Source organism: Elaeis guineensis, chromosome 1 (assembly GCF_000442705.2).
Source record: "Elaeis guineensis isolate ETL-2024a chromosome 1, EG11, whole genome shotgun sequence".
Taxonomy (NCBI): Eukaryota; Viridiplantae; Streptophyta; class Magnoliopsida; order Arecales; family Arecaceae; genus Elaeis; species Elaeis guineensis.
In genome coordinates, this window is record NC_025993.2 from 109,318,022 (window position 1) to 109,390,110 (window position 72,089).

Here is a 72,089-nt window from a genome sequence, read left to right on the forward strand (position 1 = left end):
GATGCATCGGCCCTTGTAAGCGTCCGGTGCATCATCAGCGATCGGGCCGTCAGTTTCGAGTGGGACGTTAAGTCCGAGTCGGGACATAAGGCCTCGTACTCCTTGGCGAGCGCCGACCAATAGTCGAAGAGTCGAGATTCCAGACTCCAAAATTTGAAGCTGAACTTGTATTCTGAGTGAACAGGTACAAAGTTCATTGGTGATACAACTTTAGGTTGTCGGCGTTCCAGGTCCGGGGAATGGGGTTTCCTTCCAGAGTTTTCAGTCGGTAAGCTCTTGGCCCGTAGGTGTCAGCTACCATATAGGGCCCTTCCCAATTCGAAGCTAGCTTCCCTTAGTCTAGGGGCTTCGAGACTTCTGCCTTTCTTAGGACTAGATCCCCATGCCTGAAAAGCTTTGGCTTGACCTTGGCGTTGTAATATCAGGCTACTTTCTGTCGGTAAGAAGCCGTGCGAAGTTGGGCCTCGCTCCGAAGCTCGAGGAGGAGGTCTAGGTCGGCCCTCCGGCACTCAGAGTTGTTCGGCTCTTGGTACTGCTCGACCCTAGTTGATGGCAGCCCGATCTCGAGCGGTATCATTGCCTCCGTCCCATAGGCCAAACTGAAAGGTGACTCCCCGATCGAAACATGGGGGATCGTCCGATAAGTCCACAGGACGGAGTTCAACTCCTCGACCCAGAGGCCTTTGGCTTCATTCAGTCGGGTTTTGAGCCCGTGTAGTATGGTCCGGTTGGTCACCTCGACTTCGCCGTTGGACTGTGGGTGCCCGACCGAAGTCAGTCGGTGCATGATGTGAAATCTCGCGCAGAAGTCTCTGAAGTCCTGATTGTCGAACTGTCGCCCATTGTCGGTGATAATGATATGCGGCAATCCGAACCTAAAGATGATGGACTTCTGGACGAAGTCCTCCATCTTTCGCTCGATAATCTGCGCCAGGGGCTCGGTCTCCACCCACTTGGTGAAGTAGTCGATGGCGATGACTATGAACTTCCTCTGGCCAGATGCTGGAGGGAAGGGACCGAGATTGTCGACCTCCCACTGGGCGAAGGGCCATGGGGCGACAATAGGAGCGATTTGGCTGGCTGGTCGGTGTTGTACGTTGGCGTACTTTTGGCATGGCTCACACTTTCGGACCAGCTCAGACGTATCCTTCCTCTTGGTGGGCCAGTAGTAACCCTACCATAGGACCTTGTAGGCCAAGGATTTGCCCTCCAAGTGACTCCCGTAGATCCCTTCGTGCACTTCTCTGACTGCGTAGTCTGCGTCGGTCGGTCCCAAGCACCTGAGCAAGGGAAGGGAGAACGACCTTTTGTAGAGTCGACCGTCCATTATTATATATTGAGAGGCCAACCATCAGAGCCGCCTGGCCTCCGCGGGATCTTCAGGGCTAATCCCGTCGGTCAGATACCGAACAATCGGATCCATCCAGCTTGGTTCGGCTGTCAGTTGTAGCACCTCATTGACCTTGTCGATGCTCGGCTGCTCGAGATTCTCCACAAGCATCCGGCCCAAAGCGTCGTAAGCCGAAGTTGCCAGCCTGGAGAGTGCATCGGCCCGGGCATTCTTCGACCTGGGGATATGGGAGATCTCGAAATATCCGAGGTGCGCCACATGATCCTTCACTTTCTGGAGATATTTTGCCATAGCTGGATCTCGTGCCTCAAATTCGCCTTTGACCTGCCCCACGATTAGCTGAGAATCAGAGAATACTCGGAGGCTGTCAATCCCAAGTTCCTTCGCCATCCTCAAGCCGGCGAGGAGCACTTCATACTCGGCTTGATTATTGGAGGCTTTGAAGTCAAATCGGAGGGCGTACTCAGTGACTACCCCCTCTGAGTTGGTGAGCAGGAACCCGGCCCCGCTCCCCTAAGCGTTTGAAGCTTCGTCGATGTGTAGTACCCAGGTGGACGTCGGATCAGGCTCGGAGATCGCAGCTCCTCTGGGGTTCTCGCCTTCCGATCCTTGGTCGGTCGTCGGACATTCTGCAATGAAGTCGGCCAGGACCTCGATCTTTAAGGTAGGTCGCGATCGATACTGTATGTCGAACTCGCTGAGCTTCATCGCCCACTTCGCCAGTCGTCCCGATGTGTCGGGTCAGTGCAATATCGCCCTCATGGGCTGGTTGGTGAGGATCACAATGGCATGCGCTTGGAAGTATGGGCGGAGTCGTTGTGCAGAGACGATCAGGGCGAAAATCATCTTTTCTGTCTCCGAGTATCGAGCTTCAGCGCCGCGGAGCACTTTGCTGGTGTAGTATATAGGTTGATGAATTCGGCTCTCGTTCTCTCGGACGAGCATCGAACTAACCACCTCGGGAGAAGTGGCCAAATAGAGATACAGTGTCTCCCCGACCTCTGGCTTAACAAGCAGCGGCGGAGAAGCCAGGTACTCCTTCAAATCCTCGAAGGCCCGTCGGCACTCGTCCGACCAAGAGAAACCCTTCACCTGCCTCAGGGTTTTGAAGAATGGGAGGCATCTTTTAGCCGACCGAGAGATGAACCAACTGAGGACGATGATTTTTCCATTCAGCTGCTGGACCTCCTTCTTGGTGTTCGGGTGCCGCATGTCGATGATCGCTTTGATTTTCTTGGGGTTGGCCTCGATCCCTCGTTGCGAAACGAGAAACCCGAGAAACTTCCCCGAGGTCACTCCAAAAGTGCACTTAGTCGAATTCAGCTTCATTCGATGTTGTCGTAGAGTGCGGAAAGCTTCTTCGAGATCTCGAACATGATCCGCAGTCTACGCACTCTTTACCAACATGTCGTCCACATATACTTCCATGTTGCGCCCGATCTGATCTTTGAAGACCTTATTGACGAGTCGTTGGTAGGTAGCTCCGGCGTTCTTCAGTCCGAAGGGCATCACTCTGTAGTAGTAGAGGCCCTTGGGGGTCACGAAGGCAGTGTGTTCTTCATCTTCGGGCGCCATCTGGATCTGATTGTACCTGACGAAGGCGTCCATGAAGCTGAGCAGTCGAAATCCGGACGTCGCATCCACCAGCTGATCGATCTTCGGAAGTGGAAAGCTGTCCTTCGGACAGGCCCGATTCAAGTCGGTGTAGTCGATGCAAATCCTCCACTTTTTGTTGGCTTTCTTCACCATGACAACATTGGCGAGCCAATCGGGATATGTAGTTTCTCTGATGAAGCCTGCCTCGAGTAGCTTGTCCACTTCTTCGTCGATGGCCTTCTGTCTTTCAGGAGCAAAAGACCTTTTTTTCTGCCTCACCAGCCTCATCATTGGGTCGATGTTGAGTCGGTGCGTTATTGTCTCCGGAGGGATGCCCGACATATCCGTTGCCGACCAAGCGAATATGTCGGCGTTGGCCTTCAGCAGCTCCGCCAACCGTCGTCGTTCTGGATCGGGTAGTTGAGACCCAAATGACCCTATCGGGACATAGGGCCTCGTACTCCTTGGCGAGTGTCGACCGACTGTAGCAGCTGGTCGACCAGAATGACCCTGTCGGCTTCAGCAGCCGCGACCTTGTCTCTCCAAGCCGCGTGCAGATCGTCGAATTTTCGATATCCGGCCTCTAGTTCAGATATGTTGTAAACCAGCTGCACAAAACAAGACCGACCGTCAGAAGATCGAACTCACAAGAACAATAATGAAAACAAAGAAGAGAGAAACTCACCCGGATCATCATCGGGTAAAATGAAGACAGCATGTCGGAGATCCGCTGATTCTTTATTGCTTCAATGTCGGTCGGGAGAAGGAGCGCCTGGCACAGTTTTCTGGCCAAGTCATGGTTGGCCAGGCCCGACGCACCTTCGGGGAGTGGGAAGTCGTGGGTTGCTCGGGCTCGCGCGCCTCCTCCCGATCCTCCTCTGCCGGCTAAGCAGCTGGCACACCGTCGACCGATTCCTCGGCCGCCCTTCTCTCAGGTGAGGCTGCGCCCTCGCCCGATGGTCCCTCGGATGGGACTTCGACGAGCACCGTCGGCGCCGACAGTGCAATGACGGGCTCCGCCTCCGACCCAGTCGGCTCGCTCGGTGGAGCTACTTGGGGCCTCTTGGGAGGCCACGATGACCCGACCCCTTGAGCTGGCCTCTTCCATACGGCGTACTGCCGTACGTCGACTACCGTCAGTCTCGACCTCGGTGGCATATCTACAAATGACGACAGACGGTCAGCATCATAAAGAAAAGGAAAGAAGGAAGGAGAAGGAAAATTGAAAACCGACCTAAGCGAGGGACCGGGCTGAGACCGGCATCGTACAGGGCCTGCTCGGTGACGAGCTCCTTCTGCTTCGGCACCGAGATGTCTTTCAGATGGTGGAAGTCTTCCCGGTCCTCGGCTTCCACCCGACTGTTCTCGTTCGGTTGGGTTCGGAGATTCTCCCAACGGGCAGGGAACCCCCAAGGGATAGAAGAGGAAGTAAAAAATAATTGGTTCTTCCATCCATGAATGGACGACGGAAGATCGGTGATAAAAGAAAGCCCCTTCCGAGGATTGAAATACCACCACCCTCGGGCTTTAGGGTGGGGTCGGAGGATGAAGAAAGCTCGAAAGAGGGAAATTCGAGAGTCAGTCGGCAAAAGCCGACACAACAGAGCAAAACTGACTATTAGCCGAACCGAGTTCGACGCGAGTTGCACCGGGCATAGCCCGTAATAGTCAAGTACGTTTCGGACGAACTCCAGAATCGGGAAACGAAGGCCGGTCTGGAGGTCCTCAATGTAGAACGCCACCTGGCCCTCAGGCGGGCTATTGACCCAACCATTGGCACCGGGGGCGAACAGCCGAAATTGCTCTGGGATGCAATATTGCTCCCGGAGCCGATCGACGTTCGGCCCCAAAAGTGAAGAGGCCTCCACCTCCGGGGTCGACCGAGGGTTGTCAGTCGGATCTCCCGACCGACCTCCTCTTGGAGATGTTCTGGCCATGGACCAAAACAGAAGACAGGGAGTAAAGGAAAAGGAGGAGACTGTGAGAAGACAAGGGAGAAGACGATGAGGACCCTCAAAGGAAGAAGAGAGAACTCCCAAAAAGAAGGGGAGCGGAGATGAGTACTTGGAACAGGGGACTACGCGGGCAGAGTCTCGACGGCAAAATGGGGGGGTAGAAATCTAGATATGGACGACCCTGTATATATAGTACCCCCGACGGTCGAGATGAAGGCACGACCAGCGAGGGATTCCCAGATCATGCCACGTGGTATCATCCGAGCCATCTGTCAGCCCGACGGTTCGACGCACCCATCCTCAGATCGAGCCACGTCACCTCCATCCGCTCGAACCAACCCGGCCCAATAGCCACCTGTCACGTGGCGCAGAGGTCGTGACGTTTCGTATCCCCGAAGGGGCGGCGAGAATGACGGTTTCTATTCCGCGGGATGTCTGACGCCGATGGGACAGGACACCTGACACCGACAGGACGTCTGACGTCGATGGGACAGGACACCTGGCACCGACAGTACGTCTGACACCGACGGGACACCAACGAGACATCTGACGCCGGCGAATCGCCTGGCATTAATAAGGCGCATGGCACCATATCAGCCCACGGTACGGTCGTCAGAATCAGAACTTAATACGGCGAGAATCCACTCCTTTCGCTCGATGCTGCCGCCCAAACAAAGACATTAGCCAGCGCACCGTCCGACTCAGGAGTGGAGGGGGGCAACTGTTGGGGAATACCGACCGACCCCACTCATGCCGACTCATCGTCGGGCTTACATGACCGACGGCTGCCGACCGACTGACGGCTGCCGACCAACCGACGGTCGTCGACCGACTGAGGATGCGTCGGTCGGGCGGACCTTCTCCTCTCTCTTGATCGGCTGCACTATGGAGTCCGACGCCCTACTCTGGCAACGCGCCCGACTAACTGTAGGAGGGGCCCCGAATTTCCACTCGACGTCCCTCAACCAGCCGCCGACCTATAGTCGGTCAGCTCCCTCAGATGCCGTACGGCTGCCAGAAACTGTCAGCCCTGACAACGGCATGCGGCACTGCCGCCTAGGGGCATTATCCCACCTAAGGCATGGGTCAACCCTAGTGATTTGACGCCTCACGGCGATTTGACACCATCACGGTGACTCTGACAGTCCTCAGTGAGTTGACAATTCTTCAATTATTCGCGCCATTAATGACGGCGCCATACCATGCTCCACTATATATATCGGGGAAGGCAACAGTGCTAGAGGTCGATTCGAAACCCCCTGAACCCCTCCTCTCTCTCTCTCTCTCTCGTTGAGCTCCTTGTCTTATTTTCACTGTTGCCTAGTCTCCTCTCTGACTTGACCGTCGGAGGGTCCCCGCCGGAGCCACCTCTGGTCAGTACGGACTTTCTTTTGCAGGCGCACGTTCCCGGCGACCAGGCGATGAGGGGATTGGCCGCAACAGAACCTTTCAAATAATTTTGACAATGCCATTCATGAGACTGATTGGCCGATAATCTTTGACAGTGCAATTGAGATTCTTTTTCGGCATGAGTGTTATGAAGGAGTAGTTAAGTCTGTCTAAGCTCGTTTGGTGGTAATAGAAGCTGCAGGACACGTTAATCAAATCTTGTTTGATGACGTGCCAGAATCGCTTGTAGAAGTCCAATGAAAATCATTGGGTCCGGGTGATTTGTGTGAAGCCAGTTGGAAGACTGCAATTTTGATTTCTTCCACTGTGAATTGGGCATCCAGATCTTGTAGATGCAGTGGACCTTCGGGGTAGAGACTTTTCCATTCTGCTGAAATACGGGGTCTCTCAGCGTTGCCTAACAACTGCTTAAACTGTTCTCAGAAGCATTCCTGGATGCTTTCAGGATCAGAGATAACTGATTGCTGGGGATCGATACTTGGTATCAGATTCTTCCTATTCCTGTTACTCGCCCATAAGTGGAAGAATTTCATGTTGCGGTCCCCATTGCAAAGCCATTGTGCGCGTGCAAGCTGCCTCCAGAGCGGATGCCAACTATTATTTTAATTTGAGAGGAATCATATCTATTTTAAACAAACAGAGCGTCATTTGGACGGTGAACATGTTCTCTTTTTTTTTTTTTTCCGTAAACATGTTCTTATTTTGTTTTTAAAAAAAAGGAAGAAAGAAAACAATGAGGAGATAAAGAAATGGAACGGCAATGCAGCCTTGAGGTGATGCCTGCAGCTCCGGTTTGTTAAAAGGAGGGTATTTTAGAGAATTATCAAAGACTGAAAGTACCCGATATGTCAATTTTTATGTATAGGAACACTAACTCATATAATATAGGAACTTGAAAGCAATAGAATTATGAAGAGTAATGAGATTGGAAAAGTTGGTATATACTACAGCTAAGGATAATTTTAGCTAAGGCTTTTTCTTTTCCTTGTTCTTTTGAAGCTATGACATGGGTATCAATCATTAGGAAGTACGGACATCCATGTAACACCCCCCCCCCCCCCCACCAAAAAAAACCTCTTCTATTTCTTCCACATAGGAATGCAACATCCATGTAAATCTGGTGGCAATTGTATATATACTTTCTCATTCAAATCACCATATAGGAAGATATTATTGACATCAAGCTGATACAAAAACTAATGTTTGGCAGCTGCAACGATAATAGGATAAGGAACTATGACCAATTTGGTAACAAAAATGAATATTTCATAATGATCTAGGCCTTTAGCCTGAATGTAACCTTGAGCAACAAACTTTGCTTTATATCATTTAATACTACCATCGAATTTATACTTGATCTTATATACCCATTTTCTTCTAATGACATGTTTGCATGGTGGAAGTAGCATTATAGACCAAGTGTGATTAAGCTCTAAGTCCTTAATTTCATCGGCCATAGCATCACGCCAGTGAGCATATTTCATTGCTAAGGAGAAAGACTTGGATTCCTGAGAAGAGGAAATAGAAGCTAGAAATGCACGGTGAGAGCTAGAGAATTTATCAAAGAAAAAATAATTTTGAAGTGGATATTTAGTATCTGTCACACGACTATTTTGATCTGGACAAGAAAACGATAAAACTTGAGAGCATTAAAAATCTTAAAGCCACTGGGGAGGACATTAGATTCTTGTAGAGCATTTTGGAGCAATATCGAGAGATGTTATTTCAGAAGAATTCTGATTAGGAGTGGAAGAAGGCTGAGTAGATGAAGATGGAAGATCACTTAAAGTAATAGAAAGAATAGGTTCATCGCCAGTATCAACAATATAAGGAAGAATTGGAGATTGGGAAGAAGGTGAAACAAGCGATGTATTAGCAAATAAAAAAATTGATTTATGAAAAATGACATCTCTACTAGTGAGTATTTTTTTCTCAAGAAGATCATACACATGATAGCCCTTTTTGTCTATAGGGATATCCTACAAAAATATATTTTCATGCTCGAGATCCAATTTTTTTTTTAACTTCAATATGGGCAAAACAAAGACATCCGGAGGTGCGTAAATGGTGATGAGAGGGTTTTTATCAAAAAAATATTTCATGAGGAGATGTAACACCTAAAATTGGTGAGGAAAGTCGGTTAATAAGATAAGTTGTGGTTAAAATACACTCATCCCAAAATTAGATAGGTAGGCTAGCTTAAAACTATGGTACTCTGACAATTTCAAGGAGGTATCTATGTTTGTGCTCAACTACACCATACTATTGTGGTATGCCAACACAAGATATTTGATGAATAATTCTTAGAGAATTAAGATAAGTTTGCAATTAATGGTCTATGAATTCCATCCCGTTATCACTCCTGACTATTTTAATTTTACAAAAAAATTGATTTTTACTAAAAAAATAATTTTTTAAAGCCAATAAAATATTTCATTTTGGAACCACATTAGATAAATTCATGTGGTACCAGATGGAATAGAGTAACCTCCCCGGATATCTATATGAATAAGTTCAAAAATGGACGAAGTAACAGAAATACTTATAATAGGAAAAGAAACTCTAATCTATTTAGCTAAAGGATAGATGGTACAAGAATTTATTTTATTTCAAAAAGTAGAAAGAAGAACAAAAATATCTTGAGCTAAAATCTTTAATCTTGGAGTGGATGGATAACCCAATCGACTATACCAAAGACTCAACTGGGTACAATAAGCTGTAGAAATAGGAGAAACTGGATCTTTATAGTAGTAGAGACCATCCTTTTCTTTACTTAGACAATTAGCTTCTTCGTTGACAGGTCCTGAAAAACATGGAAGTCAGAAAAAAAGATGGCAATGCAATTATGTGTTTTAGTAAACTTGCTAATGGATCATAAATTTAAATTGAAAGTGCGAACACAGAACATCTTTTAACTCAAGAGAAGGGACAATTTTACCATCCCTTTTTGGGTTATTTGAACTATATCTCCCGTAGGTAATTTAATGGATTGAGAAATTGGTAAGGATTCAAATAATAGAAAAAGATTATAGTCTAAGATAAAATGGTCAAAAGCACCTATGTCAATTATCCATGTCATAGATTATGAGTTGAAAGGAATACCCATTATGTTAACAGAAGTTGTGGTCTTATCGATGTTCAATATAGAAAACAATTGGGCATACTACTCTGGCGTGAGCTGGGACACAATTGATGGGCTAAAAGGACTTTCATTTTGGCAACATAATTTGCAGAAACATAAGTTTTGGTTCCTCCATGGTGATTCGGATATCTATATAGTTTATAGCCGGTGTCATGTATGTGACTAAGATTATTGCAATAATCATAGTGTGGTCTTCCTCCCCCGCTATGACCTCCATGACCATGACCTTAGTTATCGAAATGACCAGAACCATACTTATCAAAGAGTGAAGCTGCCATGGCAACGCCTTCAAGATTCTACATCGGTTTGACTTGTAGTGTTTTCTAGTATTTCTCATATAAAATTGGAGAAAAAAATTTACGTACTATAAGTAAAGGCTCCATGGTGAGTATCTAGCTCCAAACCATTGAAAAAGAGTCATTGAGACCCATAAGAATTGAAAAACCCTTTCATCTTGGAAGATCCGATTCAACTCTTTCATTGCTCTACAGGTGTAAGTAGCAAGTGGACATAGATCATTGATTTCGTCCCAATATATTTTGAGTATAGTAAATACGAAGCAATAGAAGATTGATCTTGAACATGCATTGAGATATTTCACTTGATGCGAGAAATTTGAACAGCCTTACCATGAGAAACGTGCTCCTCCAGATCTTCTCATGCCTCCTTCACAATTTCAAAATAGATTATGCTACTCACAAGATCTTTATGGACCGCATTCCAAATCCAAGAAAGCACTATGGTGTTGCAATGCTGCTATGCATTAAGCATTGCCAAAGTTTTATCAGGCTTCTCAAGCGAGCCATCAATAAAGTGAATTTTATTTTTGGCTAAGAGAGTTGTCTTCATGGTACGCCTCCATAAAAGATAATTATCACTAGTAAGAACTTGAGAGACCAAGGTCATGTCTGGGTTACCTGAGTAATGGAGAAAGAATGGAGATGTTATATCAATCCACGGATCAGAAATAGTAGTAGAAGAAGCCATGATTGTTAGATGGAGAATGAAGGACCAAAGAAAATAAATACTAAGAGGATGATAAGAGAATAAGAAAGAGGGGTGATTGATCGAGGAAAAACCCACTCTGATACCATAAAAAAATTGAATTGAAAAAGAGATTTGAATTACTTATCATATTTATGGCACTAGTGTGCTTGATATATAAGTTGAGTCCTTTGACTTTAGGGATCAAGCATGGTGGAATACAATAATATAATCTCATGATTATGAGAAAGATACTAGAGACCCAATATAGTATAATACAATAGCAAAATCCCATGATTTGATATATATACTAAATATAAATATGGCAACCAGATCCCATAATTGTTAGAGATTGATATGGGCTAATATGCCAAGATTCAGTATGTAACATGTAGCAACCGCAATATTCAAGATTCTATAATGGGTTGATATGTCAAGATTTTGCAAGTAAAATATAGCAGCTGCTATGTCCAAGATTTTATAATGAGCTGATATGTCCAGATTCTACAAGCAATATGTAGCAGCTGTGATATCCAAGATTCTATAATGGACGAGATTCTGATAACTTTAATACTATTGACCTGCATCCATGAGTAAAGACAGTGCAAAAGTTTTATTATAAAAAGTTGAAGATTACAAAATACAAAATTAACTCACAAGTTCGAGCGTCCAATCCACTAGATCTCCGAGAATGCTCAATTATAACTCCTCCCTTTAGGGTTACAAGGGATGTGTGTGTGTGTATAATAGAATAAATTGATTTAAACTCAAACTGATATTTCTATAATAAATCAGTTTAGGCCATTGTCCTAATTCGATATGAATTTGAATTGCCATCCCAAAATAGACCTTCAATTGATGCAAACTTATCCTACTATAAGTAAAATTCAAAACAAACTCAACAATATATGCATTACAAGGAAGGTATTCAGACATCAACACCACTCTATGATATATTTATGATATCTCAATGTTATAGGGAAATACGTGCAACTTGAGGTCATTGATTTATTTTAAACTCAAACTAATGTAGAAAGAATCCAAAACAAAAGAGTAGAGAGAGAGAGAGAGGGAGACCTGATTTAATGTAAGTGGTATCTCTTTTTGGCTTTTTATACTTCTGACTTGGGAAGAATATAAGATACTTGCATGATGCTTGATGAAGCGTCATACTCACACAAGGAAACCCATGAAATTATCAACTTGCAAACAGATAAAGAAGAATTTCGCACATCAATTCCTTGCTCCTTAATTGAATTATCCTTCATGGTCAATCTTAAAGCCATAGTTGATCAAAAAAACAAAAGAATGACACAAGAAGTTAATTTTAGACAAGGCCATGAAATTATAATCTTGTAATACTACCTCATGTGACATTTAGAGCTGGAACTAAATTCGGGCTGGCCTAAGGCCCATCGAATCAGGTTTCGAGCTAAATCCAAATAGTTTAGACTGGGGTTGGGTTCTATTAAAAAGTCCGTTTGTGTTTCGAGCCGGACTTAGGCATATGTTTGGCCCGACTTAGGCCCGAGTCCGAAGTCCAGCCTGATTAGGAGTTGGACTCGGGCCTAAAGTCCTGTCAAATTAGGAGCCAAATCCCATGGTGAATAACACGCCACGTAACTATTCACAAATTCCCGAATGCACGCTATCCACCGTGCATATACTCCGAGATTTGTCTTGGTTCACGCGGATCTGGTGCGCTCCAATCGCAACCCTTCAAGAGGTTTCTCTCCCTGATCCAGGCCTCCTCCTCCTCCGCAACCTCCGTGTGGTGGTGACGGCGGCCTCTAACCATACTGCTAGAGGCAGAAGCTCTCCACAGCCTTGAATGCCTTTCTCTCCTACTCTTCCAGTCTCCCTCTCCTCCTCCTACTTCCTTCTACTCCTGAATCGCCTTCTCTCTCTCCTTCCTCTTCATACCACAGCTGCTGCCGGCTTCCCCCATCGGCTCCGATGGTGCTACATTGACGATCGGGTCTCCCATCGAGGATGGAACAATCCGAGACCCAGTAGATCTGAGTGAAATCTCGATGGTAACCGGTGGCTATCGTCGTCATCGTCGGAGACCCACTAGGCCTCAGCGACGTCATCCATTGGAGAGGAGCATTGGGGCAGAGGCTGGAAATTGGGACGATGGGGATTGAGATAGCCGGAATGAGCAAGGGCTTACTGGCTTAGATTTTTTTTTTTTAAATTTTTTAAGAGAGAGAAGAAATTGGTGTAGGTTTTTTTGTGGCTAAAATTGGACTGGTCCAATTAGATTCAAGTCGGGCTTGGGCCCAAGCTCGGATATGAGTTTTTGAAAAAATTTTGAATCTAAATCTGATTCAAAATTTAAAAAATATTTTAAATTGAATTTGGATAAAAATATGATCCGGTTTTACTCGGTCCATTTTCAGTCCTACTAATGATATGTTCTACGAACTGAAACTGTAAGCATATGATCCTAGCCAAGTGGGACTCAATGCCTACAAGGAGTGGCCAGTACTTCATCTATAAATGGTGCAATGGTGTTTCTTTGGGAAATGTGAAAGAAGGAGAAGTCAGAAAAGATAAAATATAGAACGAAAATACTTTAGTAAAAACCCAGGGGTGAAGGAGACGTGGGGCTAAATGCCCGGAACTTGGCGGATGGCGAGCGATTCATCGGTCCCCCGTGGCTCTTTCCCCTACGCGGAGACGGGTTGTGGTCAAGCGTTTAAACGCCTACGTATGGGTTGGGACTTGGGAGAAGAAGAGGTCAAGTTGCAGGCTAATGTTAAGTTGTTAATAATATATATCTAAGTTCAGCTTTCTGCCACTGGCTTTCTTATCAATTCATTAATGATGAAGGAAAGAGACACCTTGGCGTGGGAAGAGGAGAAAAGGCTCTGGTTGAATTAGCTTTGCCCTTTAAGATTTGGCAATCTAATCTTAATTAATAGAATATGACTATATGAGGTTAGTTATTAGAATAATAATGAGGTGTGAGGATGTGACACACGACAGCATTGGGTACCATTGGTTAAATTGCCTTGGCCTACTTACAAAGGGAATGCTGTGGTTACGCTAATTTAGAAGCACTGTACTTGGGGGTGTCACATCCTTGTTGGGTTGGGCTTGGGTTTTTGGATACATCCGTATGCAATAATTCTACTCAATGCATATATGTGGGTGTATAAAAATACGCATGCATACATACTTGCACACATGGATATGTATATATGTATATATATATATCTCCTTTATAGCAGCTTATGATTTGACTACAAACCAAACTCAATCATCTAGAGGGAAGAAAAAAAAAACATATGACCAATTTTTTTACCACTTTGCTATATTCTTTTTTTTTCTCTCTTCGTCCACAGTTTATGAGATAGCATTTTGGGTATATCATGAAAAAATAGTTCAAATATATAATAAAATAACTTATAAAATATTTGATTACGATGATATCAATCTAATATCAGAATGTTTTTGGGTCTGATATTGGTTATGGATATATGGTTTTAATTGGATTTGCATTTCGACTTGGATCTAACACACGTAGACTTGGTCAAATCCAACATGAACACGACCTGCCAACACCTCTAACCATATTTATAAGTAAAAATCATCTCCACATTCTATGCACATTGTCTCCTGCCAAGCTGTGGTGCTTGCCTAAATTTGATGGATACCTCATGACAAAATCGAGAAAACTTATAACCATTAACATATATGAAGTATGCATTTAGAGTGGAATTATTCTGGTTATAGTGCACAGACGTGATTTGTCTGATTTCTATTCTAAGTAACGAGAGAGATCATCCCTAATTGTGAGAATGGAATACTTTATATCTAGACTTTATTTTCTATTCCATTCTACCTCTTTCATAAATGGTTATAAAAAATAATGCCCTTTCAATAATTACCTCACATATATTAATCAAGTTTATAAATTTTTTTTTTTTGATGAGAATGAAGGTTATAAGTTTTTCAATTACTGTCAAACTACTATTCTACGAGGACACAACCAATGATGCTGAAGGCTATGCTTGCAAGATCGTGCAATGGACACAATGTGAATCAGTGCTGAAGGCCATGTTTGCAAGTATCGTGCTATGGATACAATGTGAATCATATCTGTTGGGATATATTGATCGATCCTTTTTATGCCAACTCACCTTCGGGTCTGTCTGACGACGCCCGACTTTACCGACCGCGTCGACCGACGATTGCCGACAGTAGCTGCCGACATTATCCGACCGAAAGTATGTCGGTCAGGCAGACCCCTTCTTTTTCGGACCAGCCGAGCGGTGGAGCCCAAATTACCGACTCACTGTCGGGGGCAGCAGTTGATGTCCAATTCCGGCAATGCGCCAGACTAGCCGACGGTGTTTTCGGATTTACACCCAACGCCCCGCAGCCGAATACCGACGTATGGTCGGTTAGCTCCCTCAAATGCCGTACGACTGTTATGGACTGCTGTTCTGACAAGGACATGCGACGTGGCCGCCCTGAGGACATCGTCCTGCCTAGGACATAGGTCAGCTCCAGTGATTTGATAGCCCACGGTGACTTGTCAGGCTGCGGTGACTCTGACAGCCTCCGACGATTTGACAACTCCCCCGGTTGTCTGCGTCATTAATGGCGGGATCACGCCGCGTTCTACTATAAAGACGGGGAGGGCAACAGTGTTGTGAGATTCTTTCGAAGCTCGTGGACTCTCTCTCTCTTTCTTCCCTGCTGAGCCCTTGATTCTTTTCTACTGTTGCTTAATCTCCTCTCTGACTTGACCGTTGGAGGGTCCCCGCCGGAGGCATCTCCGGTTAGTGCGGACTTCTCTTGTAGGTGCTCGTTCCCGACGACCAGACGATGAGAAAATTAGCCGCAACAATATCCATGTAAGTTACTAACACCTTCAGATGTTTGAGAACCTAAGATGGTAGCAGTAACGGAAGATCCACTCCATGATTCATGCATACATCACAGAGTAGCTGCAGTAGCAAGCTCTTGCAAGCTAAACCAAATCCATCCTTTTGAATTCATCTTAGATACTACCTGTAATCATCCAATTATAATCCATCCCGTTTGAGAGGATGAATATCTAATTTATCGAGAGAGAGAGAGAGAGAGAGAGAGCTCATTCATTGTGAGATAAGCGTCCTGCAAGCCTATAGAAATTAATCTAAACTCAATGCAATAACCAAGCCTTTTTCATGATGTTAGATCTATCCGTGACAAAACCAGCTATTCTAGAACAATGCTCCAGCAATTGGCATCCTGCAAACTTATAAAAACTCATTGGTTATTTGTAATGTTTTAATTGCAGTTTTGGTCGTTCCAAAGAGTCCTGTGGCCTACACTTAATTAGCCTTCAAAATTCCAGTATATACCTTGTTAATGCCATTGTGATAAACGGCTTTATTGAGGAGATGTTTGGTTGGAGGGATTCAGAGTTTAGAATCAGAATGGGAATAGATGATTTTCATTTCTACTATTTATTGAAAAAAATCTATTTCGAATTCAATTTCAGGATGAAATGAGAATAGCTCAATCCACCTGGAACTCATTCTTTATTCTCTCCTAAGGATTCAAATTTTCATTCCGATTCTGATTTTGATTCCGATTTCGACCACGAATCAAATATTTTAAGAGATTTAATCATTCTAACTCTGATTCCAATCCATTCTGATTTTCGTTTCGATTTTGATTCTATTTGCAAACCAAACATCTTTTTAGTTTATTGTGTTCTAATCGGAAGGAACTGTGAACTGCAAGTATCTAATTCAGCATATTGTTTTTAGCCCAACTCCTACCTCAATACTTTCCTGGGGAAGTCACATCTATGGATTTTAGTGGTTGCAAGAATACTTTAATGTCCATCGACTAATGAAACTAAAGCTAGATTGATAGTTGCTTTATGCATTTCTACGGGAGAACCTTCTCCCTTTCTTTGCATATAAGTGACTACAAGTATCAGTTTTCAACAACATGGTACAAATAGTATGCCTTTGAAAAAGATGGACATTTATAACCATCAAATCCTAATGTTAGATCAAGACGATACTTGATCGTTGACGAGGCATAACATCTGTAAATATTATCATGAATTATCAAAAATATTATCATGAGCTGAGAAATATAGTATATTCTTTTTCATTCATAATATCCATCAAATGACATTATGGTTTGCATGGTGCAACATTAGTACTGTGATTTCTAGGTGGTGCAAACATGTAACGTGATGACATTAATCTATATCATGTAGAAGATATTAAATCACTTTGTTCCTAAAAATTTGATAATATTAAAACTAGATGACAAACATAGCAAATAAAACATTCATTGGCCTATGCTAAAATGTTAAGAAAATGTAAATTTGTTTTTTTTTTCCCCTTTTAATGCACATTGATATCAAGCTGGGCATCAAATACTTGTCTACTTAAAGCCAAACCAGATTCTCAATACCAATCTTTTTCTTGTGCATAAGAATCTATTCATAACCTTATCTTACTTTATGATGCACCCAAATGCCAAATAAAATCCAATTATGCTATTAATACAGGGGGCTTATTCTATTACTATTCCATGCTTTGGCTAAGCTATCGTTTATTTTAGATGGACTCTCTCATGTTGGACTCCATTATCTATAACTTGATTCTATCTCTTACTCTTTATCCACTATGTTACAGTGGCTTGGATGGGAGACAATGATGGAGATGGTAGTATTATGACCTTCATAAAATCTAACCTGCTGCAACTTCTTAGACAAATACTATTTGCTGAGTTTTTGTTTTTTGATTTTTAATTTTAATCTTCTGACTTTACTAATATAATTAACAAAATTTTCTTTGGAACTTCTCTATTGTAAAATCTGTTGATGCCATTTTTTATCTAAATAAAAAATTTTAATTTGTAATCTCTATTAAATTTTTTAATTTTTTCTATGAATAAAATTGATGAGCAGTGAGTTCTTCCCACCACTCCCCATACGTTTTTCAAAAAAAAATTTTCATGATCGATTTATCTTTTTTTATTGAATCATGATGATATAACGACCAAAATTAATCATTTTTCGATATGTCCAAATACTAACCTAGAAATTGAATTCTTTACTCTTTTCATCCATATTCAAAGTTAGATTATATACTGTGGCAACTGTATATCAAGAATTTTGGGGAGAAGGGAGGGGGCATTGTACATATCTCCATCCCCAAAGTTTCATTTCACTCTCACATACAAATTCTCGTGCACTCTCCTCACATGCTGACATAATGGTCGCGGATTAGCAGTGATTTTCAAATTTTAAGAAACATCTTTAATTAAAATTTAAAAAAAAAAAAATCGGACATAATATTTCCCCTTTATGATTTAAATTTTATTTTTACTTTCAGGATACAAGAAGAACCCAAGGGTAAAAGGAAAGAAAACGACTATAGACTTCTTGAGAGACCCATGTTTTTCTCGTAATATGCTCCTAATAGCGTCAATTTCGGTCAGCGTTTCAGGCACCGCGTTACATGCTAGTTTTTTTTTTTTTTTTGGTAACTCGTACCCTCTTCTTAAAATTACCAGAGCACTGAATTACACGTATTCCATTCTTCCCCCGAGAAAATTAGCACTAAAATAAAATAAAATAAAATAAAATAAAATAAAATAAAATAAAATAAAATAAACCGCCCTCCCCACCTATTCCTCCTCCCAGACCGAGCCGGATTCCAACTCCTCTGAAACCGTCAACAAACTCTTTCTCCCCCCTCTCCCTCTCTTCCCAATCCTGGAGAGGTCTTATGAACGGCGACGCCAAGAGCTTATCCGCTTCGAACCCAGCGAGCGGCGTTGGTGGTGGAGAAGAAGAAGCCGAAGCGGCGGCCGATTCGAGCCCTCCCCGGGTCCTCTTCTTTGTCCCTCTTTTTCTCCCCTTTTTTTTCATCTATTTTTCTCTATTTTGATCGATTTTTTTCTCTCCAAAGTTCGTTCGGATCGTTTCCTTCTTTCGTCCGTGGGTGGATGTTAGGGTTTTCTTTTTCTTTTTATTCGGGTTATCTGGGTCTGTTTTAGTTCAAGTTTTATTGGGGGTGGACGATCGTTTGGATTGATTGTTTTTTCTTCTCTTGCTTGGGTTATTGGGGTTGCTTGAGGAAAAAAGATTGGATTTTCCCTCGCGATGGATTGATTTCTTTTCCCTTTTTTATTTAATTGCTGCGGTTGGTGGTTTTTTTTTTTGGGGTTAATTTGAGGATGGTTTAGGTTTTCTAGGAATGGGGGAGGCGGAAAGGAATCGTTGTGGAGATCGGGAGTTCGGAGGGGAGTCCGTGTGCGGATTGCCGCCGGCTGTTGGAGGAGCTGGGGAGGTTCTTGGGAGCCCTCAGGACGATTGTGGTTGCTTGTTGTTGAATGGGAGTGAAGGAGAGGAATGTGAGCCCCGGCCAGCCCCAGAGAAGGTTGGTGAGCCGTTGAATGGCCGTAGTGGTACTGGTGATCAGGCATTGGATGGGTTTCATGATGCTGGTCATGTGGGTCTGGAGAATGGTTATCGGGCGGCTGGTCCGACAGATGTCTGGGATGTAAAAGAGGGAGCTTGCTTTCCTACTTGCAATGGTAATGTGGCTTCTGTTGATATTGAGAATGGTTCAAGGGTGTCGGTTGAGGAGGAGGAGGTGGAAGATGGTTGTGGGCATTTCATGGAGGCTGCGGAAGAAAGTGGGTTTGCCGTTTTAAAAGAAGAACCTCTGGTGGGGACTCCAAACATGGTTAATAAGGAACATTGCAGTGCTGGTCATGCGGGTCTTGAGCATGATCTCCAAATGAGCAATAATTTGGAAGTTAGGGAACTGGAGGGGAGAGCTTCCTCTCCTCCTTTTGAGAGCTGTGTTGTTATGATGGACAGCAACCATAGCTTGGGAGTCTCAGCTAAGGAGGTAAATGAGGCGAGAGAAGGTTGCGGGGGGTTTGTGGAGACTAAGGAAGAGAGCAGGCACCTTGTCTTAGACAAGGGGCCATCCCAGGGGACTTCCAAGATGGTTAATAGGGAAAAGTTGAGCACTCATCATATATTTGTTGAAATTGGTAACCTTTTGCAAAGTGATGCAAATATTACAGAATGGGTGGAGCGAGTCTGCTCTGCTACTTCTGATGGCCATGATGCTTCTGTCAATATTGGGAATTGCTCTGAGATATTATTTAAGGAGAGCAAGGAGGTGAATGAAGGTTGTGGGAGGTTAGGAGCTGAGGAAGAGAGGAGGCATATTACTGCAGAACACGGACAATCAGTCCAGACTCCGAAGATGGTTAATGGAGGAGAGAATGATGACTTTCCAGGTCTGTCACCACTAAGAACATTGGAAGGAGATGGCTCTCGGAATTCTTCTGGACTTGCGATTGGATTAGAAGGCAGATACATTGCTGGATTATTTGATGACATTAAAGACTGCAGCAGATGTGATGATGCCCTTCTTGTTTCTTCAGAACTGGCAGCAGATTTCTCCTTGATAAAAACAAGTGAGGACACCACTAAACATGTAGGTAGGTTTTGCTGTCCTCCTCTTTCTAAGTATTGCTTGGATACATCAACAAACTGCAATTTCATGCTTTGCTCAAATGATGGAACTGGAGAGGAGAATCACTTGTTAAGCACACAATCTGGTTATTGTCCGAGCATGGAGTTTAAAGGAGCACAGAAGGAGCAGCGTGAATCTGAATCTGAATCTTGCAGTCCTTCAGATGGAATTGGTATTCCCCAGAGAGGCATTTGCCAGAACTTAATGCAGGGTTCACCTGAGGAAGTGGGTTCTTGCTCTGTTGTGGAAGGATCATCCTCTCAGCAATCATATCATCCATTTACTGCTGCAGAAAATTGCCCTTCTGATTGCTCGTTGGGGCCAGAATTCATAGGGAATGATTCTGATGCTTGCAACATAACATCAAGTTGCTGTAATAATGGAAAAGATCGTTGTGGACAGGAGAGTGACGGTGGAATGGTCAATCCAAAACCTGTTCCTTTAATTGTCTTCAGGCGTACAAACCCTAAACGTGCTGCTTCCTTGAGGAATAACCTGAATGAAGAGAGGTTGGATCCATTAAGTAGAAATAGACAGAATGCAAGGAAATGCAGGAAAGCAATTAACACTAGCGCATCAATTTCAAGCAGCAGTTTTAAGATCTTAAACAAAGTAACAAGGAAACGAAGCTGCTTCGACAGACCGGTGCGACATTCTGCCTGGGGGGAGGCTGAAAACATTTTAAGGATATTCAAGCAAAATGGCAAGCTCGAAAGATCTGATTCTGATCGAACTCAGATTCAGAACAAAAGGTCAAAGAAAGGGAGGCATGGTGCAGGTAGAAAGCTACAAAATACAACCCAGAAAGATGGGACTTTTAGATTGTCAAAAACTAAATGTGCTGTTTCAACTAATTTTATGCATACAGAGGATCATATGTATGTGCATCCTATGTTTCCTGCTCTGGTTGATTCACAAGCTTCAGTAGAAACCAATAACAATGTTTGCCTGCCATTAAATTGCTGTACCAATTCTGGCGTTTCCAGTAAAGTTGATGTTGAAGACAAATTGGCAGAAGATAGGCATGTGATGGGAATCAAGTCACTTCAACTAGATGGACAGCATGGAGACAAGGATGTAGAAAGTACTTTGACTCATGAAACATCTGTTGATAACATGCTGGGTGAGTGCCCTGGGGTTTCATCTCAAGTAGGGTCTGAAAACTTGATGGAAGCCATCAACAAGAGACACTCATTAGATCCAGGATCATCACCAGACTCTGATGTTTATAACCCTGTTGTGGATATTGGTGTTGTTGCTAGTGAGGCTGCCACGTCAACAAGCCCAGATGGTGGAGTTTTTCCGAGCATACCTGTTCCTGTACCTGTGGTTCAAGATGACCTGCATGCTCCTGCTTTGACCAACGTCAAAACTATTCTGGATCCTGTATCTTCTCCATCTTTGGATATGCAGCCAAAGACCAACACCAAGAAAGGAAAGAAAGGGAAGAAAGGTCTTGAAGCTGATGTTACAACATGCACCATATCAGAACATCCGTTTATTGAAGAAAAGTTGCTTGGTCTGGAAAACCTGAACAATACTAGCACGCCTTTAAAGTTCAGTAGACATAAATGTAAAAAGCAAGGTGACCCTGATGAGGGAACTCCTGTATGTTCTAAGTCCATCAAGAAAGCTACTAGAAAAGCTTCAAAAGATAAGACCTTTGCTGTGGATTCTGAGGTGGTTGGAATGGTTGAACTTGAGAGATGTGAAGAACCTAAGAAAAAGGAAGTGAGTTGCAGGATGTGGCCATTGCCTGGGTTTGATGGTGGAGATAGACAGTCAGAAGGTGGAACTTTAGGGGCCTCACTGCTGACTGATAAAATTAAAGGGCATAAGGTTCCTAGACGTACCAATTCCAGGGTGAGTAAGGGGAGTTCAGGTAAACCTGTTTCAGTGAGGTGCCAGAGGAAGGATGCTTATGGGAAGAAGAAGAAGAAGAATAGTGCAAGGAAGTCAACCAATAAGAGCAGAAGCAAGGAGAAAAGTCAAACACTTGATTCTTGCTTAGAAGAAAGTGGGAGCATGGGCTTGTCTTCAGGGGCAGCTAATAAGTTTGCACTGAGTGTATCAACTGAACTAAGCTGTGAGTTCATCCATGAGCAATGTTCTCTTTCCTTCTCTCAGTGAGATGATTATTATTTCTAATAGATGACTATTTGCATATCCTTTTTTCTTTAATTCCTGAATATCATGGTAAATATGATTTAAATTTACTCATTTCATTGCATAGGTAAATATAGTGCTGGAAGAGAAGTTGTTTCCAAAAATGTGTCAGACTGTGGTACGATGCCTGCAGGTAATGAACGGGCATCAAATGAAGCTTGTGCATTAGAGGGCCAGGCTTTACCACCACGTGTTGCATGGGTGTGCTGTGATGATTGCCACAAGTGGCGCTGCATATCAGCTGCACTTGCAGATATCATAGATGAGACAAATTGCAGATGGTAAACACTTTATTGTGATAGTAATTTCATATTTATATTCCTAAAAATCATGCTAATGCATGTACATGCAAAAAATTAGAAAGTTTCTAGGCATGTTTAATATGTGTGGATGAACCAACAACTCAAACATTTTCTTTATTTCTTTCCTTTTCCTTTTTTTGTTATCTGTGCATTATGACCCTTTTAATCCATTGTTTGTTTGCTTAGCGGCATTTGGTGTATATACATACATACTCACATGCATAAAGTATTTTGTATTAATGCATGGAAGCTCAACTTCATTTTGATTTCATGTTGCTGTATGACGTGTTTGGCTATAATTGTTTGTTCTGCCACATCTTTTGAGATTGAAAATTTTTAGCTTAGATTCCTTTTGAGCCTTAGCCTTTCATTTGTTCGCTTACTTCTACAACTCTTATTCTGAAGGACTTGTAAGGACAACACAGACAAGGCATTTGCTGACTGCTCAATACTGCAAGAGAAGACAAATGCAGAAATTAATGCAGAATTGGAGATTTCAGATGTTTCTTGTGATGAAGATTTTTCCAACATACAACCTTGTTCTAAGGGAACTGGAATTTCAAAATTAAAAGGTATTGGATTTCGTATTACATATCATAATGCTCATGTCACACAAGTCTAAACTCTTGTTGCAGTCAAAAAAATATGCATATTCTTTTGGGGTGTGTTTAGATGTTTATTTCTTTTCTTTTGTGCTTCTCTTTGCTGTTGTTGCAGCTTCACAACAAGCCTCTTGGATGCTTATCAAGTCTAACTTGTTTCTGCATCGTAAACGTAAAACTCAGACCATTGATGAGGTTTGGCTTGTCTCATTCTTTGTTTGATATGGAACTATGATAGAACTATGATATTCCTTACATGCCTATCTGTTTATTCACTGCTGCTGCTGCTTTTTTCTCTCTGTCGATCTGTAAAGAAAGCACAATTCTGTCTCATGAATGATTTGTGATAAAATGGTCTTCAGCATTTACATGATAGTCCTACAGGCAATCTACCTTCATGGTAGGCTTTTGATTTGACCATCTAATACAAGCCTTGTGAGTTGTGACTGACACCCCAAGTTCTGCTATGATGCCAATCCCTTATATCAACTCAAAGCTTGTTTTCAACAGCAAGTCATGTAGATACACTGCTAAATTACCACCTTGGTACTCTCAAAGAAAGCATTAAGGTACCACATTGGGGCCAGTACACACTGCCTGTACCAGCCCATATTGACCTCATATTGGTAATAGGCTACTGGTAGTTCTGGCTGATGGTTCAATATGGGACCATACAATTGTACATATCATACCAAACGGTCACCATGATTGGCCTCTAGAATACCATTATGGCCTTTGCAACTCTCTCTTCAAAGTTGGAAATATGAAGAGGAGACAAAGATAGTGAGTTTGAACAATAATTTGGAGCTAATATTTAGATTTCTTTTTTTTCTTTTTTTGTTTTTTTTGGGGGGGGGGGGTGGTGGTGGTTATTGTAATTTCCATAATTACTTAAAATGAATAATGCTCTTATATTTGAGATGGCTGTGAAATACTCGTTGTATGCTTTTTCGTAGAATTGTATGCTGGTTTTTGCAAGGAAACAAAGATAGAAAACTGTCAAAATAAGTCCCATGTGTTTCTGTGATGCTTTGAGAAATAATCTAGAACTTTTGCTGATGGATTGCTGGCATATATGTGAGAATGGTTCTTGCATATGAATAATACAATTTTAAATATAAAAATTGAGTTGGGCATATAAGTGATGAGATATCATGCTGTTGGAGTTCCCCCCTGTATTAAAAATAAAGTCATGGGAAAGGGGAGGGAGGGAGAGAGAGAGAGAGGAGCATGGAAATCAGGTTTGTGTATAGATTTGACCTATGTTCCGATCTAGATATAGTGAATAACGAAGAAATAGGAAGAAGGTCAGGGAAAAGATGAAGAGAAAGTAAGAGGAGGACTAATCTCAGTATTAGTAATCATCATGAAGAGGTGCATGGGAGGAAGGGGTTGGAGAAGATGTAGATAGAGATGAGTGGTGGGGGGCAAACTAGAACCTGAGAAGTTCATTCAGTCAATTTCACCTATCATTCTTTCCAAATTCCTTGCAATTAAAATTATTTGAGGACCTTAAATTTGATAGGTGCTACAAATTTGTTGATTTTTTAAGGTAAAAAGCTAAATTTGTTGGATTCCTTCTGTTTTAAGATACATGGATCTGAAATCAGCCTTGGTAAACTCATATAAGGACATGTGATGGTTGCCGTATCATTTATCTCCCCATTAGGTGTCACTATAAATGATGAATATTTGATATTGCACTTTTTCCTTAGGTGTTTTTTGGATATTGACTATTGATATACATTTCGCACATGCGGTTTGAATGAGAACTTGGACATGAATGTTGGAATCATTTGCATGCGGTAACTGGCAAGGCTTTAATAAGAGACCATGGTATGCAAGCAGCTAGGGAACTGCATTGTGCATATGCAGGACTCAAGCACATACGCAAGCTTGTATGCAGTTGGATTGCTAAAAATAAAAACACATAACAAAACATTCATGAAAATAGATAAAAATAAGCTAAAAACTACAAATAGATAAGTAAAAAGAAAACTCAGATACGTTCTTTTACTTATATGAGAGACTACCTTAGTTTGGTTAAGAGTAACAATATCCCCTAATGAAGTATCCTCAAATTTCTAGTATGCTAATTCAACAGATACATTTACCAATTATCAGATGACAAATCATCAAAATATAAGCCAAAAAGATGCATGGCTGATCAAACTAGATAACCAATAAATGAAACTAGTAGTAATTAAGCTACTAATCTTCAAAAAGTCACTAAAAATCAATCTTCTTTAAGAAGTGACATATATAATTATAATCTGTCACTATTGCAGTCCATATGCAATCAGGCTGCAAAACATGCTGCCTTGGCCTATGCAGACATCTGTAGCACATTATGCAGCCGGCATGCATATGGATTCAGCATTCATAAAATGTGCCACATCCACTTATGTTAATTCTTATTCCAAATCTCATGTACAGCAAATTAGCTGGTCAAAATCCAAAATTTTCTCCTTCGTCCAATTACTTAATGTTGCCTGCCATTTTGTTCACTGCTTTTCATTCTGTTTTTCACTTAATTATTCCTTTTCTATGTACCCACAAAAAAAAAAAAATCCTTTTCTGTTCTTCTGTTACCTATTCTTGATACATTTGGGTTCTTTGACATTTATTTTGTTCTTTTCCTGAAACAGATCATGGTTTGTCAGTGCAAACCTCCTTCAGATGGCAATTTGGGTTGTGGAGGTGCATGTTTAAATCGGATGCTTAACATAGAGTGTGTCAAAGGAACATGCCCATGTGGGGATCTTTGTTCAAATCAGCAGGTTCTTGTTTTTTAGCTATTCTTTGATTCCCAACCATTTTGCTTTCTTACGCTCTTTCTGCTTCTAACAAAAAAGGATTTCGAGAACAGTTCCAGCAACGCAAATATGCCCAATTCAAGTGGTTTCGTTGTGGAAAGAAAGGCTATGGCTTACAGCTGCTTGAAGATGTATCTCAAGGGCAATTTCTTATTGAATATGTTGGGGAGGTAATCTTGGAATTTTTTTCCACCTTTTCTTTAAACTCATGCTCCCTAATTTTTCCCTTGTTGGTGTAAGCTGGAAATTCAATACCTGCATCCTGTGTGAGTTAAAGTTATGTGAAAGCATTTTAAATAATGTTTGGGTTTATTCTTCCATTTGCCATTAATTCGCAACTTACAGGCGAGTTTGTATGTTATTTAACGTTTTTTCACTTCTTTGATAGTTACATTATACTTTGCCATTTCAGGTGCTTGATTTAGCTTCATATGAAGCTCGACAAAGATGCTATGCTTCCAGAGGTCAGAAGCATTTCTACTTCATGACATTGAATGGTGGTGAGGTTTGGCCTATTCAAGCCTACCTTTGCTTTTAATTACTCTATTTTTGCTTATTATTCATTTCATTTTTCATGGAATATTGGGTTTTGAGTTGTTTCTGCATAGGAGTAAATGTAATCATCTTTGAAAGAAAATGAATTGCATATACTTTTTCAACCTGATGAATTTGACATGAAATTGGGATTCATTTCTTAGTTTGAGCTGCTTTATTATTACTGGCTGTCAACCTGATGTCATTCACCACCTTTTTCTACACATTGTTGATCCATTTCGTAACAGCTTGATATTTTCGGATGAAGTTATCATCTAACATTATGGGAGTCATATTTATAGTTAATCTTACTTTTATTAGAATTCTTGAAGTAGATCACTGAGCCTTTATAATAAAGTGATGCCTGTTGGCTTCAGGTGAAATTTGGGAGTTAAAATTTTGCTGCCTTCTGCTTTAAGTACTTAAAGAAAAGGATATATACCATAGCTTGCTTGAGGAAAGTAAATTTGATGAACTCCATCAGAAGTCACAGTTCATGCGGCAAGTTTAGCTCTAATTAGATGGCTTTGCAAAACTTATAAATGGTTGATGTGTTTTAAAAATTGTAACTGCATATAGAGGTGACAACAATGTTGTCAGGTCAAATTAGCAAGAACTATATAGGCTACTATTTTCCATACCACAGCACAATGGCAGAGCCAGGAGGGTGCATAACTATTAGGGGAACTTAATATCTGGTAATTGATTATTGAATTTAAATTGAAATATATTTACAATAATTTTAAACTTCAGTTAAAAAAGTATGCTGATCCTTTTTTTTAAAAAAACTACCGTACAATTTTTAATTAGAAATTATATAGCTTTTTCATTTTATAGGGGGCACTTCTATAATGCAATTTTAAGCTACTGAGGTATCCTAACAATGCAAAGATACTAAATGTTATTAAATTGTCAAAACTTGTTAGTTTATATATCAATTTGTTAATTTATTCACTTTCCTTGTAATTTACAAGTTTGCATTTTGAATGACAAGTGGATAAATCTACACACAAACCTTCAAATACTTAACCATGTAAAAATGAATTGGTATTACTATTCATGTGTCTTCCCAAATAAATAAGTTATATGAAGAATAACATTCAGTCATATGACAATGAATTTGGATAGAAGAAAACTTCTGACATAATAAAATATGGCTCACAAACATTGCTGGAGGCAGTTAGTCCACAAGCCACCGGTAAAATTGTATTGCTAGTAATTATGCATGAGGAGAGAGGGGAAAGGAGGGAGAGGCAGGGAGACGAGGGCTCGCTGCTATATGCTCTGATGTTGTCTGGAGTACCTGACTTGTGGAGAGAAAACAGGTGATCTCTTAAGCCAACTATGTGTGTATGTGAGAGAGAGAGAGGATTTGGTTGCTGGTTATGGTGTACTCAACGAAGTGGCACTTGACACCAGGGATGGGAAGCAATAGGTTTCCACATACAGAGTATTTCGTAACCCTCATCTCTCTATTTTTTAATAATGTTAAATATTTCCATGTGAGGTTTGATGGGCTATGGAACAACAAGATGGGCGGCTTCAGGGCCCATGGGCTTGGGCATGAGTTGGCCTGAGGGGGGAGGGGTGGATGGGTTAATGAAAGCACATGGGAACATAGCTTTGTTATAGGTCTTAGGCCTTCAAGTTTTTTCAAGAATGGGGAGGGGTGAGGCATACGTGCTCCCCTTGGCCTAAACCTTCGCTGCACCATTTGTATAGCATGTGCTGAATAAATGGTTTATGAGTCAGTTTTGGTTTACAGCCTTTCAAATTTTTTGGTCATTGCAGCAAAAAGGACACTTCATTTTTGAGCTGTTTCATATTAATCAATCTAAGCCCCAGGGATGTTGATTCTGTTAGCCAATTAAAGAAATATTTGCATTTCTCCTGAAATTTTTGTCTAAAACCCATAACCTTGTAGTCTTTTTGTTGCTTAATCCTTGAAGAAGTTAACTTTCTTGTTGCCATCATGTTGTTGAAGCCTGTTTTTAGCTACAACTTATAACCGTGTAATCTTTGTTGTCAAGGCATCCACCGATCAGAAATTTGATGATGTCCATATTCCCACCTGAATACAATATTCAATTAGCTAGCTGTCCACAACATTTCCAGGTCTTGAACAATACTAGATATATTCTCATGTTTTTGTCTGTTCTAAACTCTGAAGTATAGTAACCGGCATCTGTGCAGCTGGTTTTTTGCAGTCTGGAGAAATATAAGAGAGAGCTTTGATCAGCAGGCTATCCACCAATCAGAAATTTGATAATGTCCATATTCCCACCTTGAATACGATATCCAATTTTCTGTCCACAGCATTTCCTTTCCAGGACTGGACTTGGGGAAAATTGAGGTGTGCCTTTTTTGCTTGATTTAGACTGGAACCCTTTGGAAAGAGATCTTGGACTAGATCTGATATGACAGTTTAGGTTGAGTGTAAATGGTCTGGTATGGCGATAGAAAACAGTTTGCCTCACCACTCACCACCAGTGGCATGGTAAACCCTTACCATGGGGATATCCATGTCTGTATTGCCCACCAGCAGTCCTATGTGCGAGTCCAGTCCACCCTGCCTTGTATTAGCTATTATTTGTAGATTTCCATGATCTGGAGAATATTTATTATAGAGCCCCCTTTTTCTAATGTTCGTGCTTTTCTTGATTTCATATTACTAGTGAAAACAATTGTCTCACTTCCATAGATACTTGTTTCGCAGTCAGGATCTGGTCTGGCGAGGTGGTGTGGGATGTCACAAGACATCTAGAAAATCTTCCTGCTTGTAGAATTGGTGCCCAGTATAATGGTTTTCGAATTTTGCAACCAATATTGATTTGCATTGAGACTACTCCCATTCATTTGCCTAGTGCAGTGCAAATATCTAAATAAAATTTGCATCTGCTAATATATCTAGTCATGCAGGTTTGCGGAGCATATTAAATTGGTAATTAGTGGTCATAGGCAGTTCCACAATTTTAGAACATTTAACACTTGTTAACAACTAACAATTTTCTATGCAATGTTGAATTGAGCAGCATAACGTGAATGATTTATGATGAATGATGTGAATGTTTGGCAATATTTTGTTGTTGGTTCGCTATTCAAATGAAATAAAAGTACAGCTATCGTAATACATGACACAGTATTTTGACATTCCTCATTTTTACATGCTTCATTTGAAACATTTTTGTTAATTGTTCTAGAAAATTGGGTACCTCTTTGTTTGCAAAACATGCTTGTTTTTTAAAAATCTAGCTTCTCTTTGCATGTGTTACTATTGATTTTTTTTTCAAATGACTAGCCTTACTTTCTCTTAATTCAGGTAATAGATGCGTGTGCTAAAGGAAACTTGGGCCGCTTCATTAATCACAGCTGCAATCCTAATTGTCGCACTGAAAAGGTGATTGTTTTGTTTACATTTGACCTCTTAATTTGCACGAGCACAAAATTTATGTTTCTTGATTACTTTGGCTGTGGTTTGAATAAGTTCTGTCCATAATATCTGTATTTTTATGTGGGTTTTATGTGTACTGAATTGAAGTTGCTAATGTTTCATTTCTAAATTTTTCTCTTCTGTTGCTTATTTGATATCTTTGTCCTTATGGTAGCGTAGTTGCTTTTAATGTTTCAGAAAATGTGTTGAAATGCCTTTAAGGGTCTCTTTGGTCAAAGCTGTTGTAGAGAAGTTTTTTGGTCTAAGCTCTTTGATTTTCTTCGCTTCTTGCTTCTTTTGAGTGTTAGCGATATAAGTTCACTTGGTCATCCACCCATCCACTGGCAAGAAATTCTTGAAGCAAGAAGATCAAGTTCTTAATCATTAATTTGTAAAATTTCTTTACAGAAAAACATATTGAAGCCATTAAGCATTAGGTCTTCTATCTACCAATAACCAATGTTTTTTTTATAAAAATTTTCTATTTGAATTTCTTTGGAAGCCGTATAGTTTTATTGAGGGATAATGTTGGACATAATTATGAAATTGTTAATGATTAACAACTGTGTATTTGGAATGTGGTATGCCTTATATTTGAGTTTTTATGTTGGCAGCTTTTTTTGATTCCTGGGTGCTAACTTTTAATCTTATATAATTCATCATATTGCTAGTTATAACTGGTATTAGTTTTTTATTTTTCAATGCTTAAATTGACTAATAGCTATACTTCTATTACTAAATCACTATGATCTTTATTTTTTCTTTCTAATTTTGTGGAAGCAGTGGATGGTAAATGGAGAAGTTTGTATTGGGCTGTTTGCAATAAGAGATATTAAGAAGGTAATGACTCAACTTCTTTGTGCCATTTGTTATTCTTTTGATTGAACTTAAATTGGCTATTACATGTGGTTATTTAACATTTTTAGGTTCATTGTGAATCATGCTTCCTTTTGTGCATTCAAAATGTAGCATTAGTCAACATGCATGATGGTATTTAGCTTTAAGCAATATGCAAGATGTAGACCATAGTTACTGTATAATATGAACCATCATTGAGCTCTTCATCATATTCATCCAAATGGGAGTTAGTGTCTGCATGTGGTGTAATTAAAATGCCAAGATATTTATTTAAGACTGGATTTTGGAAAAGCAATAAGAAATAATATTGAGAAAGAGGATTCTACGTGAAGATAGCTGATGTAAGAATAGATGATGAATTTAGTCAAACAAGAGTAGTTAGAGCATGTCATCCACTACTGTTGGGGAAATTGGTTGTAGAAGAGACCACGGTTTTAAATATTGAAAGTGCCAGTCCATACAAGATATATGGTATTATTCTGATAAGGAACCTATACTTAGATGCCCTAATAACGATGTTGATACCAAAAAGTGTACCTTACCAATATTGTATCGGTTGGGTTCTGGTGTGTACCGAAACCAATGCTTGGAAGAAGCAAATTCTTTTATGTTTGATGAAAGAAGTTGGTTCCTTTATGGTCTATGGGTCTGTTTAGGGATGCTGTAACTTTTGGCAAGAAAGCAATTTTTAGTAAAAATTGTAGTTTGATATCAAAAGTTGCTTTGGGATGTAGTTTTTTGTCTGGCTGTCAATATCTTAAAATTATTCTGAAGCTGTAGAAATAATTTATTGTATGTTTGGTTAATAGATTCAAAAGCTGCTTTTAAATGATAAAATGATCAAGAAGAACAAATATCTAAAATGATTCTAAAATTGTTTGGATATAAAATTTTTTATTTTATTTTTTCTTATCTTTTTTGTACATTTTTTTTAAAATTTATCACAAAATGATCAAGAAGAACAAATATCTAAAATGATTCTAAAATTGTTTGGATATAAAATTTTTTATTTTATTTTTTCTTATCTTTTTTGTACATTTTTTTTTAAATTTATCTGCTAACTTTTTTATTTCTTTCGAAATTACCTTCGTGTCATTAGGTAGAGATGGAGATGAGAGGAGATTAATCAAAGAAAGAGTTCTGATACACAAGAAAGTTGGCAAAAAGGGGACGTGATGTGGATGGAGATGAGAGGAGATTAATATGAAGAAGGAAAAAATCCTGATAGACAAGAAAGTTTAACAAAAAGAGAGATGAGAGGTGATTAAATCCTAGAAGTCAGAAAAAAAGGATGTAGATAGAGATGAGAGGAGATTAATCAGGGATGTGGATGGAGATGAGATGCGATTAATTTGAAGAAAAAAAATTACGATAGATAAGAAAGTCAGACTAAAGGAGATGTAAAGGGAGATGAGAGGAGATTAATGATTTTGAAAGTAAAAGGAGATGTAGATGGAGATGAGAGGAGATTAATGGGGATGTGGATGGAGATGAGATGAGATTAATCTGAAAAAAGAGTCTCCTGATGGACAAAAAAGTGGAAGAAAGCGACTTGCGAGGGGTATTGAGAGGGTAATCGTGATTTTTCTAAAAAAAACTAATATTCTGCAAACGCGATATTTAGTTTGTGGTGTTGCGTCCATGGAAAGCGGGAGGAGATCATCTTTACCTAAACCATATTTTGAGAGATCTGAAACGTCATCTAGAATTATTTTTAGATTATAGCCAAACACTTGAAATTTTACTTTTAGATCCGAAATCACTTTTGACGAGTACAAACGCACCCCCAAACATGCACTATGAAGGTATGGCTTCTATGCTCTAAATCACTTTTATGATTAGGGTATTTTAAACATTTAAAAATGCCAGTTGAAAGCATAATGGCACTAATGATGAATATGATTCTTCAATATTTCCCCATTTTACCTTTGACTATTAACATATGCCTTGCTCTTTAAATGATTTTTGACTATTTTGTTTTCTATTTTTGAGATCTTGGAGTTTGGATTTCATTGTGTAGGAGATAGTCTGTGGGAGATTTACTGGATTTTTGGTGGACTTTGTTCATCATCCATGCAACTTATCTGATTTAACAGAGGGGAAGATACATCATTTTAGCACCCCAAAAAATAGTTCATATGATTTATGCCAAGTATATGGCTAAGAATATGTCAAGGAAAAGTGAATGCAATGGTTGCATATGAGGAAAATTTAGGGAAATAACGGATCCTTTTAGGATATCTCATTACCTGTATTAATCCTTTAAGCTGTTACTAGAGTTGTGAATGGAATGAGATTATGTTTATAATGAATCAGGAAAGCTAGATTTGTTTAATCAACTAGTAGGAATCCCATTTTATAAATACAACCAGGTGCATGGAATAAACTGTGTGTCAACTACTATATTTTGCAGGAGTCTAGCATTAATATAACCATGACTGGAGACGTAGTAAACTATGATGTTTTTGTGAAAGGAGGGGAGACCATCGTGCAGGTTGTGAAGGTTCAACATAAGATGCATTGTTCACAATCCAATAGACCTGCTGAGTGGATTGACAATAATTAATGAACTGGTGCTCCTAGTGTTAAGATCCTTGAAACATAAGTTTTAACAGCTTTGTGGAATTATGAAAGTGGAAGGCAGATGATGAGCAGCATGTAAGCCATGGTCTAAGTATGAATCCTGGTCAGTCTGATGCTAGTTGGAGTTTGGATGAAGAGTACAAAATGATGGACAAGGCTGATGTGGGTTCTAAATGATCAAGACATGACAATAAATAATTGCTCTTGCAATTTGCACAGGAATAATTGACAATGCATCTTTTTGGTGTGCACTAGGAAATTGAATGTCCATGCTAGGGAAAGAGTTGCATCTAGTTTATCAGAGTCACCATAAGGACAACAAAGGGCATAACAGAACTTAAGGGGCCATAATGTTGAAGGGAGGTCAGTTTTCAATGTTCACATGCCAGATGATAACGGTGAAGGAAAGATCCAGAATGGGGAAAGAAAGGGCACAAGAAAAGCCACTAGAGCGAGAAACATGGTTGTCTAATACTTAAGGATGACCATCAGCATCCATGGAAATGGACAGGAGGTCAAAATCAGATATGATAGTTGATTTACTATTAAGATGGCAAAAATAGCATACAAGAGAACAACAGAAGACAAATGAAGATCCATAAGGACAAACCCTGTAACGCACTTCGTTGAAGATTTGGGACTCAAAGGCACTAAAATAATGTGATCCTGAAAAACAGGAACAATTTTGGTTCGATCTATTAGAAAAGAAGTGGTAGACATTTTTGCTACTCATGAAGCCAAGGCCTCTTCAGAATGGGTAAGGGTGAAGTGACCCAAAGCAACATCTAACACGATCATCAAAGTTGATTCCAGATGACTCTATGAGGAAACACGACCTATGATTCAGTTGAGCTTTAGTATGATATTTTGTCAGATGATCAGCAATAAGTTGCCAAATCTCTCCTACTCCAAGGGATGCAGAATTATTCAATGGCCAAGATTGCCAATAAATGTTCAGATTGCACTTTAGGGCTTTGAGTGTTGGGGAAAGATTCATGATGGTATTTCCCATGCTTTGGTACCAGAAAATATGTGACTCAAGTATCAGTCTGAACATGAGAATGCAAAAAATATGTTCAAGTATAATATACTTTGCCTTTCAAACTTGAGTTCGAACATTAATAATGTTGGCATATCATGTATATGTATAAATTTCACAGCTATATCTTGCATCTGGCATGAGACAATGTGTGGACCAATTTGATTAGTTGGCATTCATTTCAAATGAGCTTCGAAGTTGAAGGGAGACTCAAATCCAGTTTGTTTAATACTATTGTCATCTCGCTTAGATAACTTTGTAAAATACATTGAATTTTTTAAATTTTTCTGGAACTGTGATATTTTTCTACGATATATCATATCTTAGCTGCATTTTGAAGTCATTTGTGAATCATCATTCCACTTTAAATTTGATGCTATAAGTAAATAAAGAGACACATTCCTTTCTTTGTTGCTAACTGTGTGACAATTTGTAGTACATGTTAAGAAATATATGGAAATAGTGTATCTCACAGCTTTGAACTGCCTTCTTATCTCCGTCACTTGATTATATTTTAGTCATGCTTTACACGTGCCGCATTTGGGTTCTAATGATTGCATTGTTTTCCTATCAGTTATCTTTGAATAAAATATCATAGTTTTTAGAAAAATATTTGTTATTTGGTTATGTCTTTCTTCTCACTTTTCCTCTATGTTTTATTTTTCAAATGTTCATAGTGTTGCTTATTTGTTATGTAAATGACATTTGCTTACTATCCAGGGTGAAGAGGTAACATTTGATTACAACTATGTAAGAGTATTTGGCGCTGCTGCTAAGAAATGTGTATGTGGTGCTCCTGAATGCCGTGGCTATATTGGCGGCGATCCATTGAATACTGAGGTTATTGTCCAAGATGATTCAGATGATGAATATCCTGAACCTGTGATGATCCAAGAAGATAGTGAAAGAGAGCTAGATGTGGATGAGACTGTTTCTGATGCTATGGATGCTAACACTTTGAAACATAAAGAGATTTCTATGGAAAATAAAGATTTGCTAATTCAATGTGCTCCCACAGACTCAGAAGATTATCAACAAGCCAAAGAATCCATATTCAGGCCCTTATTATCTGATGTTAATTCATTGGATGCTTCTTGTCAAACTCTATGTCCTATTCAAACTGAAGAAACCATGTCCAGATCTGTATCTGATGTTCAGTCATTAGAAAACCCTACAAAGAGTCTGGATAATAGAGAAACTGAAGCGACCATGTGCAGACTTGTGTCAGATGTGCAACCTTCAATGCTTTCTTTTCAAACTTCAATTACTATGAAAGAATCAGTGTTTGATTCCATCCTGAGAAGCAAGACTTCCCTGTCCAAGGTTGTTGGTGATAAGCAAAATATGTCAAAAACTTATACTGCAAAATCATCTCGTTCAAATGTTACAATAAAGAAGAGCAGCTCAAATGCAAAAAGCCTGGTGGCCCACAAGGTCAAAAAATTGCCAACGAGTGCTAGTAGCGGACATTTTGATGGAGGTAATTGCATACTCTAATATGATAGCTGGATTATTGCTTAAGCTACAGTAACTATATTAATATATCTTCACCTGTATTGCAGTTGAAGAAAAACTTAATGAGTTACTAGATGAGGATGGAGGCATTAGCAAGAGGAAGGTAAGTATTACCTATCCATGATTCTATTTACTTTGTTTTTAACTTAATGCTTTTGAATGTTCCAACATATTTCGTCAGCACAACATCGGTATGGGTGCAAACAAAATTTACAGTTCTGATTTTGACAAAAGTGGAACTCTATAATGATTGCTTTGTTTGTGTGAGCAAGGAAAAAATTATTATTATTGTCCCCTTTCTGATACTAGATTAATGCTGCCTTCTTTTAATTATAACCTTTTTATTTGACCCCATATAGCTGTGGCTGGATGATTATGGTTATGGTATTTTGTTTTCCTAATTTTCAATTTTTTAAATTCTTTGTTTCTTTCATTCTTACTTAGATGCGTTGCATGGGTTCTAAGATCTTTCATCTTTGAGCAGGATGCCACTAAAGGCTATTTGAAGCTTCTCTTTGTCACTGCAGCAGGAGGGGATATTGTTGGAGGCTGTGCATCTCAAAGGTTGTATTAGACATTCTTGTGTGATTATTGCAGCATTTTTTTTATGATTTTTGGAAACTTGATTGCCTCATTCTTTTTTTTTTTTTTCATTGGTTCAGCATACGGGATCTTTCCTTGATACTTGATGCTCTTTTAAAAACAAAATCACGGACAGTTTTAGTGGATATAATCAACAAAAATGGTACCTGAAGTCATTATCTCATGTCATTTATATTTTTTATATTTTGTAGAAGAAATAACTTATTGTGTTTGTGCATAAAAAATGATGACTTTTTTGTGTTACATAGGATTGCAGATGCTGCACAATATAATGAAGCAAAACCGCAGTAAATTCAACAGAATTCCTATAATCCGGAAGCTTCTCAAGGTTGGCAAGTCTCTATATGTGTACTTTTGATTATAGTACATTTGCAATGTTAACTATCTCCAGTAGTTTGGAGTCATTGCTCCTAAATGAAACTAACTGCAATTGTTTTGAATTATAACACTACCAATGAAGTTGAGCCTTATTGATTTTTGTAGTATTGTGATGTGTCCCAGCAGAAAGTTTGATGCATTAGAAGTGTCTATCATGACTTTCGGATTGGTTTGGCTAGCCTTAGGATTTTTGGTTATGTCATGAGGACATCATGATCTTGTTTCCTGGCAAATTTTGAGATTTCATATAGTTAAATAGTCATGAGTTATTTTTTTTTGTTTCCTGCATTTTTTTTCTTTTTCCTTAATATTGATTGAAGAAAGAAAGCGATCACCTTTCACTAATTGTTATATTTGATATTTAATTTGATGAGTTAGACCATAGAACCAGACTTTCATGGTGTTGTTCAATAAATGTACTCTCCATCCTTCCTGTGTGTCAACATGAATAGTGTATTTTATGTGGTCTGAAATCTTGATCATACGATACTGTCCTGACCCTGTACCTTGTGCCATATTAATGCATATCATCATGGAGTTGTTTTCTGGTTTGGTGGACTGAGTAGATGTAGGGGATGTACCATGTCGTTGAGGATATAGGTGTGTACCACAAGATTTCAGACCTTATTTATCCAGTCTTTTTGTTTCAGTAGATACCTAGGCTGGCATACTGATTTGACATAATTTAACTGATTGATCAGTCATAGGTTGGTTTGCTTCAGTTTTTCAGAACTTTTTCATATGTAATATAATTCATTAATCTAAATTTGTCTAGGAAATTTCATTGATTTGTTGATGCTCATATTTTGTTGCAGGTGTTAGAATTTCTTGCATTAAAAGAGATCCTTACCCCAGAGCACATGAATCAAGGTCCTCCATGCGCTGGAATGGAAAGGTTTGAAATAGTTATTCTTTTTTTCTCTCAGTACTGGCCTTTGCTTTTATGTTGGTGGTTGTGTATTAAATTTGAAAGCTTGTGTCATCTAAACTTGTTTCGATATCTTGTTTTCATCATTGGAAGAGTTAAAAATCTTATTGTGGAGTAGATGCTTAAATCTCTTTCTTTGACCCATGTTAGGCTCTCTGATTCAGGGCTTCTAACAGACTTTGGGTGGTAATCACGGGCTTTTAAATAATTGGGGCTAAAGTCTTCCATGCTTATGTTTTAATTGTGTCAACATGTCCATTTGGGTTATTAGGGTGGGTTGTGAAGATGAATGACCTGGGTTGGTCTTAGTTTGGCATATGGCAATGAGAACTCAATTGATCTTGTAGGCTTAAGTGGAATGACCATAATTGTGTGATATGGTTCCAAATTCTCTCAGGTATTGTACCATATTGTATTATGTATGCTGTGTCACATTCCCCTCTGGGTCCTTGGCTCTGCTTGCATTGACTGGTATATCTGTGATACATAGTTTTTTTATATTGGTAGTGCTCTAGGATTTTGCATGTAATGCCACTTGTTCTGCTAGAATTCATTTCATTTGAACATTTTACCATTGAAAAGAAGTTCAATCTTGATTTTACTTATATAAATTGAATGAACTAGTTTTTAAGCAAAATAAACTGAGTCAAGAAGCAAATGTGTATTCAAATGTTGGGTTTTTTACAGATTAGTCCCTGAAATCTTTTGTGTTTGCATATTAATCCATCTTTTCTGCATTTGTATGTTAATCCCTGAGATCTAATAACTTATTGTTTATACATCCCTCAGGTTAACCATATGATAATGGAAATATTTTGCTTATATTCTCTTAATGATGTTAAATTCACATTTTTTAGGAATTTTTTGCCTCTAGCCCTCACACCTAATTGTCAATTTAACACGTGCCCCTTCATTGTTGGTCCCCAAATGACCAAGTTCTGAGCAAGAAAGGTGAAGTGAGAGAGAAGAGATCAAGTCTCGAGCCTGAATCATTGTTAAATTAAGGGTATTTTGGTCCTTCTACAATCCTGGTTAACCTTCAATTGGTTTCATCGATGAAAACTAGCAGGACTGATCTATACAAATGGAGAACTTTGCAAGTATTGTTGTATAAATATGAAAAAGATAAGGATTCATATGCAAATATGAAAGATTTCAGGGAATAGAAAACCTTAAATGTCTACATAAAGATATTTAAATATTGAATTTCCTTTTACATTTCCTAGTACAAGTCACTCTTGTTGGTGCCTCACAGACCTACAAATTTAAGTCCTGAGATATATTATTAAGTTTGAACCAATAAATTCAGAGCAAGAGATGGATTCTTCCCAAACCTTCTTAACAGAGAGTGAAACAACTGAAATAATGATGTTAATGGATTTATGGATGAGCTGAACGTATGGTAAAGCAATACTCTTTTATTATATTATTAATCTCAATAAGTAAACAAATGACTCGCATGTGTGCACGATGTTTGATAACTAAAACTAACATATGATTGTGATTTTATTACCTAAAGATTAGTAGGATGGCTGAGGCCTGAATCAAAATATACGGTTGTGATATTGGTTTGTTTATTAATGAGCCATACAATCATTACTTTTTAATAATAATTTCCTAATAGCTGATGCTTAAAGTTCATATGAATCAAACTTTATTTTGCTTCAATATCGATCTAGGATGAGGTCAAAAATGGTTAATCCAGTGAGAATCTCTGACCCACTTCAAAATGGATTCTATAAGAATTCAACTTGGTCCTGACTAAGGCAAGAGTTCGGCCAAACTTCAGCTTAATATGAGCAGGCACACTAGCATGTGGGTTTTATTACTTCTGATGTTGCATCTGTGTGTTGTTTTTATCTTGTATCACTGAATCATCAAAAGCTGATCGTGCTACATCTTATGCTAGTTCTGATCAGAAACCAGTGTTTTTTTTTCCTTAATCAGAACCCAGTGTTGCAAAGCCTACCAGTGTAGAATATACTTCATATTGATTCAGATAGCTTGATTCCTTCGTGGAAGGGAAAAAAAATGCATGAGGTGAAGATTTGAGCACCATTATATTAGGCAATAGTCTTTTAATTTCTGTCATGATTTTGCTGTTAATGATAATGGTAATTGCTGACCAATGTCTTTGCAGTGATAAAACTAAATCTGAACTCATCATACATTTACCTCGTTCTCTAGAGCAGTTGCCTAACTGATATCAACCTTCCTACTATTTTAGATCCTTGGAAGACTTTCTTCCCCGGTGCTGTTTCTAGAAAATTTCTTGTTCGAATGCCTAAACCTTGGATTGTCTTGTATGGCACTTTGAACTTGTCCTAAATTAGCTCTTTTCTACATTGGCTGCCTATTAATGTCAAACTTCAATGATTGTTATGTCTTGGGCCTGTTGTCTGTGTTTTGGCCCTTCGAAGAAGACTTTCCAAAGTTCTCTATTTCTTGTCCAAGAACATATCTTGCTTGAATGCCAAAGCTATGGATCTGCAGTTTTTTATCCTTCCATCAATGAGTTCTCATGGACAACCATGCAAGTTTTGAGACCGTCACTCCAGTTTTGTGACTTTGCCCAGTGTCCATTATTTTGAACCATACATAGTGTTTTATTATCTATTTTTATTTTTTTCCAAGTGGTCTACATTATTTCCATTCTTGTAATAATAGTTATCTTTTTATCATTACTGGCATACTTGCTGTAACTTTATGTTGCTTATTTAGTCCAATAATTTATAGAAACAAAATTGTTTCTTTTCTCATAGATACAAGTCATATGAGTTTTGATATTATTATTTCCTGTTTAACTATGCTACTCCATTATAGACCCATCCATGTCACATAATTTTGTAATTTATTTTGTGTATTCCCTCAATGCAGCTTTAGGGAGTCAATATTTACCTTGACCAGACACAATGATATGCAGGTAATAAAAGAGGTTACTATTATCAGTTACCTTTTTTTGTAAAATATATTTGTTTACCATTTGTAATTAGTGCATCTATTTAACTATCACATATTTTTTAAAGTCATTTTGGTGCATGTGATCTTTAATGAACTGCTGTTTTTTTCTTTTCTTTTGTAAGGGGTTAATGAACTGTTAAAGTTGCCTTGTAAATTTTCCCTGTATTTCTTTGTCTATCATTCTGCTTATATTGAAATAATGCTTTTCTTTGCTTGTTTTAAATTGAAGAAACAAATTTCATTAACAGGACTTATTCAGCTCCTGTGTCAAAAATATTTTGTAAACAAGTTTTTGTATAAGATATTTATATTGCCAACCCAAAGTTAATAGAAATTTCATTATAAACAAATACTTCGTTTGGTCTTGATGTAGGTAATGGTGTAATGCTTCTCATGTTGGTCTACATTGTGATAAAAACAAGTGGGCTTTTTAATATATGCTACTGCATTTATAGCCATCATGAGTAGCATCAAGTTATTTATCCAGAACACTTGTTGGTTTGATAATGGATCTACATTTTAGGAGTTATTTTGAGGAACACAAGCCAGAATACATGCCTTTAGTTCATCATGGCTTTGGTGTAACCTGTCAAAAGCAAAAAAAAATACTAACTTAAGTTGATTACACAATGTAGATAAGACCACTAACAGATTTTAGAAATGTAAAATTTTGGATCGTCAATGCATAGTTTTCTCAACAGATGTTTTATGAAATAGTTGGAGCATTTTATTTTGTTATATTATCTCACAGTAAGTTAAACTCAGCAATTTATGTAGTTAAGATTTTTGATTTTAAATTAAGTGCCCAATTTTTGCCAAGCTGTAAGGAAAGAGATCGTACTATCATCAGCTTTAAGGAAATTATATGTGAACTGTATCTGATGCTCTTTTTTTAGATGTTCAGCAATAAAAATGTAGATATTAATACACCCAAATTTTCATAATATTTATTGTTCGTTAATGTGGAAATTTGTAGGGAGAATTTTATTCAACTAAGCTTGTTGTTGGCCAGGGGTGCGCCCTGGTGCAACAGTAAGGTCACTCCATCATAACTTGGGTGTAACGAGTTCGGAACGTGGAAATAGTCTCTCTGCATGTGAGGGTAAGGCCGTATATATCTGGCCCTCCCATACCCTAACCCCACAGTGATTGGAGCCTCGTGCACTAGGATGCCTTTTAAGCTTGTTCTTGGCCAAGGTTTGATAATTCAGTGTCCACCACTTTTGAACACAACCCATGTTAGTTGGTAATTTTAGTAGTGAGACTTCTGAAGACTACTTAAATCTTGGAACATGTAGAAAATGAGGAACTATCATAAAATTCTTGGATTAGTTTAAATAGTTTAATATATAAACTGGTGATGGTGATAAATTAATAGTACTGTAATGGCTTGTGGATGAGCAGCAAAATGTTTTGATAAACATGTCTAGCATCATGATTGAGAAGAATGTTTTAGAAACCCTGCAGGGAGTGCCTCATATGATATAAATTACTTTTAATTTCATGAATTTTTTTTTAATTTCATAAAAAAGAAAATCGATTGGTATTTATTTAAAAAAAATACTTTAGCATATTTAGATTTGAGCCAAAGAGCTATTTGGGCCTTGGGTTCGACTAAACCCTATTCTTGCATTGGCAAATCATTTTGATTTTCTTTTTTGTTAGACATATAAAATGTTTTTCATAATTTTCTAGTTATTTGTCAGTTCTCATTTAGACTTGAACAAAACCTAAATTTTCAACCTTCTGAAGACCTTGCAATTTGGTTAAGAGGATGAGATTGGAAAAGATGGAGAAATTATTTTGTTAAGCTATTCATTAGGCATCATGTAAATGATTTAGGATGCCTTACTAGTTTTATTGAGGATAGAAATGTTAAATATGCATGTAAAATTAGAGTGTCAAGATAAAGGAGGTTGTGAAAAAGATAAAAATAGGAAAAGCAATTAGACCTGATGTAATCCATATTGAGGTTTAGAAGTATTTGGTGACTAATATGTTTGGTAAGATTTTAAAGACTAAGAAAATATTTGATGAATAGAGGAAAGAGCACTATGGTACTGATTATAATAATAAAAGTGATCTTCAAAATTATTCTAATTATCATGGTATTAAACTCATGAGCTATAAAATTTCAGAAGATGGTGATTGAGCATAGATTGAGGTGTGGCACAAAAATATTGGAGAACCAATATGGTTTTATGCACAGAAGGTAGATTGTGGAAGCTATTTTTCTCTTTTAGAGGTTAATGGAGAAGCATAGGGGAAAAAGACAAGATCTTCATATAGTTTTTATTTATTTAGAGAAAGCATATGATAGAGTTACTTGAGGAACTTATGATAGGTGTCAAAAAAGAAAGAAGTTTTCATTAGATATATTAATGTGATTAAGGACATGTAGAACAATTACTAATGTAAGAACTACTGGTGAGATTACTAGGGAGTTTCCAATCATAATAGATTTACTTTCAAGATCTACTCTAAGTCTTTACCCTTTTACACTAGTTATGAATGAGCTTGCTAGGCATATGTAGTAAGATATTCTTTGATGCATGCTATTTGTGGATGATATAGTTATAACGGATGAAACTAAAGTTGGGTTAATTGTAGGTTGGAATTATCGAGAAGTACATTAGATTTTAAGGGTTTTAAGTTTAGTAGAACTAGGATGACATGCATGGACTGCAATTTTAGTAAAATTGGAAATGGAGGTGAAGGTATTGTGAAACTTGAGATCATAAAGTTTCTAAAAGTTCTCGTTTTTGATGTTTAGGATCGATTATTCATAAGGGGAGATTGAATAGGATGTTGTCCATAGGATTAAAAAGTTCGATGAAATAGAAAAGTGCAACTGAAATATTATATGATCATATGATACTTGCCGCAAGGAGATTTTAATGGATTGCTGTACGACTAGCCATGGTTCTTAGAACCGTCTTGAACTGGGTGGTTTGGGGCGTGCCGAACCGGATCGATGGAGAACTGAGATGGTTCCGGCGGAGAAAACGGCACACGTCGGTGTCGGGGAAGAAAGAGAGGGAAACAAAGAGAGAGAGAGGAGGGAGAGGCCGATGGCCCTCTGCGGAAGCCGATGGTGGCCCTCTGCGGCTGTCAGAGGGTGTCGAAAGCTGCTGCGGCTCGGTTCGCACGACGGGGCAGCTGCAACGAGCGAGAAAGAGAGGGGGGGAGACCACCGGAGATGGGAGGATGGGACGGCGGAGAGGCCATCGAAGGTCTTTGGGTGGCCGCTGTGGCTATCGGGCGACGAAAGCGGCATGGGCGGAGGTCGTTTTTAAAAGGGGAAGACGAATGGTGAAGCCGGCAAAAGTCGGCTTCACTGTTTTAAGATCTTTTTAAAAAGTTTAAAAATAGTGAAGTCGGTACTCGATTTGTTTATTCAATTTTTTTTTAAAAAAAAATCCAGAAATAGTGATGTCAGCAAACCCATTGCCGACTTCACTGTTATCGGATTTTTTAAAAAAAGTTCATGAAATAGGGGCGATCGCTCCTGTTTCACATCGTGGAGCCGCAGGCGACGACGTTTACGCTGCCCAATGACCACGGCGGCCAGCCGACGGCCTCTTCGATGGACCCCCTCCCTCTTTCTCTTCCTCTCTCGGTGGCTTCTCCGACAGACCCCCCTCCCTCTTTCTCTTCCTCTCTTTTCCTCTCTTTCTCTCTCTTTCTCCTCCGGTCCTCCCTCTGTCGGTTCGCGCTGGTTCGATCCGGTACGGAACCGTACCGGACCGTGTCCCGGCCGATCGGAACGGCCGCCGATACTGGTTTTTAAAACCTTGCGACTAGCCATGCTTTATGGTATGAAATGTTAGGCAGTTAGAAACAACATATGCACAAGACGAGCATGATCATGAGAATGTTGAGATAGAGGCGTGGCAGTACAAGAAAGAATAAGAAATGAAATTAGTCGTAAAAATGTGGAGGTAGCACCAATTAAGTACAAATTAAGAAAGGGGTGACTTAGATGGTTTGGATTTGCACAACGTAGGCCAAGGAATGCACTTAGCATGAATGAGCGATTCGATACATGTTAAAGAAAAAAGATAGAGAGAGATTGAAAATCACATGGGATGAAGTAGCAAGGAAGGATTTGATATCTCAACATCCTCCAAAAGTCTGGCCCTCAACTGAGTGGAATGGGGAAGTGGATTTATATAGCTGATCCTGGCTAGTTTGGGATTAAGGCTTAGTTGAGTTGAATTGAGTTGAAGACCTTAGCAAAATTGAGGAAGTCAAGCTTCTTATCATAATTCTTACTTGTGTAGCAGTCGGTTCGCTTTCTTCTCTTGGCACTGAACAATTTGTATTTTTAGCTTTCAATAATTTTTTTGAGTTATTGTTTCTGCTATTTTTAGCATAGTCTTGATGCACTTCTGGCTGGCATCATGTCTATTGTTTATGTATATATTAGTGAAAAGTTCTTTATTTATAAATTGAAGATTTATCTGTAGTTGCCTTAATTATGATATACAGGTTCATCAAATTGCTCGCAACTTTAGAGATAAATGGATTCCTCGTACTATTAGAAGAATTGAGCCATCAGATAGGGAAGATGGCCAACTAGATTCACTGCATTCCTACTGCAGTCGGTTTGAGTCATCCATGTACAGGCGTCGGCGTGATCACACAGCAAGACAAACTGATGCCATTGTCTGTGTTAGTGAAGCAGTCCAGCAGCCAATATCTCCATGTTTACCTGATATCCCTGGAGAAACATCTTCACATCCTGAGCAACTGGTCTCCAGCTCTGCACCCTTGATGGATAACATTATGGCAAGCAGGACAAGAACACGCAAACGTAAGAGCAGGTGGGATCAGCCATCAGATATGACAGACCCAGATCCAAGAACCTTCTGGTCAGTTGAAGATAAAATTGTCGAAGCAGGCTCAAAGTTTACAAGAGCTACTGGTTCACGATCAGATCCTGGTTCCCAACTTGAGGACTTAAAGAAGGATTTTGGGACCCAGAGAATGGAGAACAGTTCTTTTGATGAAGTTGCAAGTGTGGAGAATGTAATGCAGCAGAATATTGATGATGAAGCACCACCTGGATTTGGGTCTCCTCAGAAGGATCGCCATCCTCAGGTTTCTTCTGAAACTACAGTGGCTACAGATGAAGTGGTAATAGGGTGCATACAGGAGAGATTCCTCTCAGAAATAAGTGTGTCATATGGCATTCCTTTGGCCCTTGTGCAGCAGTTAGGATCCACTGAAGCTGGAGGAAACCAGATTCACCCACACTGGTTGATTGCACCCAGCATGCCTTTCCATCCTTTTCCACCTCTTCCACCATATCCACGGCAAACATCCAGTCCTGTAAGTCCAGCGCAGACATCTTCTAACCACAATATGACTCAGGCTGCCAAAGATATACAGCTAACTAAGCGACGACTTGAAGAGTCTCAGACGACAGATCTGGTTCTTCCAAGTGCATCAGGACAAAGGCCAGCAGATTTAGTTGAATCAAGGCCCAGGAACTCCCACATCATTGGAAGAGTGGGGTGGCCTTCTAATAGCTCTGGAAGGAGGTTTTTCCGACCACAGAGGTGGAACAACCCAAGGTTTCAGAGATGTTGCCTTCCCTGGCCACGGGAAGGTGGTTGTCATGGCCACCTTAGTAGCGTAAGAAAAAGGGATTCTGGTGTTGGTGCTGAAAATCCAAGGGATGGTAGTGGTTTATGTTCCTCAGAGTGTAAGCACTGATGACGTTAGCTCCAGTTGTCATCAACCACCACATTATTATTGATTGTGGTCATTTGATTGATTGAAAAAGGAGTGAGGTAGCAAATAGGTGTTTCTTGATGTATTTGTAATTCTTTTCCATGCTAATATCTGTCAGATGCAATTTCTGTTTGTCCCTGGTGCAAACTAGTACACTCTCTGAGGGCAGTTGATTTATTTTGAAGGTTATACATCTAATTATATCTGTCAAACAAAGTCTTATTTTATCTGTTCCTTCCATGAGCTTTATCTTCATCAATTCAGCTGTAGGGATGAGCGTGTCTGATTGAAATTACGTAATAATGCACAAAGCAGATTCAGCATTTGAAGCCTCTTAATCTACTTGAGCGTTTATTTTTCCGGAAAAAAAAAAAAATTCAGGTTCTGTTCTGGTACCGGAGAAAGCATGATTTCTGGGGTTATTTGTCTTTTGAAGTCACTGTAAATCACACAGCATCATCTCGTGGTGCATTCTGCGTCTACTAGTTTCTTCTTTGCTCCTCTCTGTATGTCCTGTTTTATTTGATTACCTTTTTCTATCATTAAAGTTGCACGTCCGCAATGACTCTAGTGGCTTTAATTTTGTGGATTGCCAGGAATTCTTTAAAACCTCATAAGCTTCTCAGGCCTATTATATATGGTGGGAGATCCATACCATTTGCTAGTAATTGTTGATTACCTCACTTACCGCCGGCCGAGTGAATTGACTTAAAGTGGCGTCCGTCAACTGAATCCCCTATTTTGTTTCTTTAAAGATTGGGAATATCCTGTTATCTTTTTTTGTTCCTATGTAATTGAGAATCCTGTACAAGATGACAGGATGTTGAGTCATTGTTGCAATAGATGTCGCCAATCATCATATGCTTTTAGCTATAGTTTATCCTTTCATTCAAGTCCACTCTGCTGCTGTGAATGCAATTTAGATTCTTTAAGTGGATTATATGTGGTCCGTTATATCGCAAGCACTTCCCAAATGGAACCTTGTGCGCCATCTGTAACATATCAATATTTGCTTTTTCGGAATTTTTATTAATGCTGTGCGCTGTTAATGTTACATGAATTAGTGTGACCCAAGTTAAATGCTGACAAGGGCCATCAGCTTTGTTAAAATGTGCCTACGTGAGATTATTTGTTACATTTGAACGATGGAAGGATCACTGAGATGAGGTTTTCACTTTCATACTTATGGACTTCTAAATGAAGAAAAAATCAGAAAATTCAAAGCTGCAGAAGGAGCAAAAATTATCAGACGGGAGGTTTCCACAATTTAGAGCTGCACAGGAGCAAAAATGATCAAATAGGAGGTTTCTTGAGTTTCTTTTCTTTTCTTTTTTTGGCTTTTCCCTCTTTCCTAAGTGCATGTGACTGGTACATGCATTTTGATTGCTAATTTCACGTAGCTTTTATTCACCAAAACTGTTGATCACCTCCTGCCCATCTCAAGCACGGAAAATTTCATGATGCTCAAACCAGCTCGAAATGCTTGATGGGTTAACCACAGCAAGGTTAGATTTTTCTTGAAGAAAATGTTGGGTGGATGTCTGGCCAGGACACCACCTCCCAAGATCCTTTCAGTACCACGCGATGCAGCAGGAAGAAAGAAGAAACAAAACAAAAGGAAAAACAATCAAAATACGTGGATCAGCCACAAAAGGGCTCGCCTCCACGGGGCATGCAAACTTCACTATGAAAAGAAAATTTTACAAGAGGAGACCTCACCCTCAACCCTTGTACACCCAATTCTCTCTCACATAAAGTTTCCCTCACAAAAGCTCTCTCTCTCTTGGAGACCCCCCTGAACCCCTGAAGAGCCTGGCGACCGCTGTCCAGGAGCCTCCTGCTCCTTCTCTCACAGCGCCCTCGCCTCTCTCTCTCTCTCCACGGTTCGTACGGCGGCGAGAAACCAAAACCTCTCGTTCTCTGCTGTGTCTCAGGCCTTTTTAAGCCTTAAACATAGGTTAGAGGGTGATTAGGAATCCTTAATCAAGCCAAATCACGTCCCAAGCCGTCCGATCAACACCGGGAGCTCTCTGGACCCTTAGATCGCGCTCCGGTCCACGGAATAGGGCCGTGGACCGCGAGAAACGAGTGGGAAGCGTCCACGCGGTCCACAGGCCGCGCCGTGGACCCCCGGTCCACGGTGGACCGGGGATGGGCCAGCAGGCTGCTGGGTCGCGCGTCCCGCACGGGCCTGGGCCTGGGTCGCGCGTCCCGCGCGGGCCTGGGCCTGGGACGCGCGTCCCGCGCGCCGCCGCCTGCGGCCGCGCCGCTGCCGCCCGCCGCCGGTCGCCGGCGGTCCTCCGCCGCCTCGGTTTTCGTGCTATCTTCGAAAGCTCGTATCTTCTCCATCCGAGCTCCGATTCAGGTGATCTTGGTCTCGTTGGACTCCGTTTTTCGCCGCGAACCTCACTGTGGGCTCAATGTGGGCTGAATCTCGAGGCGTCAAATCCTAACAATCTCCACCTCGACTCGATATTCGGCCTCCTCCAAACTCCGAGAGCTTCTGGATCTCCTCGCCCCCATGCCCTGGGGCAATCGCCTGCTGATCATGGATGGGCAAACATGGGAGTCGAGCCAGGCTGCTCGATCCCATCTCCGTCGTATGCTGTGCTCCTCCTGACCTGAGACCTGCTCGGGGCATCATCCTGCGGCAATAGGAATCTTACCTTGCGACGTCGCCTCTCGTCCTCCCGAGTCTCTTGTCTCGTGCCCGATCCGCCTCCTGGAGCTCCACCTCGCTCTGGGCTCCACCTGGCTCCCGATGCTCCACCTCGCACTGGGCTTCCTGCCAGGTAATAATGTCCTCTGCTCCCCTTCTTCCCCTCCAGCACAATCCTATCGCCGCGTAGCACCCTCAGGATTCCTCCACCAGCTACCGTCCTGTAGCCTCTCGAATCCAGTCTGCTAAGTGAGATAAGATTCCGCCTGAAATCGGGTATGTATCGGACCTCCCCCAATCTCCTCACTGCACCGTCATGTGTCCTCCAGCTGACCGTCCCAATGCCTCTGATCGCACAGCTCGATCCATTCGGCAGATATACAGTTCTCTCACTGTTCTCCAGGGAGTCAAACTGCTCCTCTCTGCAACACACATGATAGGGGCATGCAGAATCTAATATCCACTGCTGGGAAGAAGTAGATACCTCGTCAGATATCTCCAGGACATCTCCATCTGAATCGCTGCCGGCCGTCGCTACAGCAGCCACCGTCCGATTTTTCAGTTGAGGGCAATCTCTAGCTAGATGCCCCAACTCCTCACACCGATAACACCTGGTTTTGCTCAAGTCCCTCCTGGACTTAGACCGCCCTCGATGCGATCTCCTGTCGCTCCGTCTACCGCCTCCTGCACCTCCAGAAGCCACCAAAGCTGAGCTATCGACACCTGAGCTCGAAGCTGGGTTCTCCCTCCTGAGAACCTCGTTCTGGAGTATCGCCGCGGTGACCTCGTCCATCTTGATAGTGCTCTTCCCCACTAGAAGAGCAGTCACCAAGGACTCGTACGAAGAAGGAAGCGACGCCAGCAAAACCAGCGCCCTGGTCTTTTCCTCAACGTTCTCGCCAACGCTGAGAAGGTCGGTGAGGATCTTCTGGAAGTGGCTCAGATGCTCCTGCACGCTCTGTCCCTCAGTCATCCGCAGTTGGTAAAACTGCCTCCAGAGGAAAAGAGTGTTGGTGAGAGACTTCGCCATGTACAACTCCTCGAGCTTCGACCACAGCACCGTCGGGGAAGTCTCGCTTAGCACATGGATCACCACCTCATCCGCTAGGTACATGCGGATGGTACTTACCGCCTGCATCTGTAGCCGTTTCCAATCCCGCACCTCCATGGTGGTCGGCTTCTCATCGCACAAGAGAGCATCGATCAACCCCTGTTGGATGAGCACGTCCTTCACCCTTGCCTGCCACAAGGAGAAATTGCTCTTACCATCGAACTTGTTGATCTCCATCTTGATTGTTCTTGTTTTCTCCATCTTCAGTCTTGCTCACCACCACTGCAATCTGCGTCCTTGTACCGCCTTGCTCTGATACCACTTGTTGGGTGGATGTCTGGCCAGGACACCACCTCCCAAGATCCTTTCAGTACCACGCGATGCAGCAGGAAGAAAGAAGAAACAAAACAAAAGGAAAAACAATCAAAATACGTGGATCAGCCACAAAAGGGCTCGCCTCCACGGGGCATGCAAACTTCACTATGAAAAGAAAATTTTACAAGAGGAGACCTCACCCTCAACCCTTGTACACCCAATTCTCTCTCACATAAAGTTTCCCTCACAAAAGCTCTCTCTCTCTTGGAGACCCCCCTGAACCCCTGAAGAGCCTGGCGACCGCTGTCCAGGAGCCTCCTGCTCCTTCTCTCACAGCGCCCTCGCCTCTCTCTCTCTCTCCACGGTTCGTACGGCGGCGAGAAACCAAAACCTCTCGTTCTCTGCTGTGTCTCAGGCCTTTTTAAGCCTTAAACATAGGTTAGAGGGTGATTAGGAATCCTTAATCAAGCCAAATCACGTCCCAAGCCGTCCGATCAACACCGGGAGCTCTCTGGACCCTTAGATCGCGCTCCGGTCCACGGAATAGGGCCGTGGACCGCGAGAAACGAGTGGGAAGCGTCCACGCGGTCCACAGGCCGCGCCGTGGACCCCCGGTCCACGGTGGACCGGGGATGGGCCAGCAGGCTGCTGGGTCGCGCGTCCCGCACGGGCCTGGGCCTGGGTCGCGCGTCCCGCGCGGGCCTGGGCCTGGGACGCGCGTCCCGCGCGCCGCCGCCTGCGGCCGCGCCGCTGCCGCCCGCCGCCGGTCGCCGGCGGTCCTCCGCCGCCTCGGTTTTCGTGCTATCTTCGAAAGCTCGTATCTTCTCCATCCGAGCTCCGATTCAGGTGATCTTGGTCTCGTTGGACTCCGTTTTTCGCCGCGAACCTCACTGTGGGCTCAATGTGGGCTGAATCTCGAGGCGTCAAATCCTAACAGAAAATTCATTAAACAAGCAGAAAAATTAGTTTTTTATAAGACAATCCAAGGGAAGATTGGAATTATTAAGATTAGAACGGGTACAGAAGTCTTATACCGGAGATGGCGGAGGGGAGGACGTGGAGAGCGATGACACGATCGATGGGGAAGGCGACCTTCTTCTCTTCTTCTTTTTCCCTTCTCCCGCCATCGGATGCGACCAAGATGCTATCTTTCGTCTTCTCCTCTTTTCTCAGTTTCATCTTTATTCTCTCCAGTTTTTATTCCAAAACTTTTCTAGTTTCCAACGTTCATGTCTCAATAGTTGCGTTTAATGCTGGCTGTATATTATTCTTCCCGCGCCCTAACATATAAAATAAGTGGGGAATGGAGTTTTTCTTTTCCTTTTTTTCTTTTTGGTGGTGGGTAAAGACGGTTGGGAGGATTTGAGTACTATGGAGTGCTGGAAATGGCAAATAACTCGTTGGAGAGTAGGACAATATATTGTTGTCTGGCTTCCGGTTTTGGCAATCTCATGAACTGCTTTAGCATTTGTGTCTTTTCCAATTTATGTGATTATTTTTATTTTCTTAAAAGTTAATTATCAGAGTGCTTTTTTTTTTTTTAAAGCTAAAACAATATAAGCATCAAATGTTATAATCTTTCTTTCTTTCAACAATTTGATTTTACGTTTCTTTTAATCTTTTTACCCAGTATAAAATTAGATCTATATAATTATTTTTATTTATTTTAAAAGTTAACTAATTGAGGATTTTTTAATCTAAAATAATATAAGCATCAAATGATTTTCATAATATCATCTTTCTTTTTTTCAATAAGTAGATTTCATGTCTCCCATGATATTTTTACCTAGTATAAAATTAGAGTCAATTTGATTATTTAGGCAATAGCGGACACATGAGTCTAGTTAAATATTACCAAAATTGGTCAATGATATCCTTAACATTATTATTTTTTAAAAATTTATGTACAATTTTTATTCACTCCCTTCGCGATTCCTATTTTTCATTTTTTTTGATATGCATCTACATCACTCTTTTTGCCTATCTCCTTAGTTTTTGCTTTGCATACATATACCCATTTGACACAATCATGAAACATCAACACCAATCTCAAATTTAAATAAAAGTGGTACAAATTCACAAAGCATCAAGAAGCACATATCAAACTGTAAGAACATAATTTCCTATCAAGAAAAAAGAAGACAATAATCATATTTAGAAAATGCTCCACTTTATTTTGTCCCAATAATTGAAGGATAAAATGCTAAATAATAATTAAGACAAGACGATCATAAAACCAAAAAAAACATTATGGTTATATTACCAATTTATTCGATACATAATCTTATCTTGTTATTCTTAAATTATAAGTGACATAATCCCTGTGGCACATGTATCTCCTCATTTACATGGGACATAAGCAATCTTGGATTCTTCTTCTTTTTTCGAATGGAGGCTAGCTCATCTCTATGCATTAAACCAATTTGATGTCGGTGGTCCATTTACCATCTCTCAAAATCTAGTAACTATTGGATATGGTTGTCATTATCATTATGCATTCTATGTAAGGAACATAAAATTTTTTTCTATTCCTTTCCAAATTAAAGCCATCTTGTGCCTTAAATAATGGATAAAGGTGTACATGATTTTCTAATATGTTTAGAAAATTATTGAAGGCCAGTATTATGACCTGCAAAGGATTAGCTTAAGATTCATAGCTGAAAAAAAATGAGGCTTTACCTCATTTCACAATGTTAAGTCAAATTATTGGCAAATTGAATTTTAAACAATAGATCACTAGATGCGAGTAGGATGGATTAGTACCTGGGTATGAGATAAGCATCTCTCTTCTGCTAATGACCACCAACCACTAAACATCACATGTACCCGAGGAAACAAGAAAACATGATCCATGGATTCCATGAAATAAGAAAGCAGTCAGGCAACAAATAAATACTATTGCCACCCCTGCGATGAAGCACTATAGATCTAGACAATAAATTTACAAACAAACTCTTCAAGAAAATACATAGCAACACAATTGCCACCTTTGCAAGAGACACATCTCAAGAAAGAAGAAAAAACATCATTATACAAAAGGATGATTTTTCGCATACATGGAATATAAAAACACAATTTAAGGAGAGAGCAGCAGCAAAACCATGCAATCCACTAGAGAGCAAGTCAATCTAACCAACTGGATCTGACCTCATTAAGAACACCCTTGGTTTATTATTCAAAAAGTTCCTTCAAAAAATATTAGAGGAACACATATCACTAATATTCCAACTCTTGCTTCTATTATACATTTTCTTTTTCCTTCAAGCAGTCGCCTTCAGATGCTTCTCCCAAACAACCTTTGGTAGTACCAATATCTAGTACCTTCTAAACAAACTTCTTATGCCAAGAAAGAACAAGGTCTTCATAAATGTCCTGTGCTTTCTCCATCCTGAGAAATACTTTCCAATGACCACTTTATAACTAGGTCTGTGCTTCACCAAGTTATAGTACTCTGCTATATTTGGCCTGCAACTGATGTACTCCTTTTCCAGATTTAGAAGAGTTATACGAGCCAGCACTGGAATAAACATGGAATCAGCCATGGTGAATTCATCGCCAGCGATATATTTTGTCTCATTCAGTTGCATTTCTGCATTATCAAGAAGTTCAGCCAGTTTTTCCTCGCTCTGTTTCACAATATCAGGATTCTTCACTTTGTCTTCAGTATCATAGGCCTCTTGAAGTTTCAGATGATACATACTGGCCAGATCAGGAGCTTCAGCCATGCGAGCAATCACCACTCGCCGAACAAATTTGGAAACAAATAGGCGACACTTGTCAGGGACATGAGAAAGGGTGAATATCTTTGAACTCCAACCTTCGATCTTTTGCATCCATTCCATAACTTCACTACTAATGGGTTTATCCTCACCATTTAGAGAGACCGCAAGTCTGTCTATGTACCTATAAAGTCATGTGTGACTTAAGAGACAGTGGCTCCCATAATGAATCTCATGTGGTAACAACAAGATAAAGTAAATATTGGAGTAGAGAAGCATAAGAAACTTACTGAACTATATCAATGGCTCGAAAAATGATGTGGGCACCATTTTGAAAGACAGGAAGTTTTGCAGATGGATTCATGTGAAAGAATGAGGCATCCATGTTCTTTCCTGTTAGAGGGTTAACATTGTATGATGTATAATCAATTCCTTTCTCTTCCAATGCTAGCCGCACTTTCTGGCTTTCCATGGAGTATGGATGATGATATAGCTGCATGACTGTCAAAATTCTACAAAATGGATTACTACTGATTCTACAAAAAAGTATGGACTGAAACGTGACTGAAGTATTTGCAATATGGTTAGGTTCATTGGAGTATCAGATAACTAATAACAACAATCTAACCAAAGTATTCTGAAGTCAATCCATGGCATATATTAAAGCTAAAGGTGGCCATAAGAAAAGATAGCTGGTGTGAAAATGGATTGAATATGGATCAGATGTTAGTATATCCATACTCATATACAATATTTACTCAGTTGATATTAATACAGGTATGGACATTAAATGGATACCAAAATTTGGAAATTTGTATTTCTCTAAATGGACAGGGTTACATGTTAGTTATTAATCATATGGAATTGGACATAAATCAGATGTTACTTTGGATACAAAATGAATGGATAGGGATACATATTAGTTATTAATCATATGGAATTGGACATAAATCAGATGTTGCTTTGGATACAAAATGGATTTGAGGGAAATTGGCTACAAAATGGATGCTATATTAAAGTTCAATGACAACATCTAATATTAAATGATATAATTACAAAGATAAAACAATGAAAGAGTTGCAATTTAAGTACCTGCCTACAATTTTAGAAAGCATATATGTGAGATGGTGAAAATCTAGATAAATAGATGTTTTTCTTTTGTTAAGACATTAAATAATTGGATATCTGGATCCAAATCCAAAAAAGTTAGTATCATATTTGTATCCAAGATTTTTTTGATCCTTGTATCTGAATCCGATCTGATACAAATTTTTATATCGTCCTACATGATTCTGAAACGAACATGGATCTGGTCAGATTTTAGCTGATCCACTTTCAGCCCTAAAAGATAGCCACATTTTATATGAAGTCCAACAGGGGAACCAGATCTCACATTGGATTAACTTTCCTTTCATAAATTATCTCATTTGAGCTCCTCGCATTTTCCCTTGTATTTATCCAATATTATTTATATCAAGCCTATCATTTTTTTTCATTTTATTCAGTGAGTCAACTACACATCCATCAGAGTGGAAGCAATAATGCAAGAAACTACTAATGACAGGCACAACATGATCATAAAACATTTTTTATAGAATTAGAACCCTTAAATGTCACACTCACATACTATATTTGCAAACACAATATAGGTCTGTGCATAAAATAACTACATAACACATCTCTTACATCCTTCCTCATTGTAACAAATCATAAGAAGAATATACCCATCCGTGTACCAATATTACAAAGCAAAGTCTTCGGGAAGAAGTCTGCAAGCTGTTAGCATGTGGGAGGAAATGGGCACACAAGGGGATAATCTAGGTCAATCTGCTCGGGCTATTCAAGAGTTGCAATTTGCTATGGTAGAGACTGCAAAGCTAAAGTTGGAAATAACACTGCTAGGAAATTAATTTCATCCACCACAAGTTATTCGTTGAAGAAAGGATTATATCTTGTTTCTTACTCTTCCAAAGAGAAAGAAACTCCAGGGAAAATCTCAAAGCCACTAATAAAACATTGATAAGTAGGATCACGAGACTAGTTAGCATTAATGAAGACCTGGAGACTTCGACAGGGAGGTTAGGAATAGATTTGACTAGTAGCAGTAAATGGTATAGTTTATGTTGAAGAGGCTGCAGAGTGGTGGGAAAAGAAACAATGACAAATTCAATCACCACAAGGACAAACGTGCATAACATCTAGCCAGGCTGGTCAAGGAAACAACCCATCAACTTACTATAGACGTAATGAAGCTTGAATGAAGCTAAGTAATCACCAAAAAGCGAATAATGAACAATTTCATATTAGTTTTATAAGTGTATTATTGAAGAGACTGGATGATTAGTTTTAAGATGAATTCTGTATAGTAATCATCTCAAGATAAGCAAATTCAAGGTACATGCAGTAGCAAGTTTCAACAAATGGAAAGTGGTAGAAGCACCATAACCAATCACGAGCATGTTGTAAAAGTAGTGTATTGTGAGATGAGCATCATAGCTATGATAGGAACTGATATGTGCAGCACCACACGTTATTGAGTCTAACTACTTAGACTCAGTAAACGGGGCATCAAATGATATCATACTTGGCATCCTTGAGGCAATTAGCACTGTAGATGACAAGTAGAAGTCCTGTGAGAGGCTGTCCAAAGATCCCAGAGAGATTTATTGGAAAATAAGCATTTTCGTTTTTTTTTTTTTACTCTAACAACCACAAATCATAGTAACAAAGGACACAAATTGGCCATCTTCACTTAGGGGAGATCTTGCCATAGTCAATACCATATATCTTGTTAGCAACATGAGATGCAGGTGAGTCTTGTTCCCCTCGACCAAGTCTTTTGAGTATCTCTTCATCGTTCAAACAAGTTTCCAGCTTACAGGAACCTTTTACTTAATATTATGCCCCTGAGGCCCTTTTATATATAGATACTCTGAGTAAAGCATTCTGCTAATTTGACTCAAAACCAGACTATTTTAGATCTAAATCTCTCTTTCCTTAAAATCTAATCACAAAAGGGGATTTGAACTATTGTCAATATAATCCAAAATTTAATCAAAGTTATTCCCTGTTGGTGCCTATGGTATACTTATGAAAAAGCATAGACCACAAACATGATGTCGATGCCTAATTGCCCATATGGTAGCATTCCCATTAGCATGGAGATTTTTCACTTGCGTAGGAATCCAATATTATAGCCTACTCCAATGAATGATGCCGAAAGTGTAATGGAAGAACTTCTCCACAGTACAAGAAAAACTAAAGGGGAGCTAAGCAACTGTGGATAAACAAAAAATGCTCACAGGAGAGCTTTTGTTGGTTGAGGACGAACCATAATGCATCACATAAAGGAAAACATCTTCTATTTAATATTCTAACTGTGATGCTTGAACATTCACACAGCCTCAATAATCTAACTCCAAGACAAGGACAAAGCTAGAATAGCAATTTCTTTAAACCTTCACCTTGAGAAATGATCCTGAGGTATCCAACCTGTCATTCTTAGCATCAGATGGAGCTCATGAGCATATTGATCACCCAAGAATCCAGATTTCCATCCAATGTAGCTACTCCAGGGAATAGATCAAGATGCCATGGATCATGAAGCTAAAGAAGTCGGCAGAAATATCATTCCTGTCACTAAATTCACTCACTATTCTCTCAAGGTTCATACTGTTTTCATCAAAACAGGACTATGTTTAATCTACATGAACCCCCCATGTATGTACCAAGAGATGCAGAACCATCAAAGGAATATTACATATTCTCCAAACTTACAAACAAAGAAAGTAGAACTTTTAAAAATAATTATAATCAGTAGTGCAGTTTCACAGAGTTACGCAATTAATCCCTGAAGTATCAAAAGTTGCAAAAAAAAAAAAAAAAAATTTTATTTTTCCCTTTGAATTCTGCGATGGTTCTTGAAAATTACTGAAAGAAAACCATAAGTAATAGGAAAATCAAACCATGATAAGGAGAAGGAGAAGGACATACCGGGTAGAGAGGGAGAAGGCTGGAAGAAGGGCCGGCGAGGGGAAATCTTCGGGAAGATTCGCCTTTGCGCTGCGGCAAAGTTTATACTTCCTTTCTTTCGCCTTTTAACCGACTCTGTTTTTTAGCTTCTTCTTTACACGTACACAAACAACGGCGCAGTATGTACAGCTTTGTCGTGGAGGGCTGGAGCAGATAATTAATGATTTGCCTCTATTTTTGGGTAAAGAACTGAACTAACCTAGCCGGCCTTAAAAAAGAAACAGCTTAATGGCAAGTTGGTAACTAAAATTATTCTAGGTTTTAAAATTTGTACTGTTTAATGGCAACTAAAATTGTACGTTCTGGGAGCCACTGGTTGTTTGGTGGATGTTAAGATTGTATATGATAATAATATCTGTGATCGATGCATGTGGTAGGTAAATTATTGTATATAGAAGAAGCTCAAGCTAAAGTTAATAGAATAAAGTTGTGATTGACTGAAGAACCTAATGTGCAGGCCATCTCCCATCGTTGCCCTTTGGTTTGGTTGGGCCAGATGGGAATGTCAACTGATCAATGCATCTATTTTTTTGAAAATTAAGTCATATAATCATGAATAAATTTGTGAAGAGAAAGGGGTATGAAATATGCTAAACTCACATGAATAACCTTCTTCATTTGCTTGCTTAGTGATACTTAAAAAAAAAAATAATGAGACATCACTGACCTTTGCAATCTTCTCATCATTAGCATTAGGATACCATCATTTGAAATCCATTGCATTTTCACTCTTAATTCTTATATGATGAAGCAGGAACTGGTTTTCGTAGAGAAGAAGAACAATAAAAGAAGAGGAATCATTTTGACCCATGCCATAATTTTAAATTTTATTTTCTCTTATTTATTATACTATATATATATATATATTTTAAAAATGTAGCAATTGCAATGGATTCATCTAGCTTTGAAGGAAGACTTACATGAATGACTTACTTGCTTTACAAACTAATATTCTTATCTTTTTTTTTTGATTAATCTTCCATTTTTGCTATCATCATAACCAGCGACTTATAATATTGATTTTCTCATATATATATATATATATATATGTAGTAGCAACTACTTGTTTGTTGTTACTAGAAAAACTCATGCATGCACAGAGTCACACACTCTTGTTTATTAATGAAATGTCAGTTCCAACCTTGCTAATCAGATATACAGCAAAAACTACAATATATGATTAATTAGATAAAAGCTCTCGGCACAAAAGAATTGTATTTGCAAGCCAAAGTGTTTAAAAGTTCTTGTAATGAATAAATTCATTGCAGTCATAGTTCTCATAAATTTTTAAAAGGTAACATGTTATATCAGAGGTCCTCTCATCCGAAAAAGAACAAGGAAAAGAAACTTTAGGAACCAAATCTAACCACGATGTTGATACCCCAACTTTCATTGGTGCTGCAGTTTTAGTCCAATATTGATTCTGTTTCAAATAACTTTTATCAAAATCAACCACCGATCCTCATTTTTCCTTTTAGATTCAGGCCAATGTCAAAATCCAATCATGTCTCCTTCCACAACCAGATCATGCAAATTGAGCACTAAAATCATGAAGCATCCACTCAAAACCTAAAATAACCCATACTTTGGCAAATGTAAGCTGACAACTTTATGAGAGAAACCACCCCCTTGCCTTTCATACCCCTACCAAGATGGCTTCCCTTTTTATCATGTGGCACTCCACATGCCACATCTCTTTGCTCAGCTTTCCACCACCACCCTTCATTCCTCTGTCCCATATCTTAGCTGTTAGAAAGCAGCACATCAGTTGCATCTCATACATGTATCCACTATCCAAAATCCTCGCTGTTAGGGAGGTTACACTGCATCATTCCCACTGGACCATAGTAATTCCCATTAGAAAATCGACACGTGTCCACACAGGTCCAATAATTACTTGCACCAGGTCCAATGGACCATGCCAAATCCCATGATGGATAACATGCCATGTTACCCCTGTATTTTTTTTTTTTGGGTATAAATGGACGTTCAGACTAGTCTAGTCCGAGAGTAGCCCAAGAAGTCAAAAAAATGAGTATCCCTCAGGGTCCATGGGTAATTGTCGTCCTGGCGCTATCTCCACTCCCCACTGTACTTAGCAACAAAGGATGCCACCTAGTTCGCCGTACTATTAGTCTCCCGAAACACATGCTAGCTAGACACTGCAATGCACTCGCTAGTAGCCCTTCAGATGTCGCCGAGGAGTGGATGGGCCTCGTGATGCTTGGTCCTCTCCTGGATCCAGTTGATAACCTTCAGAGAATCCCTCTCAATGATGATTCTCCATACTTGCAGCTCCCGAATCGCACAGATGACATTAGCCCATGTTGCACGAAGCTCAGCACCAAGCACAGATGCCTCATAAAGCAGTGAGCCCCCTACAGCCAGCATCCGCGAATCCAGATCCCGAATGACAAACCCAAAATCACTTCTGCCATCTCTGACGCTGCCATCAAAGTTGACCTTAACAAATTCGGAGGGTGGGGGCTCTCAAGAAATGAATAAAGTCCTCCGAGATGCTGCAGGTGCAGCCAGGGAGTCCCAAGAACCCGGGTCGGCTAAGGTCAGACTAGCAAAGTCGAAGTGGCGATACTTAGTAGCTAAGCAGCAAGCTCTCTCCAGGATATGCCTAGCAGGCACAATCTCGGCATCAAAAACAAGACTGTTCTAAGATGACCAAATTTAATAGGTAATATACACCAGTCGACAAGCTTCAGATGGCTCGTCACTAGCACTCTGCCGAATGGCCTCCAAAAAGGGTGGGAGCCATGGACCAGTGCTCGCAACCCATGGCTAGCTACCCGCCATCCTCCAGATCATGTCTACTCTGGGATAGCGGAGGAGGGGGTGCTCCGTGGACTCCTCTTCTAAGCCATAGATGGGGCTGTCAGGCAGAATCTCCATACTTTTATCTTCGAGGAGAGTGTGCATCAAAAGTCTATCCCAAGTGACTTTTCAGAAAAAGAGTTTGACCTTGGGGTGAGCCTCAACCCTCCAAATGCACGCTGCGTTGATCCTCCTCAATGGCATAGGTCTATGCAAGTCGACAAGGTCTCTAGTCAGCACTGTAGATTGGCATGGTTGCCCCCATATCCTCACATCATGACTCTGATAGATAGGAATCGGGATAGTGAGAATCCTATCAGCAAGCTGTCCTCCAAATAGACGGGTGACCAACTGCCTCCTCCAGCACTTGCCCTCATCAGTGATCAAGTCGCAGACCTGCAAGTGGTCGTCTACCTCGGTGCTGACAAAAGTTGGCCATTAGGAGAGTGATATATCGGATATCCAAGCCTCCTAGCTCACGTCGATCGAAGCACCATCATCAATCAGCCACCTAATCTGAGCTGCAAAAATAGGGGCATGAGCACAAATCTCTCTCTACACAAAAGAGCAGCCATGCTCACTCAGGAGTTGGGACCCCTAGCTCCAGTTATCATACCGAGCCCTCATCACATGGCTCCATAAATAATCGAGCTGCGTAAGGAACCTAGCTGCATGTCTGGAGAACATGGCCTCCTTCCTAACTAATAGAGACTGGATCCTAAGGCCCCTATCTCGCACCGGCTGACACACCACATCTTAGGATAGTAAATGAACACCCCTACCCCTTGCCGAGAGCCCCACAAAAAGTTTCAGAATGGGTGCTCCAGATTCCTGAGTGTAGAGCATGGCACCACCATATTCGTCAAGAGATAGATTGGGATGGAGCTTAGCATCGATCTTATTGGGAAAAAGACCTCGAATTCGATTCATAGGAGCAAAAATCCAGATGCGGAGAAGTCCAGCTCGAAGAGCACGTCATGAGGAGCCCGAAAATATGTTTGTGGCCTACAGTGTATGGCCCAGTGGGGCCCGCAGTGTGTAGGCCTGTAAGATGGCCCATAGGCCCGCGGGGCTCCGATCTGGCCAGGCGTTCTTTGTACACCGCAGGTGGTGCAGAATCGTACACACCATCTATGGTGATTGGCTCATACATGGGGCCGAAAGAAAAATTTTTTTTCGCATGCCGCACCCTGGCCCCGCCCATGAGCCAATCACCATGGGTGGTGTGTGCATTCTGCACCACCCACGGTGCACAAAGAATTTCTCGACGTGGCCTAGTGCACGATAGAAGGTGGCCCAGACCGTTTTTCCTTTTTCAGTCCATGGTGGACCAGCTCCTGTTATCGTAGCCTACATGAGAAACTGTAGATTAGCTATAGTAAAATCTGTAGTGGGTGGATGCAGGCACAGTTTGGGCGGCATGCGGATCCATTAAGGCCTCTCCTAAGGGTGTTAGGAGATGGTGTTCTAACTGGATTCAGAGCCCCATTTCTAACCCGATTCAAACTCCATTTTTTGATGAGATTTCACACACAATTTAGGCCTTTAAATAGGGATGCTGGGCACTGTTGAAGGCAGCGACAACAGTGGATCAAGCAATAGTGCAGAGCCAAGAGGGCTTGGTGGGGTGCTGCAGAGGGCTAAGGTAGTCGGTAGAGAGTCGTGAATCAGTCGAGAAGGGATCTCGGGCAGCCATCAGGAGAGAGTCTAGTAGAGCACCGAGGGTATATAGCAGGCAGAGCATACGCAGGCAGAGACCCTATGCACAGCAATAGAATAGAGAGGACTTTGGCAGCAACCAGTAGCAATAGACCCTGGAGAGGCGCCGACAAAGAACAGAAGCAAAAATTTTATGCAGACCATTAGACAGCAGACAATGACTATTTCAGAGATTTAGGAGATCTTCCTAGAGAGAGTTTTTGTAAGGGAGAGCTTTTTATTGAAAGAGAGATTGAGTGTACGAGGGTTGAATGTGTGATCTCCTCTTATAATTTTTTTTTTCATTATGAAGCTTGCATGTCCCGTAGAGGTGAGTCTTTTGGCTAATCTATGTATTTAATTATGTTTCTATTTTTTTTTCATCTTGCTGCAATAAGTGGTATCGAAAAGATCTTATGATGGTGGTATCTTGGCCAGACAACCCCAACAATTGATATCAGAGCCGGACGGTACCAAAGCACATGTTACGATAGTGGTGATTAAGATTGAAGATGCAGAAGATAGGTGCAATCAAGGTGGAGATCAACCACGAAGGGTTGATTGATGCTCTCTTATGCAAGGAGGAGCCGTCTATATAGAAGATGCCTACAGAAGCCTAGTGTGAGGTAGAGCTCCAAGTGGAGATGGATTGGGCACAGGATGGGAGACTCAGGAGGATGATAAGCGATATTGTCAGGTGGCTACCCTGAACAGGTCTCAGATCAAGAGGTGCACAGCATACGATAGAGATGGGATCGAGTGGTCTGGCTCGACTCTCATATTTGTCCATCCATAAGTAGCAGACGATTGCCCTAGAGTATGGGAGCGAGAAAATTCAAAAGCTTTCAAAATTAGAGGGAAGCTAAATGTCAAGTCGAGGTAGAGATTGTTAAAAAAGATATCTCGAATTCAATCCACAAGAGTGAAAATTCAGATGCAGAGAAGCCCAGCTCGAAGAGCACGTCGCAAGGAGCCTGAAGGTGTGTTTGTGGCTTGCAGTGCATGGCCCAATAGGACTCGCAGCATGCAGGCCCGCAAGATGGCCCATAGGCTCACGAGGCTTTGACTCAGCCAGGCATGGCCTAGTGCGGCCCAACATGCAAGCGCGCGCATGTGGCAGAAGGGGGCCCCAGTCGTTTTTCCTCTTCTGGTCCATGGTGGATCGGCTCCTATGATCGCGGACCATGGCACAGACAAAAATTGCAACCCATATGAGAAACTGTAGCTTAGCTACAGTGAAATTTGAAGCGGGCGGATGAAGGCGCAGTTTGGGTGGCATGCAGATCCACTAAGGCCTCTCTTAAGAGTGTTAGGAGATGGTGTTCTAACTAGATTTAGAGCTCCATTTTCAATCCAATTCGAACTCCATTTTTTGACGAGATTTCACACACAGTTTAGGCCTTGAAATAGGGACGCTGGGCACTATTTAAGGCAGCAACAGTAGTGGCTCGAGTAGCAGTGCAGAGCCAAGAGGGCTCGATGGGGCACTGTAAGGGGCTGAGGTAGTCGGCAGAGAGCCATGAATCAACCGAGAAGGCAGCTGTCAGGAGAGAGTCTGGTAGAGCACCGAGGGTGCACAGCAGGCAGAGTAGACGCAGGCAAAGCACCGACAGGGGATCGGAGATAGAGCAGAGCATCAAGCAAAATAGCTGCGGAGAGGCATGATATAGTGGTTTGCTCTACAGAAAGCATTCAGGGGGGTCAAGGACCCTAATACTGATAGGTCTGTGAGAGGATCTTCTTGAAAGATTTTGAGAGAGCTTTTGTGAGGATAGCTTCTATTTGAGAGTAGTGTATATATGAGAGTTGAGAGTGTGAGGATCTCCTCTTGTATTTATTTTCTCTTTCATAGTGAAGCTTGCATACCTCGTGGAAGTAGTACTTGAGCTATTCTACGTACTTATTTGTGAAGAAAAGCGTGGTAGTTTTGTACATGCATTTTTAAAATTTTACAGCAGACCATATATAGATTAAATAATTTAATCTATAATGCATACATAGATCCAATCTAAAACTACCATACAGGATCTATGACATGAACTAATATGTATATATGTAAATCTGAAATCTAAAATTCAGTAAGTATAGATCATATCTATATTTAATTAGATCACATCTAAATTATATTTAGATCATATCTAAATATGAATTGAGTTCATCGCATCCAAAATCTATGGTAGTTGGTTCTCCATGATACTCGATAGCTGCACATATGTCCGACCTCTATGGATATCCACACGAAGCCTTTATGCTGATCGATCTCCTCGAGAGTGCTAGCTTGTGAAGATACCATGCTTTGGCTGATTTAAGAGAAACATGATGAAGATGAAAAATAAAAAAAAATTTTGTTTTTTTTTTGAATCTACGCATCAAATCTCTACGATAGAGATCAAGAGAAGAATCTTTTCTTCTCAATTCTTTCACGCACAAGAGAGAACTTTTCTCTCTTCCTTTCATGCCTTTAAGAAAAATTTTTTTTCTCTCATTTTTCATGATAAAAATTAGATCTAATCTAATTTCTCATATTGAAAATCATATAAAAATTTAAGCTCTAGAAGAATCCAAAAGAGAGACCCAAGAAAAGAATCGTTCTTCTCTCTTCTTCTCTTTTTTTCCTTGATCTAGAACTCTAGGAAGTCCCAAACATCCAACCAAATTTTTTTGATATTTTTTCTCTAAATTCTCATGTTAAAAATCAGATCTAATCTAATTTTTATCCTAAAAAAATATAGAAAAAAAATTTGAAAGAAGAACTCCTTCTTCAAGGCTGCGCACAAGAAAGAAGACCATTTTTCTTCTTTCTCTTTCTCTCGTTGGGAAGAACCTTTCTTTTTCAATTTTTTGTTGTAGAATCAGCAAAGCCCTCTTTGATGCCCAAGAATCAGTAGCAAAAATCTCATACAATCACTCCAAGATGGAGAGGACAAGAGGGGTTGGTGTGTGGAGTATGGGGTTGGATGCCCCTCCTTTGTTCTTTGCGACAAGAAGAAGGGGAGAGGTGCACTTTTTTCTTACGGAAGAAACAAGGGGGCACGGCATCTTAGATGGGCGTGGGTTATTCAACGTGAAAGGGAGTGGAGCGTGGAGATTTAATATCACATGGCTTTGGGTTGGTTAAGTCCTATTCCAAATATGATTCAAGAATCTTGTTTCAACTCTAACTAACCCTTGGATCCAATCCTAATCAATTTAGGAATTAGTTATAACAAACTAACTAATTAGGTCCTAGCCCAATATGAAACCAATTAGGCTCCAATCCAATTAGAGAATTAGTTAGATTAAAACCCCATTGATCAAGGGATTGATTCTTAATGGATATCAGAGAAGCTATTGATCAATAGGGCTTGATCCAATCAAGCCTATTATCCAATAGAGTTTCATCCAATAAAATCTAAATCACAAATTAAATCCTTTTCATCCCTAAGATCAATTCAAACAAGCCCTGTTATCCAATAGGGATACATCCAATCAATCTAAAGCCAACCTAATTGAATCCAATTCAATTAGATCTGATCCAATCTTCATTGCTCAATCAAATTGAGCCAATTAATAATCAAATATTAATTAATTATTTCTCTAATTTATCAATTATTAGTAAATAATTTATTAAAACTTTTGTATAAGATTAATTATCAATCAAATTGATAATTAAATCCTTCAACGATTCATAATCGTCAATTAGTCATTTGATTAGATATGTACTTCTATGTGTGTGATCCCACAGATTCGAACCTAAGCTGGTAGCATAAGAATAATTTTTGTACTAATCGATGTTACCATCTAGCAATAATTTTTAATGTCCGAATAGGCTGAATGTATGTCCAACAACACTCTAAAATCCATGTGGATATAGTTACCGTATAATTCATTCCTTTAACTCTCGATGCTCAAGGACGACTAAAGATTAAACTGTCAACACAGGATGAGTGGTCCACATTGTATCTCAACCTTAAAAATTTTGAGACTCCTCACTAGGATTACTTTGGTCAAAATTTTGCTGAATTGAAACATAGTGATGCATCATCTCTAATTTTATTTCGAGCGGTCAATCCCATCTTGACTCACACTCAGACTTCACAAGTACTTGACTGTATCCAAAAATCTTTCATCATCGAATTAAAAATTTGGATAGTCTGGCACCAAAGCACAGTGAGTTGCTTGCAAGTCACCGAGGCAACCTTAAGTCAGAAGGATACTTATATCCATATCCCGTCAGAGCAACTATTGACAGCAGAATGCTTCGAAAGTGGTCACGCTCAGTGAAATATACTGCTACATATCACCCATATGCCATACCCATATCACCATATATTTTGGTTAAAAGGACAATCAACTAATATGGCACATAACGACCTACACTCGATACAATTATCATTCTTGTAATAATTGTATCATTTGATCATGAGCAAAATTTAAAAACCACATGATAAATTCTCCTTTATCATTTTGGAAGTAGCTTTAAGGATTCATCATAACATATGAGTTCTATTTAGAAAGATGTATTTCTTATGATGAATCTGCCTGATAACATTTATCATTTTATAATTCATATACATGTATGGAGTACAATCATCTACAACCTAGATAATTGATTTTAGGACATATTTTTCAACAACTCCTACTTAGAGTAAAGCCAATCAGATCGGTATCAAATATCCATCTTCCACTTTAGATCATCGAACTCTTTAAATTCGATTGCTTTAGTTAATGGGTCGGTCAATTTCTCCTTTCGATCGGTCTTCATAAGGTCGACTTTATTTTGATCTTATCGAACAAGTTGATAGCAATGCAGAAAGTGTTTGATTCTCAGTGGAACATCAGTTCTTCAGCTTGAGCTATGGCTCCAGTACTACTGTCAATATAGAAGGACTGGACCATTAATGAAGGATGCCACTCCAAGCTCGCTAATGAACTTCGATAACCAAACAACTTCTTTACCAGCATCAAATACTGCAAAAAACTCCATATCGCAAATAAAACTGGCTACTGAATACTACATGAAATATTTTCAATAGTCATTTTTCTTTTTAGGATAAAAATATAATCTAATACAACTTTATCATTTCAATCTGACTAAAAATTAAAATCAATATTCCATAAATTTTATAAATGAGTCATTGATTCTTAGTATTTTATAAATACTTAAAAATAGTTCTCATAACCTTCTAAATCTTTATGAAGAACAGAGATGACAACCAAGCTTTTATTTTCTGTAATGTAGGGATATCATTTTCGATTAAGAGAATTTCATCCAAACAACATAAAGAATACTATTATAGAACTATTAGCCCATTTGTACATACAGGATTTTACTTCGTTCTCAATGAAGCCATATGTTCAAAATATATATTCCAACTCCGAGAAGCTTAATTCAATCCGAATGGATTTGAAGATTGTCAAAAAAAGAATGTCTCGTCATAGTAAACACTATAACTTTGATAAAATTTTTAGCAACTAGACAGAATTAATAGGTCTCCACCTTTTCGTCTATATTTTTATCCATCTAAAATCCACTCACGCCCTATAGATCTTACCCCTTTAGGTGAATCAATGAATATCCATATATCGTCGATCTTCATAGATTTTATTTCAGATTTAATGACTCCCAGCCACTTCTCAAAGTTAGATCTCTGTATGACATTCGTATGGAAGATCAAATTTCCATCCCGAATCTAAAAATCAAAGTGTTTGTTCGACTGAGATGATACTCTACCGTATCTGCTTAAGGATGCCTTTGCATCGGGCTCTGGATTTGATCTAATCAACTCTGATTCTATTGGTTTGTGTCAGAGTCGGTTCCTCTACCTATCAAGCTTCACCAAGCTTGGTCTTAACGGCATCAGTTCCTTCACCAAGATTTTTTTTTAAAAAAAATATCTTAAGATTCATGAACATCTTATGTCCATTATAAAGGTAGAAGAAATATTTTTAAAATAATATTTATCAGATCAAAATCTAATCTAGTTGGTTTGTGAATATTTCACATAAGTCCAATACTCTAAATAAGGGAGTATCAAATTACCCAAGTCCATATCTGATATGGAGATTTTGGTAACCGATTTGCTCGAAATGTTCTTATGCACATATCAAGTAGTCTCTAAAACACAACCTCAGGCAGACTAGCAAACCTCACAGTAGACCGAACCATATCTAATAAAGTTCGATTCCTCCTTTTAGATATATTTTTTAAATAGTGATGTCCCAGGAGAGGTTCATTAAGAGAGAATCAAATTTTTTTCAAGACATGTCAAAAATTTACTGTAAAGATATTCACTTCATCAGTCTAACTGATGAGTTCTAATACTTTTTGTAATTTATTTTTCTACCTTATTATGAAATTATTTGAATATTTCAATCGATTCGAACTTGTACTTCGTAAGCAAGATGCGTCCATGCCAAGATAGGTCATTATAGATTTTAATAAAGTGGTAAGCCCTCTTCTGGCACTTATGTTCATAAGTGTAAATACATCAATATGTACCAAACTTAGAATATCGCTGGCTCATTCACCCTTTCTAATAAAAGATGGCTAAGTCAATTATGCTAAAGTTAGGCTTCAGTGATGTTATCTAATTTAAGGTGTTAGTTAGATATGTACTTTATACTAACAGGCTATGGTATTGAGTTTATATCATTTTTAATTATCCACTCATTATTACAGTATCATTCATAATGATATCACAATAATCATTTTTATTAACATCATCAATAAGATTGGACAATAGTGACAATCATTTAAAATGACATCTTCAGAATTGAAAATAAACTCGATGATTCCTAATATTAATATTGGAATAGACTTCCATCTCTTACATTCAAGAGTTCTCTTGCCATTTTCAAACCTTCTACAATCTTGAAATTTTTTGTAACTATTTATAAATATGACTTGTATTGTCGGTATCCTATACCTAGGTAGTAATATTATCAATAGAGAAACTTCAAGGAGTTATCATATAACTATCTTGACCAATAACCATTTGCTGATTTCTCTTTTAAGTATGTTTGTATTAGTCTTAGACTTCCTGATCAATTCAGCTCAAAAATTATACTTAACTTCTGATACTGGCTATCGAAGTTAGGTCCGATAACGTTGTCACTGTCTAACAGTGAACAAAGCCATAATATTCTAGCCATTTCTGAAAAGAGAATAATTGATCTATTAGTATATGAATTATTTTAAGCCTAAAGATTTAGATTTTGTCTAAAATTTTTTCTACTATTTTATACGAATTGGTAGCCTCTACCTTCAATTAGAAGAATTACTTTAATTTCTTAGTAGGTACTAGAATCCACATAGGCTACATACAGGCTCGAGTATGGCTCAACCAACTCATATGCATTTATGGGTAGGTTCTTAATCAATTATTTCTTCAAATAATTTTTAATAGTTAGTTTTGCCCCAGATTTTATTTCAGTAGGCGATGGGCCTCCACTGAAAGTTTCGATTAGGTCAAACCATTAATATAAACCTACTCAGTGATTCTAACTAATAAATGATCAGACTCAAGGAAGGATTGACTAACCTGACCACCGTCAAAGAGACTCGACTGAGTCATCATATGATGAATAATAATTTTATCATTTAGAAAAATACCAGATGGATGGCGCCTGCAATATCAATCGAAAGTAATGGATCCATTACTATTCACCTTAATGGGAGGTTATGATCTAGTTATCCCCATAACTAGCTCATTTTATAGATCTAATAATTTAGAAGATTTGATTAAGTCTTTTAGAAGATATTAGTCGACCTGCAAGTCATTAATCCTCTCACTGACTTCACCAAGTCATGAGAAGGACTCAGACAATCCGATCTAGGGTACCTAAACCAGTCATACTAATCAACCTTAACGACATGGGTTAACTCGAGTCACTTAGTGATCTAATCAACCCAATGACTCAGGTGTTGGGAATAGTGTCCCAAAGCCAATCGTCAGCCTGTTGACGGTTGTGCTCCTTTTGTATTAGTACATGAATTATAAATAAATAAAAGTTATTTTGGTATTTTTTCATCACAAATATTTCATCTTCTAATGAACTCCTGTGTTGTGGTGAAGTCCTTGGGACTATTTAGACTCGACAAAGGAGGATTTATCACTTAGTCCTTAAACCTGTTCACGATCAAATGATACGTTGTTACCAAGGACGACAATGTTTATCGAGCATAGATCGTTGTGTGCCATATGGGTTGGTTATCCTCATAACCAAGGAGTGTAGAGACACTGGTATAGCATACAGGTGAGATATAATGGTACATCTGCACTGAACGTGACTGACTCCGGAGCTATTTCTGCTGTCAAGATTTGCTCTGATGGGATATGGGTATAAATGTCCCTCCGACCTGAGACCGCCACGGTGACTTGCAAGCAACTCACTGCACTTAGGCACTGGACTACCTGAATTTCTAATTCAGTGACGGAAGGCTGCTGGGTGTAGTCAAGTACTTGACTTGTCGGTGCGTGTGTCAAGATGTGATTGACCACACCAGTTTAGGAGCTGTGTACAGTCATGTTTCAATTTAGTAAAATCTTGGCCAGGGTAGTCCTAGTGAGGAGTCATAGGACTAATTGAGTTGAGCATGATTCGGATGATCTCATCAGGATTGACAGTTTAACCCTGAGTCGTCCTAAACACAGGGGTCAAAAGGGATGAATTATACGGTAACCATATTTATGTAGGTTCTGAATGTTTCGATTGTGACTATTCGACCTATCCGATTGTCGGGTACCATTGCTAGATGGTCACTTCGATTAGTACAGGAATTGGTTATTGTGCTACCGGCTTAGGTTCGAACCTGCGGGGTCACACACATTAGAGGTTCCTTTCTGATCTGATGGCTGATTATGAGTCTTATGTGTCTGAGACTCTATGATTGAGAATTAGGATTCTCTGATCATGAGTTCCACACATTTTGGGTACTGGGGTCAAAATTTTGAATTTCAAATTTTGAATTTAAAATTTGAACTCTTTGATCAGGATTTCATATCGATGGTCTCTGATGCCTAATTGCCCATCGAATTTGGACTCAATATTTATGAGAGATTTAATTAGTGATTTGATCGTTAATTAACTCAATTTGATTGAGTAATTATTTTTAGATCAAGTCCAATTAAATTGGATTCAGTTTGGATTGACCCGATTAGGTTAAGTGTTGATCTAATTGCTAAGGTGGCTTAGTCCCTGATTTGATCAGGGGTTAGGTTTAGTTAATTTTTGATTTGATTAAAATTTTATTGAACCTAATTCAGCCTAATTGTGTTGGATTTAATCTGGTCTAATTATGCTTAACCTATTTTAATTAGGTTGGCTCAATTTGAATCAAACCACCTTGTTTTAAATTTTTTGCGCCACCCAACTTCCTTGTGCCCAT

At 39.7% G+C, this 72,089-nt stretch overlaps 2 protein-coding genes across 5 annotated transcripts; one reads left to right on the forward strand and one right to left on the reverse strand.

The window, feature by feature from the left end:
- The first annotated feature begins 18,101 nt into the window (after positions 1–18,101).
- LOC105035108 (uncharacterized) lies at positions 18,102–46,646 on the forward strand. 4 transcript variants are annotated; one of them, XM_010910525.2, is made up of 18 exons: positions 18,102–18,297; positions 18,665–22,051; positions 22,199–22,412; positions 22,839–23,005; positions 23,151–23,230; positions 25,684–25,815; positions 25,905–26,021; positions 26,264–26,356; positions 29,705–29,782; positions 30,599–30,655; positions 35,016–35,775; positions 35,858–35,913; positions 36,295–36,374; positions 36,473–36,555; positions 36,662–36,741; positions 37,607–37,686; positions 40,597–40,642; positions 45,172–46,646. In XM_010910525.2, exons 2-18 carry the CDS (start codon positions 18,667–18,669, stop codon positions 46,399–46,401), a joined length of 6,738 nt encoding a protein of 2,245 aa, XP_010908827.1. In that variant the 5' UTR covers positions 18,102–18,297; positions 18,665–18,666; the 3' UTR covers positions 46,402–46,646. The 4 variants fall into 4 exon arrangements, with proteins under 4 accessions (XP_010908827.1, XP_019702783.1, XP_029117668.1 ...); XM_019847224.3 differs by having other exon boundaries at positions 18,104–18,297; positions 18,656–22,051; XM_019847223.3 differs by having other exon boundaries at positions 18,132–22,051; positions 22,265–22,412.
- A 6,664-nt stretch (positions 46,647–53,310) lies between these two features.
- Positions 53,311–58,328, reverse strand: LOC105035109 (glutathione S-transferase TCHQD). Its single transcript, XM_010910527.4, has 3 exons — positions 58,157–58,328; positions 54,454–54,664; positions 53,311–54,347 (listed from the first exon to the last, which is right to left on the reverse strand). The coding sequence occupies exons 2-3, from the start codon at positions 54,660–54,662 to the stop codon at positions 53,759–53,761; spliced, it is 798 nt and encodes a 265-aa protein (XP_010908829.1). The 5' UTR covers positions 54,663–54,664; positions 58,157–58,328; the 3' UTR covers positions 53,311–53,758.
- Between the last annotated feature and the right edge of the window lie 13,761 nt (positions 58,329–72,089).

Bases quoted from the DNA above. Each gene is read 5' to 3' on its own strand.
- LOC105035108 (XM_010910525.2), top strand. From the start codon at position 18,667: ATGGGGGAGGCGGAAAGGAATCGTTGTGGAGATCGGGAGTTCGGAGGG. The intron at 36,375-36,472 runs GTTGTATTAGAC...TCATTGGTTCAG, and splicing joins GGAGGCTGTGCATCTCAAAG to CATACGGGATCTTTCCTTGA. The intron at 37,687-40,596 runs GTTTGAAATAGT...CCCTCAATGCAG, and splicing joins CCATGCGCTGGAATGGAAAG to CTTTAGGGAGTCAATATTTA.
- LOC105035109 (XM_010910527.4), bottom strand. From the start codon at position 54,662: ATGCAGCTATATCATCATCCATACTCCATGGAAAGCCAGAAAGTGCGG. The intron at 54,348-54,453 runs GTAAGTTTCTTA...ATGACTTTATAG, and splicing joins CGAGCCATTGATATAGTTCA to GTACATAGACAGACTTGCGG.